The sequence below is a fragment of the Schistocerca serialis genome, chromosome 5 (assembly GCF_023864345.2).
Source record: "Schistocerca serialis cubense isolate TAMUIC-IGC-003099 chromosome 5, iqSchSeri2.2, whole genome shotgun sequence".
Taxonomy (NCBI): domain Eukaryota; kingdom Metazoa; phylum Arthropoda; class Insecta; order Orthoptera; family Acrididae; genus Schistocerca; species Schistocerca serialis.
The window spans coordinates 651,833,258-651,905,346 of record NC_064642.1 but is presented as its reverse complement, the minus strand read 5'-3'; positions in this window follow the sequence as shown (position 1 = coordinate 651,905,346).

The window sequence follows — 72,089 nt, the reverse complement described above, 5'->3', positions numbered from 1 at the left end:
TGTACGTAGTTGTTTCCTTGCTGACGTACGTTACTATTTGTCGGACCAGGGGCTATACGTCCACGCGGCGAAACATTAAAGCCTGGTTGACCTTGTAGACTGCATTGTTGGTTAGGTATGCTAAGCGGTTGACTTTCATGCTATTGTGGTGGAAAAACATCTATTGTTACCAAAAAAATGCGTTTGCTGTTAATTTTACACATACTGATGATTACGATTTTATCCGTTATTTTACGCTGGTTCTGGAGTGCCTACTGAAAATTGTCACATTCGGTAAAATATTTCTCATATCCGGTTTTCATTACATATTCTTAATCCTACAAAGAGCAATAGTTAAAGAGCAGTTTTGATAGATATAAAGGATAGTAGAAGAAAAGGCAGCAGTGCAGAAAACTAAAGATGAAATAGCACTACTACAGCTCGGGGCCCTATGCTCGCTACGGCACATATTCATTAAAGCGTAATGAATCCCCTGAGGTCAATTACGCACTGCAAATAAATTTTAGCTTTAGCGTTGCAGGCAATGGCGGTAAAATTCCAAAACCAAATTGTTGTAACCATGTTAATTCAAATTTCTGCCTAATCGATAATGCTGATGAAAATACAATACCAAATTGTCGCCTCAGATTCAAAGCTAGTTTCTCCATTACAGATAATAGCGGTGAAAGTACAAAAACAAATTGTCGTATATAGCTCAAAGCGTGTACCTGTGTTCTGTCATTATTAAATTCTTTACATTTTCTTACAAATACAAATTGCTTATTATCAACGCTCTCGTCACTGAATTTGAGAACACGTTCAGGTTTGTGTGTGAATCTGTTCGTCTGTGTCGTTTCGTACTTCAAGTTGCGTAGCTTTTCATATTTTAAGTCGCGTGGCTTTTCGGATTTTACGTCTCGCAGTCTCTGTAAATTGCTCACATTATACGCGCTGCGTAAGTCTGACAAATGTTCGCTAAGTGGCGTCTGTTGTGGCATGTTATTAACTGAAATGTTTTTCATCTCTGTTACTTCTTGTTGTAAATTTGATAACTTCCTACGTAACGTGTTGTTAGATGAATCGATCTCATTAATTGTCTGCTGTAAATTTTGAAATTCAGGTGTTTGGATAAAAGAAACCGGTGCAGTATCGTCTGATTTATTGTCATTAGTATTTTCGATAACATCAATACGACTGGCCAATTCATCACATTTTTCAGTCAGTATTTTAACCTGATCATCGGTTTTAGAATCAGACGCATTAATCTGTTTTTGCAACTTGCGCGTAGTTTCGCTCAGTTTTTTAACATCAGCTTTGATGACATCGCAATCCTGTGTTAGATCTAGTTGTTCGAATCTATCTGTCACTGTTTGAATATTTACTGTGTGTGTATCTGTTTTTGCTTTAAGATCAGAAATTTCATCCTGTAATTCCGCGTTCAATTGTTCTATGGTATTAATTTTGTCGGACACTGTAGTAATATTATTGTCTACATACGTCTTCGCTTTCGCGAATATTTTACGTTTGTCCTCTTGTCTCTGTGCAGTGATTGTTTCCATGACTTGTCGTTTTACTTTGTTTTGATCTTGAATAAATCTGCGGAAACGCGTATTACTGTTCTGTATGTGCTGACTAAAGCGCTCGTTAATCTGAGTGTACTGCTGTTCGAATTTCGCGTCTATCTTTGCGTCCATAGTGCGCGAAAGTTCTACCGTCATTGCTTTAAACTCGTCCCGTAATTGTGCAGCTTTTTCAGAGCATTGTTTAGCGACTCCGCTAATTTCGTCTCTGAGTGTTTCTGTTGCGACTGTTTGCATTTCTCTTAATTCTTGCGCAACAGATTTAATTTCTTCGCTATTTTTTTGTGAACACGCCTCAATTTCCGCGCGCAACTGTTCCTTAGTGTCATGACACTGCGCGGCAACAGCTTTAATTTGTTCACTAAGCTGCCTCGAATTGTCGTCAAATTTTTCATTTTGTTGTCTGACCTGTTCACTAAGTTGCTTGAGGTTTTCATTTTGTTGTTTGTTATCTTCCCTAAGTTGTTTGAGATTTTCGTCATTATTGTCAAGTTTCTCATTTAAGTGTTGTTTGAGTTTTTCATTATCTTGTTTGATATCTACACCAAGATCGTTCTTAAACTGTAGCATTATTGTCATAAATTGATCCAAACTTAAAGTAGCTGTTGCATTCTCAGTACTGTTTAATGGTGTACCTGCAGTTGTCGCGCTTTGTGTGACCATTTGGTCATTTTGCAACTTACAAAAAGGATTATCAGTCGGATGTACACTGTCAGACATTATTTCGGAATTAAATGGATCCGTCATACTCTCACTACACTGATCATTTTCATTCGAAAAATTCGTCTGTACATTACTTGGATTTTCTAAATCGGGTGTGTTAAACTCGGCAGCGCTCATTACCATAGAGCATTCTGCGTCATCAATTGTCGTCAAGTTAACAGACGAGACAATTGAGTTCGTTTGTTCATCATTAAGGTGAAAGTCATCTTTAGTGGTTGGAATGCACTGATTGTTAGTGAACGCAGGATTGTCATCATTACGTTGCGTATCACAATTACTATCGGTCACGTTGTTTAAGTCGGTAATTTCATTCACAATACTTCGCGATACACTATTCAGTCTTTCGCGGCATTTTTACAATAGTCAAAATTTTTCACAAAACAAATGAGCACAATGCAAAAGCAACACACAAATACAACAAAGCAACAAATTGCCGTTGACCTGTAGAGAGAAAGTCACAAGATTAATAAAAGCGTAGCGCCAAATCCTAATTATACTTAAGCAAATAAGAGCAGATATCTGACTGTTGCTCAAAAGACTCTCAACGAAATACGATCCTGGACTGGGTGTCGCCAAGTGTAACCTCCCTACAAAAATTTTAAAAGAAAAGGACGATACTAATTAGAAATTCTGATGGACATGGCTCTATGCGTAACCTGCCCACAATGAAATGTACTGACAATGGCAACAAAAAATGTGAAATTCGCAATCTGACTCAAATATAAATCCTTCAAAAAATTAAAGTCCATTCAGTGACAAGAAAATTCAATTAAACCGAAATATCGGTCTTTGGCCCTGTGTAAAACAATCAGAATTAAAGTCTTACCTCAGAATAAATGGATGTCACATATCTGCTCTTGTTGTTGCGCACCGCTTGGAGGAACTGCATTGCAAATAATAATATTCTCTTTTTTTGTGATTTTAGTGGAGTTTTTCTTCAAAAGAAGTGGAATGAAATGGGAAGTGCAACGAAATCTTGAGTTCGATAAAAAATTAAATTTTTGAGAAAATGCTTTTGAAATAAAAAAAATTATTATTGGGAGACTTGTTGGAGAATAATTACAATAAATAAAATTTTTCATTATCTAATGATTATATTAATTAACAGTATACCTTATTCCTCATCTTGACCAGTGTTGCCGACCGCCTACATCACACAACCGCACTGGGCTGCTACTACTGACCGACCGCTCTGCATGATGACTACAGACTGAGTACTGCTCTCAACTAGACAGAGCTACAGACTCGCAACGACTGAACTGACAGACTCGCAACGACAGAACTACTGACCGAGAACCGCTCGCAACACTCGCGCGGTCAAGCGCATACTCTCTGGTCACAGATGCTACAATGCCTCGCCATCGCTGCTATGTTACATACGTGTTTCACATTGTAGCAACAGTAACCGTTGTAACATCTGCGCCTGAGACTTTTTGTCTTATGTAGGCGATGCCGACCGCAGCGCCGAATCCTGCCTGTTTATATATCTCAGTATTTGAATACGCATACCTATAACAGTTCCTTCGGTACTTATTTATAACTCGACTGATACAAGCTTCACGAAACAGAAGTTTTTGTGTATAGCATGAACTTTAATAACACTATTAAAATTTAAATATCATGCATGTTGATATGTACTTGCCTTGGCTTGTCTTCAGCAGCTAAGGCGCGCTCAATTTCCTTCCCCATCCTTCCCCAATGCTTGCGCCCCGTCTCTAAATACCTCGTTGTAGACGGGACCTCAAACACTAATCTCCTCATCCACACCAGTTTACCGATTTGCAGCAATAAGGTAGGACGGATTGCTGACTTTTTTTCAATAATTTGATACCATTTCCGTCACCATAAACATCAGTTACTCCTAGGAAAATAAGTCGTGTGCTTCATTTTTCTGAGAGTCATGTAAACTTTGTGTGATAGGTGCAGGAAAATTCGGACAAGAGTACGATTCACCTAAGAGCACTCATCTAATTTGTGTTGAATGCAAAACTGACATTGGCTAGCCGTTGTACTACTGTGCAGTGACGTAAATACCACACGTCTGACGCTGCTAATCCGTCTTGTCATTTAGGCATGGGAGGATTATTCCCAGGACCGAATTTACTACACACGCCCCGTAATTTAAGCTGTTTTAACCAGTCAGTCAATGCAATATAATTTATTGCCTTAGCTCTCGCAGCTGTTGGGCCTACATGGTATTGTTCCATTGTCTATTCAGTAGCACCTGTCTGTTGCCTGGTGGGATTGTTGAAGTTTCGGGCAGAGGGGGGTGGCACAGTGGACAGTGGACTCGCTTTCGGGAAGGCGACGAATCAAATCCCCCTTCCGCCACCCAGATATCGCTTTTCCGTGATTTCCCTAAATCACTTAAGTGCACGGCAGAATTTTCCCTCGTCCCCACTTCCGTATTCTGAAATTGTGATCCGGCTCTGATGACATAACTGTCGATAGGACTTGAAACTCAAATCTTCTTCCTTTTTTTTCTTGAAGAGTCGGGCAAGAGCACGCACTACTGTAGCGGTTTATTCAGAAGTTTCAGCTAATGGCCAGCAACACTAGGGAACGGAATATTTGGAGTAAGAGGAATATCACCATGAAAAACTAAGGTATATTCATCGACGGATTATCAAACAGCATTTTCCACCACCGACTTTAATTAGGCGACAGGAGAAAGTGGTCCAGTTAAGGATACTCGGCCAGGAATTTCTACGAGAGAGCCAGAATTCAGTGCCCCAATTATGCAAGCACATGCGCCTTGTGCCTAAATTGTCGTCAGTTGACAGGAGAAAGAGGAAGGCTCAAAATTTGTAGCCCCACTGTTACACATCAGTACGAGTAAACGTGCGCATGTAATGGTTTTGTATTCTCGCACTTATTACGTGCCTTCATATTAAACATGCATTTATTTTCAGAATGATTAATGATTGGGAGCTTAATGACAGATCGGTGTATAAATAATTGGATTACAATAGAAGATTGAATAACCCGAAATTCCTTTAATTCTTGGTACGTAGGACTCCTGTGGTTTAAGTGGGGAATCATTGGAACATTTATAAATATGAACGCTGGAACGCCATATTGAGGCTTCCCAACAATCAATAACCCGACTCAGCTCTGATCTAGTAAATAAGGAGATGAGCTTAGCCGTACTACCGGGTCAGCATACCATGTTATCGACATATAATTTGTTAACTCAGAACAACGACGTGGTATCACCCTCGAATTGGATATGTTTAATGCTATCGGAAAAAAGATGGTAGAATAATGCGCAGAAATCTTTCAGTGGATTTGAACGTTTAAACTCATGAACGACCACAAAATGCATCACTAGGACGCAGCTTTTCCCTGTAGAAATGGTCAGTGGAACATAATTGCAACTTCCAGCTGATTAACAACGATGACACTCACCAAAAGGCGAGGTAAGTGCGTTTTCATTGCACAAAAGCTTGCAGAAAGTAATTTGAGGAGTAATTTAGGGATAGTCGCTGCTGACGCTGGCGCCCAAACAACTCCGACCGCGTTTGCGAGTAGCTTCTTCTGGCCTTGAGCCTTCATGAAGTCATTGACTCGGAGAGCTCTCGTTCCGTAAATTTCCCTAACATCCCTAGCTTGCCTGCCCTCGTCTACGTTCGACGTATTCGCTCAGTGGAGTAGACCAGGTCCCTTTTAAAGGATTGCATCCCTCAGCGAAATACATAATACATGGAGCAATTCCCTTCCACCACGGGGGTGGGTTGGGGGGTAAAGGGCTGCACTGTTTATTGTTACACCCCGCTGTTGAATTTCTGGCTGGCTGTGGTGGAAGCTTATTTCCGCCGCCTGCTTTAACGGCCCGCCATATTGAATTTGAATGCATAAGGCCACATTAACGTTGATGTCACCCATTTGTATTTCATAACGGCTGCGTACAGCGTATCAGCTGGAACATTGACCACGAAAGGTATGTAATACGCAGGTTTAACAGTTTGAATCTTTAACCAAAAATAATTTATTGATGTTTAAAATCATTTGCCTGCTTATTTCTGTTATATACTGGTATATGAAGTAAAGAAGTCAGAGGGTTTCAGTGAGCTGAGGTCGTAATGACGAAAACTACGTTCTTGACTAGACATAGTAGTTGATAACAAGATAGATGCGAGTCTGCAGCTTATAACCGTAATACATATGTAATTTACTGTTCCTTAAAATCGAACCTAAGTACAGAGGTAACGGTGGTGCTGCTATGGAGTGGGGCGTTAACCTCAACTGCTCTGATATTTTCCATGAAGTATTCCTTTCATCACTATATGTTTTTCGCTACATATTCTTTAATAGCCGTTATTGCCTTTTCTTGTTTTAAGGGGCTCAACTTCAAATTCACATCAAACTGTGAGTGGGCACCTTCGTGTTGAAATACAGGGTGTTTAGCAAATACTATATAATTTAGTATTATATAATAATAGACGCCTGTATCACGAACTGTGAAACGATCTATATAGGAGAAAAGGTCAATATTCAAGGATATGACAGCAAATCATTCGAAGCAAAAACGTGTAGTAAACATGGTTGTAAAATGCATGCCTTAAGAGCTAAGAGCACTTCTTCATCTTCAATACCGCAAAAACAATCTCTTATACTGCCGTCCCTTTTTTCCTTGTTTCCGTAGTATGGATAAAAAATAAAACCGCTAAACATGAGCTCTAAAGTGCAGACCTTATGAGCTATTAGCACTTGTTTATCTTCGCTACTGTCAAACATATCTCCTCTACCGCAAAAAATGTTCAAATGTGTGTGAAATCTTATGAGACGTAACTGCTAATGTCATCAGTCCCTAAGCTTACACACTACTTAACCTAAATTATCCTAAGGACAAACACGCACACGCATGCCCGAGGAGGACTCGAACCTCCGCCGGGACCAGACGCACAGTCCTCTACCGCACAAGCGCTCTTAGATCGTAAGGTATGCATTTTAGAGCCCATGTTTACCAGACAATTTTTCCTTGTTCTGCTCCATACTACCTTCTCCCAAAATATGGAAAGCAAACAGCTTGCAATAAAAGAGATTTGTTTCCCAATATCGAAGATAAGGCTCAGAGCTCATGAGGAATGCTCTTAAGGTTGGTTCAAATGGCTCTGAGCACTATGAGACTTAACATCTGTGGTCATCAGTCCCCTAGAACTTAGAACTACTTAAACCTAACTAACCTAAGGACATCACACACATCCATGCCCGAAGCAGGATTCGAACCTGCGACCGCTAGACCACCGCGGCCGGCTGCACTTAGGGACCCATGACTTTTTTCCTTCGTATGATCATTCCTGTCGTATCCCTGAGTATTAAGCTGGCCGCGGGCGAGCGCTTCTAGGCGCTTCAGTCTGGAACCACGCGACTGCTACGGTCGCAGATTCGAATCGTACCTCGGGCATGGATGTGTGTGATGTCCTTTAGTTAGTTAGATTTAAGTAGTTCTAAGTTATATGGTACTGATGACCTCAGATGCTAAGTCCTATAGTGCTCAGAGCCATTTGAACCTGAATATTAACTATTCCTTCCGGGACACTATATGCAGATGCACAAATGCCCTGAAGTAAGACGCAACCTATAAATATGACTGATGATCACGATGCTATGGGTTGCGGGAAACAGAAGCAGTATTAGTGTGTGTGTGTGTGTGTGTGTGTGTGTGTGTGTGTGTGTGTGTGTGTAAGTGTGGGGGGGGGGGAGGAGTAGTACTATGAAAGCCACTATCAAGCAAGGCAGCATTCTGTAAGGGAAATTCCATTTAGGGGATGCTCGAAATTTTTTCCGCACTGTGTTTCTCCTGGCGAATGTTGGAGAAGAAAAGCCCCTACTGCTCTAGCCTTATTGTTACGTCAGCTCACTCGTGATTTATCCCACGCCGAAAAACAGTGGACCAGAATGGGAAATATCTTAGTTGGAAGTATCGCAATGATACCTCTAAAATAGAAGTTTAATATACTTGATTATTCTTTTCTAAAGTAACAGCGTTAGCTTAACGTCGCTGCAGTCTTTTTCTGAAATTACAAAAATTACTTTGGGAAAGTAAGTTTTTCCAAATGTTAAAAGCTCTTCCAAGATACTTATCAACATATCATTTAATAGTCTTTGTGTTACATCTACTAAACAACAATAACCAGTAAGTGAAATCAAATTAAGATAGAGTTATCAATAGCCTATTAAAAGCTGAAATCATTCTGAAATAGAAGCAACTGGCAACTAACACAAATTTTTATTTTCAGACAGGGAAACTTGTTTAGACATTAAAGTAACTCAGTTCATTTGCAACTACCACGGGTTTCATAGTGGAAGGCCGTAGGCTTCAAGGTATAACATGGTGCACGACCAAAGGTGTATGGTCAACTGACCACACGTTATTATCTAGTTTTATAAACATACCGTTCCGGTCGCAGGTTCGAATCCTGCCTCGGGCATGGATGTGTGTGATGTCCTTCGGTTAGTTAGGTTTAATTAGTTCTCAGTTCTAGGCGACTGATGACCTCAGAAGTTGTCTCATAGTACTCAGAGCCATATGAAATAAATTTAAAGGATTTTACTCACCACGCGAGGAGGTGCAGTGGTTAGCACACTGGATCCGCATTCGGGAGGACGACGGTTCAATCCCGCGTCCGGCCATCAAGATTTAGGTTTTCCGTGATTTCCCTAAATCGTTCCAGGTAAATGCCGGAATGGTTCCTTCGAAAGGGCACGTCCGACTTCCTCCCCCGTCCTTCCCTGATCCGATGACACTGATGACCTCGCTGTTTGTTCTCTTTCCCCAAAAATAACAACCATAAAACTCCCAAACAATTTTCTCCAAATTAACTTCATGTATTCTACAGGACTTAAGCTTGCAGAACTCGTAATATTTACGAACGCTGCACAAAAGACAACCTGATGTCGTTCAACAAAAAGAGCAGAAAATGGTCATTGATTATCTGATTCTAAAATAGGTCACTAGATTGTAACACCGACCAAGAAACATCCAGTGTTCCTAGATACATTATCTCAAGTACAGCACTCTCCCCTACCTAAATCATTATTTCTTCGGGGTATAAGAGGCTAAATTCTTAGGCCGTAATCTATTTATCACGTTGCATCCTCTTTTTACTAGTTGTGTACGCTTATCCATCTCTCTATGATGTTTATTAGCAGTACAAAGTACTTTCTCCATCTTAATTGAATTATGGAAAACATACTCACACAATGACGAGGGATAGTCACACACGATAGAGGTAAGAGACAAAGAAGCTATAATCGTCCACAGATCTCAACTGCTCTCAGACTCTTACATCCCGTGAAGTTCTCAACATTTTCTGAAGGGAATTCTGGACGGAGAGTAGTTAGATGATCAGAGGCATGCGAAATCTTATGTGCTGAAGCATGTCATTTATAGTGGAGTAGACCACCTGTGAGCTCTAAAGTGGTGACAGAAAGTGGATCAGACTAATAAAGCCTTTGTGATGATTGAGTAAAAAAGAGCAGCGCATTGATTCCGATGGTGGTTGGCAATGGTCTCATTTGTGAGCAAGGAAGGAAGTATTTCTTCTGTATAACAGAATTATCGTAAAAGAGAGCTTCCCTATTTGAAAATCGAATAAAACAAGGCTCATATAATGCAACAGAACTAAATTAAACGATTATGAATTAATTCGATTGGGAAATGAAACACTGTAAGTAATAGATAGGTGCTGTTGATTGGGTAGCGCATTAAGTTGGCCGAAATAGAGAGTATGTACTTAAAGTGCAAACTTGCAGTAGCAAGAGAAGAGCTTCCGAATAAGAGGAATTTGTTGAGCTCGAACGTAATTTTAAGTAATACTTTGAGGAGGTGGACACTGACAGTTTAATCTATTTGAGAAATATCAACGTGGGTACAACAGCTGCACTTTTTTATGTATTATATTTTTCAGAAACCGATTTCGGCTGCATTGGGCCATCTTTAGTCTATGTAAAACATGATCGGCCTTTGTACATACAATGAAAGTTTTGAAATGAATTTAAGTGGAATTCTTTCCTGAGGATAGTTCCACAGACTGTAGCCTTGCATGAATGTGAAACGTGGACGAAAATCAGTAGTACAAGAAGGGAATAAAAGTTTGTTATACATGGAGCTACAGAAGAACGCTGAAGATTAGGTCATATATTTACTGAAGTACTAGAAAAAATAGAAATTTATAATTTGACTAAATGAGGATATCGTTTGATGGGCATCCGTAGGCAAGAAGGAATCGTCAGTTAATGGCGAGTGTGACCCCTAGAATTTGTGGCTGTAAATCGCGTGTGCCATCACGCCCGACGTGAGTTCAGTACTACAAACTGCGCATCATTACAAGAAAATGTGGGTGCACAGTTCTCACATACGTACTTTGCCATGAGGGTCACTGACAAATATTCCAATTTGGGTTAAATATTAAACAGATATTGGTAATTTTAATGTAGGATCTCCACTTCTGCGTAACGATGGCATTCCGCAAGCATTGAAGTCAACAGTTCAAACAAACTGATCTAGGTGGTTTTTGATGTTAAAGACCAAAATTACTATTTAAGGCTGCGTTTATTTCCGAATATGACTTTCCAAGGTAAAACTATTGTTTTAGTGTTGTAAAACGCTAAACGTGCATTAGTATCGGTACATGTGCGAAGACCTCCAGAATTTCGATTTGAGAGGCAGTTTATTGAAATTAATACTTAGATTTTATCCAGGCTCATTAGTTTTGACATAAACTAAAACGTATTGTTTACTCGTTTCTAAAATCTGTTCACTGAGTGATAGTTAATCGAGGGTTCTGATAATCTCAACACTGAGCGCCACTAAGCTCCAAACATACACCCGATAGGTAATCTAAAGTTGATAGTTTTTAAAACTTCCGTAAATTTTGACGCCAAGTGTGTCATTAAATTATGTTTTAATATGTAATTCTTAATAGCGTGTTTATTTTCACACAAGACGGGGTTATTTTGCGAACTAAATAAAGTATTGTCCACAGTTAAATTACGCATCCAGCTTTTATCGTTCTATATGTAGTTCGTTTGCAAACATGGCTGTAATTACTGAACTTGGAAATTTTTCTTTCCTTTATCAATCCACGAAAATATAAATTGAACATATATGATTCAATAAGAATGATTATCAAAGGGAGTATTATGCCAAGAGTTTCCTCATCTACGGATTTTATTTGTCGACATTTGAGGATGCAAAAAAGTATTGCAGTAACCGATATAAGGCAAAACAGAATAACAGATTCTTCAGAGAAATAAAACTTCTTAGCCAAGATCACAATAAAACACTGTATTGTGGCTGACCGATTTCGGTAAAAGTGTTGCCATCATCAGATCTGTAATAATATTACAAAAGGTGTTGCAACCTGTTATACAAATAATGTCAATTGACGCATAGAAGAATCAATGGCAACATACTTTCGTATGGGTTATTATAAACATCTTGTGGCAGATGCACAGAGAATCTCCAGATGTACAACATACGAAATGAATGATGTGTTTGCACCTCATCAAAAGTAAAAGTTAAAATAACTATGTGCACAAATCTACACAACACTGCATCCATATGATCACACGTCACTCCCACTAAGGCCCCACAAGCCTGACTGCCAACGGCCAATGCATGAGATCAACTGACAACATGTGCGACAGGGGTAGTTTCTACTATAAAAAGTCAAATACGTAATTTGAAACCAACTATGATTCTACATATAAAAAGATCTGAAACGCTAAAAAACTTCTTGATTTATTCCTGACAAAACGTAGTTAAGGCATCCTATACATAATTTTTACAGTAAATGCGTTATATAATCGCAAAACTGCAAGTACTTTTATGACAGCATAGCTACATAAGCGCCAGCATCGATAGTGAAAAATTAAAAATTTTATTGAAAATTATGAAAAGGAGTTAGACTGAATGCCAAAAGACTTTTAGGAAATTGGTAAAATACAGCGGTTTACAACCCGAAGTCTGGAGCTAGCACAACTAATCTTAAAGTTATACTATTCTACTGCAATACACCTTGCACGGAAAATTAGGGGATGTAACTGCCTATATCACGGCCATAATTACTACGTGGCATGCCAACAGAAAGCGGTCGAAAGCAGTTACAGCCTGCTTCATAGACCAAGCACATGGACGTCTGTAGCCAAATAATACTAAACAAAAAACAAAACGTGATCCTGAATCACAACCCTACGAAAGCTCATTCATTTCATTATATGAATGTAAATTACGAACTAATATATGTAATGATGCCTAGAAGTAACGTCATGTGGCAACCTGTTTGTCTTCATCCATCATACCAACCAAAGGCAGTCCTGTATGGATGGAACTCTGAATAACTCACAGGAGACGCCAGAGACCAAGCATGGGCCAAAATAATTAATAATAAAATACTTGGAGGCTACCCTTAATAAATCGCTCCATTACACCATTGTAGGTCGAAGCAGACGTACAGCAGCATATAGTCGCAGGTACTACAGACCTAACCATTCCATATACTCGGCGCCGGCTTGCAGCAAAGCAGCACTGCCTTCTGCCCAAACAGTAGAGGCTATGAATTTCCTAGAGACCTAGCTACGGAATATACGCCGGCCTGTATGGCCGAGCGGTTCTAGGAGCTACAGTCTGGAACTGCGCGACCGCTGCGGTCGCAGGATCGAATCCTGCCTCGGGCATGGATGTGTGTGGTGTCCTTAGGTTAATTAGGTTTAAGTAGTTCTAAGGTCTAGGGGACTGATGACCTCAGCAGTTAAGGCCCATAGTGCTCAGAGCCATTTGAACCATTTGAACGAAATATACCATCACTCATGGGATTTATACACCACTACGTAGCTGGAGTTCTGTGTTCAAATCATAGTACGAGATACTGAAGAGTAATAGTAAAATACGACACACCCAGCGGCCTAAACAGCTGCGTCTGTTGCCTTCTATCTACACCAAAATTTACATGGGGTATGAGGAGATATTCAAGCTGTGCAGCTTAATGCTTACATTCAGCAACGTGAAGTGCAGCTAATTCCAGGAAAAACAACATGAATCTGTAGCACAATGACGACTATCTTCTGTATTCAATAGAGCCTTACTGTCATCTAACAGGTATAACGTAAATACACACGATCGTGGCTCGAAATTCACAATACAGTGTTTTTTGAGATCTTGGCTAAGAAGTTTTTCTTCTCCTAAGAACGTAAACACAGACCGCCCCTTAATACTCAGTATGTATAAACTAACAGAATAGTAGTTTGGTTAAATGGTCTAATTAAGTGTGTTAGTAACCATTACACAGCCAAACGCGTTGCCGGAGAAAAGCAAATGGTTCAAATGGCTCTGAGCACTATGGGACTTAACATCTGTGGCCATCAGTCCCCTAGAACTTAGAACTACTTAAACCTAACTAACCTAAGGACATCACACACAACCATGCCCGAGGCAGGATTCGCACCTGCGACCGTAGCGGTCTTGCGGCTCCAGACTGAAGCGCCTAGAACCGCACGGCCACAGCGGCCGGCGCCAGAGAAAAGGGAAGGGCTAGGAGTGATTAACAATTATGTTGTTGAATACAGTAAGAAGGCTCAGTTGAGGTCAGTAGAAACAGTTATGCGAAAATGAAGAACCCTGCGCGGGATAGACTAGCGTACGAGCTGCATCAAGCAGTACGCGAAACACGTGCTACCTTGATGATCGGGTTGGAAGTTGGAACACCAGAAAACTCGAAAGAATGACCGATTCTTTGGCGGTTTATGGCGACCACTCGGCAGAGAGAAGCGCCGGGCACCCACGTGCCGCTCCCCCGGGGCGTCCACGTTAGCGCCTCGGCGCCGCCAGCGCCGCCACGGGCCATTAAACACGCCGGCACTCGCCGGCCGCCAGCCACAGCTTTTCTACGCCATTTGTCGGCTATTGCCAGCCCTCTGGCGGACGAGGAAGAGAGAGGAAGGCGCGAAACAAATATTTACGAGAGTCGTCTACGAAGGATGCTCCTACTCCGGCTCATAATGGAGATTTGTCCCACTAGCGGCGCCGTGAAATGTTGTTGGTCTCCGGAGAAGTGCTACAACTTACATTCCGTGTGATAAAACATGTCGGTTAGACAGCTGGATTTAATTCCACGCTCCTCGAAATGTACACGATTAAGTTAACCAACGGCGTTCCACCGTCTTGTGTTAACTTCCCAGCAATCGCATGTTATATTACTGCTTGCTTAGCCACCCTACATTTAATTTTATATTATAGTGTGTGCGGCAGAATGAATAGTAGGTTCAAATGGCTCTGAGCATTATGGGACTTAGGTCATCCGTCCCCTAGGACTTAGCACTGCTTAAACCTAACTAACCTAAGGACATCACACACATCCATGCCAGAGGCAGGATTCGAACCTGCGACCGTAGCGGTCGCGCGGTTCCAGACTGTTGAAAATCAAGTTATCATTGGCGACACAGTGAATTAGAGGAACAACTGCTCAAATCATTTGCACCACATTTCTGAAGTGAGAATAAACAAAACAGCTTGGCAATACTAATCGCTGGGTCTACTAAAATAGGAATGTCTGCAGTTATTTTGTGTCCTGGTTTTTAATTTTATTAGCAGAAAAGCTGTTGCAGAAATACATTACTTGCAGATAATATGAATATTTAGAATCTCGTTCTTCTTTTTAAAAGTTTGTGACAGTTTTAAGAAAAAATGTAAATAATAAAATGATTATAGGCTTCTTGGGCCGCGTAGTCTTCAATACAACTTTTTGTTGTTCTTTTTTTCAGTCGTCAGTCTTCTAACTGGTTTCATGCTGCCCGCCATGAATTCGTATCCTGCGCTAACCTCTTCATCTGAGAATAGCACTAGCATCCTACATCCCCGATTACTGTTGTTTGTATTCCAATTTGTGTTCCTCTACAGTTTTTACGCCGTGTAGCTGTCTCTACTGCCATCGAGGATATTCGCTTCTACTTATCAGTGTTTTCCATATGTTCTTTTCTTCGTCGATTCTTGTGGGAACCTCGTCATTCCTTACGTTATCAGTCCATCTAAGAGTAGTTTTCAATATCCCTCTGTAGCAAACTTCTCAAATGCTTCAATTCTCTTGTGCTCCCATTTTGCCACACTCCATGTTTCACCACCACACAATGCTGTGTGCTCCAAACGCACTTCTCCAGAAATTTCTCCCTCACACTGAGACCTTTGTTTGATACTGGTAGACTTCTCTTGGCTAAGAATGCCATTTTCTCAGTGCTAGTCTCCTTAAGAAGTCCGCACTTCGTCCCTCATGTGTAATTTTAATTAAAAGGTTGCGGAATTCCGTAACTTCACCTACTTCGTGATCACCTATTTTGATGTTAGATTTCTTGCTTTTGTCATTCTGCTACATCTCATTACCTTTGTCTTTCCGGTTTACTCTCAATCGATATACTGCACTCTTTAGATATTGTAATTCTTCTTCATTTTTACTCAGGATATCAATGTCATCACCGTATCTTATCACTGATATCCTATTACCTTGAATTTTAATTCCACTTTTGAATCTTTCTTTTATTTCCGACATTGCCTCTTCGATGTGTAGATTTTACAGTAAGGCCGAAAGACGGCATACCTGTCTTACATCTTTTTTAAACTGAGAATTTCGTTCTAGATCTCCTAATCCTACTGTTCCCCTTTGGTTCTTGCTCAAATTGTGTGTTATCCTCTTTTCCCAGGAGCTTACATCCATTTTCCTGCGAATTTCGAATATCTTCCACAATTTTTACATTTTCGGGTGCTTTTTATTTTACCGCTTGTACGAGCACTGCCTTATTTTTAAAGACAAAAATATTTCGATGACGTTTGCAAGATCCCTCACCATAATGGTTATTTACTATTCAATACCTTTAACTGGCAAAGGACGCTTCTAAAATTTTGTGAAATTCTCTTCGACATAACAACTTTATGGAGCGATTACAAGTCGGTTCTAGGCGCTTCAGTCCGGAACCGTGCGACTGCTACGGTCACAGGTTCGAATCGTGTCTCGGGCATAGCTGTTTGTGATGTCTTTAGGTTAGTTAGGTTTAAATATTTCTAAGGTCTTGGGGACTGACGACCTCAGACGTTAAGTCCCATCGTGCGCAAAGCCATTTGAACCATCGTTTCACATACCCATAATGAATAATAATAATATTCAGTACATTAACGTCAAAAAGTATCCAGTGAGAGAACCAACATTACTAACAGTCTGCTAACACAAAATATCCAGTGTGAAGCGAAGAGGTGGTATATAAAGTGTCTCCGTTACCGTCCGTAGTGTTCTGGAAACTCCATGTTGTAATACCGAAGCACACACAAAATGTTTGTGCACGTTAATGCGGTCTGAGGGGCAAAATTAGTTTTGCGTCATTTCAATTTCACCTAAGTAAACTATCAAAATGTTCCTCACTCATAAAATTCTTGCCATATTAGTGACTGGCCCTCCTGTGTCAGGGAAAACAAGGAAACCAGCGAAAAAATGTGAAATGCTGCTTTTTAGAAGACTCTGACTGAAAAGTGAGGTACCAGCTGCGTCATTCTACCTTCTTCAGCATATTTAAAAATTCTCCCAAAAATTTTGGAATGGGAATTTTTGTATCCCGCCTGGATAGACGGCGAGTGGATCTCCTCCTGTGAACTGCTTCTGCAAAACAGGCCGAGAGTGAAGGACGCGAATAAAGCCACAAAAAGGTGAAGTTCTTACGTACTGCTTGTAAATTTAAAGGAGGAGGAGGATATTAGTGGTTAACGTCCCGTCGACAACGAGGTCATTAGAGACGGAGCGCAAGCTCGGGTGAGGGAAGGATGCGGAAGGAAATCGGCCGTGCCCTTTCAAAGGAACCATCCCGGTATTTGCCTGAAGCGATTTAGGGAAATCACGGAAAACCTAAATCAGGATGGCCGGAGACGGGATTGAACCGTCGTCCTCCCGAATGCGAGTCCAGTGTCCTAACCACTGCGCCACCTCGCTCGGTAGGATGAATAGGAATTCATAAATTGTTACTTTAATTTAGCTGAGATGAGCACGTAGGTGGGAAGCTGTACATCAAACAAAGCTAATATCGACTAGAAGTTACAAAGGCAAAATCTATGCAATAGAAACAACCTGAAGCGGCGCTCGTCGAGCTGCACAGCGCCGGCGAGAGGGCGCTGTCGTCGGCGAAGATCTTCCGCTCTCGTAGTGCCAACCTAAGAACGGGTGCATACGCTGTGGCATCGTAGCTGTCGATATCACAGGAATATATTCGCCCTTTTTTATGCTGCGAGAGAAGGCATAGTGGTAGTCGGAAAGGAGACGCTCGTAGTGAGAGAAAGATGGGGGACACATTGGTAGTGGAACGCAGTTGACAGTGACAGAGTAGTGCTAGGAAAAGAATGGAGGCGGTGCCCGTGCAGTCCTGCACACCGACCAGCGCAGGACGCGAGACGGCATCAAGAAGGCGCCGACTCGCACGCCAATGGAAAGAGCAGGCAGTGCCACACCTCCCAGAACACACAGTTAATTGCCCCCTGTCAACCGTGATTTAACCAGCCGCTTATTGCTGGTCGGCCGCAGTTCGCTTGCAGTTTTCGAGAACGTCGGGACTGAGTTGTAGGAAGACGTTACCTACCCTGCGTTCTGAGAGTAGTATTACTGGCCGAAGTTCTTGCAAATAAGAGGCACAGGCACGAACTTCATAAAGATAAGTAATGTTTATTTTGTATTTAGAAGTAAAGTGTCCTAATTAGAAAGTGTTTTGTGCAGATGATTTTGGGTTCCTACCAGCGGCCACCACAACTTCTCTCCCTCCTTGTCTGTGGGTGCCGACTCCCATAACAGACGACATTACGGTGCCTGTGGGAGAGAAGAAAATAGAAAGAGAAAGTAAAGTGGAAGTGGGTCAGAGCCAGTGATAATCAGAGACGATGATAATGACAACGAAGATGAGAGAGATAGTGACAGCGAGAAGAGACAGCAGCAATGGGAAGGAATGAAACAGATAGCAGCAACAAGAGAGAGAAAGAGGGAGTCAGTGACAGTGACAGGAGGCAGTAGTAACAGGACAGAACGAAGGAGACTGTGGCTCTTAGACAGGGGACAATGACAGAGAAATATAAAGAGATGATCACAGTGGGCAAGCGAGAATTATGGGTGTGGATAGATACGAGTGAACTAGTGTGAATGAGTTACAGTTAAAGGAGCTTGTGGAAGTGAGAGACGAGTTGCGTGTTAAAAACATTGCGAATACGATCGCATGAGAAAACTTCCGGGAAAGCTTTTAAAAGGGCTGAGGAAGGTATTCCAGCTGGTACCTCAGTTTTCTGTCAGATTCTTTTAAAAGAGGAGCGTATTGGTATTTTTTTGCTCTCCGCTGGTGCAGTGTCTTATAATTCTCCCAAAAGGTTAAGTAGAGTGCTCTTTTCAACTTAACGCAACACGTCCAGGCCTTATCTTGAAAACTGCAAGTTTCGCAGTTGACAAATGTGTACCAAATACAGTTTTGTTATATGAATATTTTTGTATTTCAGCCGCGAAACAGTGACCGTTGGCACAAAATATTACTATACAAGCCTGCGGTTGCTCGGTTACAATTCCGGGGATCTAAACCCGGGAGGAGGGATCGGAATTCGGCGTGCGAGTCGATCTACGGGGGAGCAGAGAGTCGGACCGCCACGTAGAGGAGAATACGGCGCAAACACAACGCAACTAGTGTGAGTGTCTGTACAAGCTAAGCACAGGGAAAATAGAGCACGGTATGAGGTGAAGGCCAAGTTTGATGTAGTTGATTCTACGTAAGAACAGCCCAGCAGGCCATTTGCTGCCGGCAAGTAAACACCTGGGTCAGTGGCTTTGCCCGTTACGCTGCTCGAGAGTGCCCTTCGTGACAGCGCTCTGCACTATTACACAGCGGTAACCACGCCATCTCACCGGCATCTAGCACTCCATCTTGTGGTGGGGGTGCTAAAAGTATGTATGTTTCTTAAATCAGAATGCAAAACTTCAAAAATGTTCAAATGAGTATGAAATCCTACGGGACTAGCTGCTAAGGTCATCAGTCCCTAAGCTTACACACTACTTAACCTAAATTATCCTAAGGACAAACACACACACCCATCCCCGAGGCAGGACTCGAACCTCCGCCGAGATCAGCCGCACAGTCCATGACTGCAGCGCCTAAGACCGCTAGGCTAATCCCGCGCGGCTATGCAAAACTTCTTCCAGTTTGTCTGTGAAGTACAGGCGGTAAAAGAGCCAGGATGGGGAAGGTGTAGGCACGTTTATTTGGTCCAAGCCTTGTTGATACAAATTCATTATTTCACAATAATTGGTTGTACATCCAATTTAATACAATTAACAGTTTAAAAGGAAATTTTAGCAATAAAAAAAATTTTTTTTAATCATTCTTTAAAAGAACATGCAGCCCCACTCTGAAACACTACAGAAAGGTACTGTTAGAATAAGGTATATTATATCGTACAATAGTGCAACATGTACAAATATTAACAATTACACCAGAAAAATATTGAACTTGTGATTTGTACTGCATGTAAATCGAACCTTAAAAAATCCAAATTGGCAAGAGTGCAACAAATTCCTTACTGCCTGTAAGAAAATAAATAAATAAAAAAAATATGGCAATGATAATCTGATTTCACTTAAGCTTACGTAAACCCTACACAAATGTCAATTTCATGTGACATCAGTTCACCTTTCGTGACAAATACACAAAATTTCTAAATTATTTTATATCAGTTAAGTAAGCTACAAGACACAAATAACATTAATGACTGGTGACAGAAGTAAACACTGTCAAGTTTTCAATTTCATATATATATGGTTCATATGGTTCTGAGCACTATGGGACTTAACATCTGTGGTCATCTGTCCCCTAGAACTTAGAACTACTTAAACCTAACTAACCTAAGGACATCACATACATCCATACCCGAGGCAGGATTCGAACCTGCTACCGTAGCGGTCACGCGGTTCCGTTATTTCAATTTCACGATGGTTGTGTTATCTAGCAAATTTTCATTTAAATACCCCCCCCCCCCCCACGTGTTCCAAAATCAATTCAGTCAGTCTAGAGAAGAAACACAACTTAATACACAAATATGGCAATATCAAGAAATAGATGGGTTTATCCCAAGCAATATTAGTAGAATTAGGAAATTTGCAATTTAAACGCACCAATTTTAACAAAGTCTAATGTAATAATAATTTGGACAGAAATTTCATAAAATGATCGACGATAGTGAATACCGTGCCATACAATATAAAACAAATAAAGAGTAATTCACAGTAGACACTTGGCACATGATGATATTCTCTGAAGCATTTCAAATCACAAAATGTTGCTACAAGTACCAACCCCATAATAAGGTAATGATCATGAAATATAATAAAAGTAAATGAAAGTTTCGGCCTTAGCCAGGTGACACGAACCACACTAATGCAGTTTCCTGTTACACTCTAGTGATAGGCCCAACAATCAACAGCTGGTCATGGAGAACCACGCTAAGCAAGCTAGCATTCCGTCCTCCCCACATGCTCGCAAACAGCCACACTCCCCGCCGCTTCCGTCCTGTCACCTTACACCGACCGAGCCGTCCTCCAGAACTGTTGCTTCGCGCACCAGCGCCTACAGCGCTCAGAGATCACGCCCCCTATCGGTGCGGCGAAAACAAGTGAAATAATCTCGCGGGTAAATCAAAACTGCTGAGCCGTGACACGGCTCAATGTCCAACATATTTCATTTTGCAATTTTGACATTGTATTTTATATATTCCCGAACAGAGCAATTAACTTTCACTCTTACTAATTTTATGTCCTAGTTTAAATTTGATTTTGTTTTTTGAGGGAAAATCAATGCTCATGTTACGAGGGTTGCCCAGAAAGTATTGAACCACATTGTTTTCTTCAACAGTTCTTTATTGAACATAATGAGCGTTACACACATGAAAGAATGCTGTTGAATCTACACACCCTACTTTTTCACGTAATTTCCCTGCCTTTGGCCTTATTGCAGCGTGAAACAAGGGCGTGTATGGCCTGTCGGTACCAATACTTGTTCTGGTGGCGGAGCCAGTGCTTCACTGTGTGGATCACCTCATCGTCCACAAAATGTATTCCACGAATGGCATCCTTTAATGGCCCAAACATGTAGAAGTCCGAGGGGCAGCAACATGCCAGGTGTGACAGCCGCGGATGGTATCCCCGACAGCTGCAAATCGTGCAGCTCCACTGTACTCCCTTCTGATGACCTCACCCTCCGTGTCCAGCGGCTAACTGTACTTCTGTCGACACCAGATGCTCCATAGATTTTGCACAAACGTTTGTGAATATTCTCCACAGTTTCGTTCTCTGCAGTGAGAAATTAAATGACGGAACATTATAACGCGCCGGCCGATATGGGAGAGCGGTTCTAGGCGCTACAGTCTGGAACCGCGCGACCGCTACGTCGCAGTTTCGAATTCTACCTCGGGCATGGATGTGTGTGCTGTCCTTAAGTTACGTTTAAGTAGTTCTAAGTTCTAGGGGACTGATGACGTCAGAAGTTACACCCCATAATGCTCAGAGCCATTTGAGCCATTATCTCGCCCGGGGCCGTCGACATCGACATTGATGAACGGAAACATTTTGCCTGGTCAGACGAGTCTCATTTCAAATTGTATCGAGAGGATGGACGTGAACGAGTATGGAGACAAGCTCATGAATTCATGGATCCTGCGCGTCAGCAGTTGACTGTTCAAGCTGGTGGAGGCTCTGTAATGGTGTGGGGTGTTTGCAGTTGCAATCATATGGGACCCCTGTTATGTCTAGGTACGACTGTGACAGTTGATACGAACGCAAGCATCCTGTCTGATCACCTGCATCCATTCTTCTCCATTGTGCATTCCGACGGACTTGGACAATTCCAGCAGGACAATGCGACACCGCACACTTCCAGGATGGCTACAGAGTGGCTCCAGGAACATTCTGCTGAGATTAAGCACTTCCGCTGGCCACCAAACTCCCCAGACGTGGACATTATTGATTATCTCTCAATATTAGTAAGTGTCACCTACTGCGTATAACAAGGCGAAAATCCCCCTTAATGTAAGAGTACAAAATAAATGACCAGGCTTTGGAAGAGGTAACGTCCGTCAAGTATCTGGGTGAGACTATACGAAATGATCTCAAATGGAACGATCAGATAACACAAGTAACGGGTAAGGCGACCTCTAGATTATTGGTAGAATCCTGAAGCGATGCAGTCGTTCAACAAAGGAAATTGCTTACAATACGTTAGTTCGTCCAGTCTTAGAGTATTTTTCGTCTGTATGGGACCCTTACCAGTGGGTCTGATTTAAGAGATTGAGAGGGTCCAAAGAAGAGCGGCAAGATTCGTGACTGGGTCATTTAGCCATCGCGAGAGAGTTACAAATCTCGTAGAAAGTTTGAAGTGGGACACACGTGCAAACAGACGGCGCGCTAAACAGAAGGCGCTGCTCACTAAATTCCGAAATCCGATGTCCACCGAGGATGTAGAGCATATATTATTACCACCAACTTTCAAATCGCGCAATGATGACCATTCAAAGATAAGGGAAATAAGAGGTCATACTGAGGCGTTCACAGAGTCGTTATTCCCTCGCGCGATCCACGAGTGGAACAGAGGGGGTGAAATATGATTTTGGCGCGAATTGTGCCCTCCACCACACACCGTTTGGTGGCTAGCGGAGTATATATGTAGATGTAGATGTAGAGGTAGATTACTGGGATGTCTTGCAACGTGCTGTACGGAAGAGATCTCCACCCCCTCGTACTCTTACGGATTTATGGCTAGCCCTGCAGGATCCATGGTGTGTTCACGGTCTAAGGCGCTGCAGTCATGGACTGTGCAGCTGGTCCCGGCGGAGGTTCGGGTCCTCCCTCGGGCATGGGTGTGTGTGTTTGTCCCTAGGTTAATTTAGGTTAAGTAGTGTGTAACCTTAGGGACTGATGACCTTAGCAGTTAAGTCCCATAAGATTTCTCACACATTCTGAACATGGTGTGTTGATGGTGTCAGTTCCCTCCAGCACTACTTCAGACATTATTCGAGTCCATGCTATTTTGTGTTGCGATACTTCTGTGTGCTCGCTGTGGCCCTACACGATATTAAGCAGATGTACCATTTCTTTGGCTCTTCAGTGTATATGAGAAATTTACTTTCGAACTTAAGTATTGCACGCCAGTGTAATTAGGGTAGATCAGATTGATTTCATGAAGACAAACGCGGTGACGCGTTTACTGAATGGTTCTTGTTGGCTCTGCGTGGGGTGAGCGCCTGGCAGGAGGTTGCAGGTAGTTTCCAGAGCCAGCGAGGCGGCCCCGTCCGGCGGTTACTGCAGGGTGCGCCCGTGAGCCCGGCGCTGATGAGCCGCTCGAAATACGGCCGGTAGAGCCCGAGGCGAGGCGAGGCGACACGCTGTAAAAACGCCTCTCGTCTCCTCTCTTATTGATGGCCAATAAATAAACCGGCCGGGCCCGCAGAAGCCTTTTACGAGGCGAGCCGCAGATCATTAATTGACGCGCGGCGAAGCACCACGCCCCGGCTGCTCGACCGTGACGTAATCTTCGAGAGCGTCCGGTACATGCTTCTTGCGGCCCTTTAAGTGTGTCGGAACTAAGCTCTAAAAGTGGAAAAATACATGGTGTAACGGGTGTAAGTGCAGTTACTTCTATTACAGAGTGAGGACGGTGCACTGAACAACATTACGAATTATAGCTATTAGGAATAGTATTTTTTAGCTTGGTTACGGCCTCCCAGAATACGTGGCAAGGGGAAGCCATTAACACTCACTTTCCGCTGGGAAGCAGGTCAGATGTTGAAGCGTGGGCACGTGGGCGCAGAATGGTTACTTTCTACTTTTTAGTCGTAGTTCAGTGGAACACTTAACGGCCATGCAGTAAACTTCAGATCGTAAAGAGTGTGGGAGGACTGATCTACACAAAAAAAAAACCACCAACACTCTGATGTATGTGCATACTGAGGTACCACACATACAAATATGAGCTCTTATACCCGTCACATCCTTTACAGCTTACTAGAACCCGCCAATTGAGGATCTGTTACATGATGATCAGTTTGGCTTTAGGAAAGGTAAAGGCATCAGATAGGCAGTTCTGACGTTCCAGTTTATAATGAAAGCAGGACTAAACAAAATCAAGACACGTTCATAGCCTTCGGCAATGTCAAATGGTGCAAGATTTTCGAATTCCGGAGAAAAAATACAGATAAGGTATGGGCGAACATATGTACAAGAACTGGGAGGAAACAATAACAGTGTTATGCCAAGATCGCAGTGCACAGATTAAAGAGGGGTAAGACAGAGATGTACTCTTTCGCCCCTATAGTACGTCGAAAAAGCAGTCACGGAATTAAAAGAAAGGTTCCAGACACGAATTAAAAACAAAGGTGAAACGACATCAACTATATTATTCGTTCATGCTATTCCCAGAGAAAGTGGTGTAGAATTACTGGATCCCTTGAATGGAAAGAACATCTAATGAGAACAGAATATCTAGTGAGAGTAAATCGAAGAAAGACGAAAGCAGAGAGAAACAACATCATGACCGATGGTCACAAAGTTGTTGAGGTTAAGGAGTTCTGCTACCTAGGCTACAAAATAACTCATGACAGTCGGAACTAGGAGGAGATAGAAAGCTATCCAGCTCAGGCGAAAGCGGCATTCTCGGCCAAGAGGTCTATTAGTATCAAACAAAGATCTGAATTTGAGGAAGAAATTTCTGAGAATATGCGTCTGGAGCATAGCATTGTCTGGTATGGTAAAACCGAAACAGGGGAGAATAGAAGCGTTTGAGATGTCGTGTTACAGAAGAACGTTAATATTAGGACGAATGATAAGATAGGAATGAGAAGTTTCTCCGAAGAATCGGCGAGGAAAAGAACTAAGAAAAACACTGACAAGAAGAATGGAAAGTATAATGGGACATCTGTTAAGCTTCCATCGTTTTAGAGGGAGCTGTATAGAGTGAAAACTGTAAAGAAAGAGAGAGTGGGTTACGTCCAGGAAATAATTGAGGAATAAGATTGCAATGCTACTCTGAGATGAAGAGGTTGACGCAAGAGAGGAATTCGTGGCGGGTTCAAAATGGCTCTGAGCACTATGGCACTTAACATCTGAGGTCGTCAGTCCCCTAGAACTTAGAACTGCTTAAACCTAACTAACCTAATGACATCACACACATCCATGCCCGAGGCAGAATTCGAACAAGCGACCGTAGCAGTCGCGCGGTTTCAGACTGAAGCGCCTAGAACCGCTCTGCCACAGCGGCCGGCATTCGTGGAGGGCTGCATCACATCAGTCGGAGGACTGATAACTTATACAGGGTGTTACAAAAAGGTACGGCCAAACCTCCAGGAAACATTCCTCACACACAAATAAAAAAAAGATATTATGTGACATGTGTCCGGAAACGCTCAATTTCCATGTTAGAGCTCATTTTAGTTTCGTCAGTATGTACTGTACTTCCTCGATTCACCGCCAGTTAGCCCAATTGAAGGAAGGTAATGTTGCCTTCGGTGCTTGTGTTGACATGCGACTCATTGCTCTACAGTACTAGCATCAAGCACATCAGTACGTAGCATCAACAGGTTAGTGTTCATCACGAATGTGGTTTTGCAGTCAGTGCAATGTTGACAATTGCGGAGTTGGCAGATGCCCACTTGATGTATGGATTAGCAAGGGGCAATAGCCGTGGCGCGGTACCTTTGTATCGAGACAGATTTCCAGAACGAAGGTGTCCCGACAGGAAGACGTTCGAAACAATTGATCGGCGTCTTAGGGAGCACGGAACATTCCAGCCTATGACTCGCGACTGGGGAAGGCCTAGAACGACGAGGACACCTGCAATGGACAAGGCAATTCTTCGTGCAGTTGACGATAACCCTAATGTCAGCGTCAGAGAAGTTGCTGCTGTACAAGGTAACGTTGACCACGTCACTGTATCGAGTTCACAATCAACATGTATGGGCTGACGAGAATCCGCACGCAATTGTGCAATCACGTCATCAACAGACTTTCTGTGAACGTTTGGGCAGACATTGTTGGTGATGTCTTGATTGGGCCCAATGTTCTTCAACTTACGCTCAATGGAGCACGTTATCATGATTTCATATGGGATACTCTACCTGTGCTGCTAGAACATGTGCCTTTACAAGTACAACACAACATGTGGTTCATGCACAATGGAGCTCCTGCACATTTCAGTCGATGTGTTCGTACACTTCTCAACAACAGATTCGGTGACCAATGGATTGGTAGAGGCGGACAAACTCCATGGCCTCCACGCTCTCCTGACCTCAACCATCTTAACTTTCATTTATGGGGGCATTTGAAAGCTCTTGTCTACGCAACCCCGGTACCAAATGTAGAGATTCTTCGTGCTCGTATTGTAGACGGCTGTGATACAATACGCCATTCTCCAAGGCTGCATCAGCGCATCAGGGATTCCATGCGACGGAGGGTGGATGCATGTATCCTCGCTAACGGAAGACATTTGGACATTTCCTGTAACAAAGTGTTTGAAGTCACGCTGGTACGTTCTGTTGCAGTGTGTTTCCATTCCATGATACATGTGATTTGAAGAGAAGTAATAAAATGAGCTCTAACATGGAAAGTAAGCGTTTCCGGACACATGCCCACATAACATATTTCCATCTTTTTTTGTGTCTGAGGAATGTTTCCTGAAAGTATGGCGGTACCTTTTTGTAACACCCTGTATATACTTATAGAGCCCATCGCTCCGTGTGGTAAAACGATAATAAATTATCCAAACAGTTTTTTCTGGCGAATCAATCTGTGTATAAGTGAACAAAAAGTTTCAAAATTCCTACAGTAGTTGCTAAGATTAGTCTTCAGATACAGTCTGAAAGCAGCCGTGGATGAAAATGCTTTGTACGAAATATTCACACATCATTTAAACAAATTTCTCTCTCGTGGATTGGTCAATCTGTTAGTTAAAACCCTTTCAAAATTCCTACTGCAGTTCCTGAGATTAGACTTCAGGTTCAAACTGAAAAGCCGGTCGAAGTGGCCGAGCGGTTCTAGGCGCTACAGTCTGGAACCGCGCGACCGCTATGGTCGCAGGTTCGAATCCTGCCACGGGCATGGATGTGTGTGATGTCCTTAGGTTAGTTGGGTTTAAGTAGTTCTAAGTTCTAGGGGACTGATGACCTCAGAAGTTAAGTCCCATAGTGCTCAGAGCCATTTGAACCATTTGAACCATCAAACTGAAAAACTGGTCGGGAATTTTAATTTGTGATAGTTATGGGTATAGGTTTTAGGAAACTATGCTTCATGATAGATGGAGTTTTGCTTTCATAGCAGATAATAGAAAAACGCAGAGAATCTACTAATGCTTTTCTTGATTTTAGAAAAGCTTTCGATTTTGTCAGTGTGCATAATCTTCGGAAGATAATGACATATCCGAAATATTTAATGAATACAATAAAAAGTTGGCATCAGAGCCCAGCTATCGCTTTAGATCTCAACGGAAAAGTGACTAGTGAGATAACAGCGTACAAAGAAGTGTTACATAGCTGCTGTGTCTCTCCAACTTCGTGCAAAATTTAATTACATGAAATAATGCGTATATGAAAACCAGAATTTCAAAAATTCCGACATGTCAGCTCTTTACTATAATTTACCACATGTTCACAATGTAGCGATCCTACAACATACAGATGAGGAGCCTCAGAGGAATTCACTTACTTGAACAAATAAGTCTAAATTTCAGATGGAGCTCTCAACAGAAAAAAAAAAAAAAAAAACATGGGGAAAGAACACACAGCAACAACAACAGGTCAGAAGATTTTATAACAAGTAAACAACTTCAGTTACCCAGGACGTGAGGTTATATACAGCTACAGCAAAGATAACAGAATTAAGCTTACAAGAGGGCCGTGCCTACCCGTCTTCACTGATTCCGTCCAAATTTATGATCTTTGCACGACTGACCAGAAATGAAAGTGACAGAAATGGAATCGCTACGTGTCTACATTTTCGGCGCAGGTCGTGCGAGACAAGTGTCATTTATGTTAGTGTGGATTCCAGGGAGCTCAAAGAGCAGTGGAAGTAGTATAGAAATGAAATCAAAGGATCGTGGAATCACTTATCCAAGCAGAAGCTTTTTTATTTTCTTTATTTTAAATTTTTACGTTACACTCAATGCAGATAAAGTGAAACGTGCTGGGGTGTTATTCGTCGTAAAATCAGGGGAAGCAATAATTTTCTCGGCTTCTTGCACTTTTTAAACGCCGCATTTTTGCAATTACGTGGTTGGTTTAAAGTTTCTATAGCAAAACAAATGTGGTTTACATTCATAAAAGTTCGTTGGCGACAGACAGTTTGGCAGCAAACCACGAGTACCGGAGGTCTGTATCCGTGAATAACAATCCATTATTGGAAAGTTATGTGAATGTCTTCTTGGACGCTATAAGTATTTCTGGAAATTTATTTGCAGTTTCGAATTTTCCTTTTCCTTTCCTTTTCATGCCTTTTATGAAAATATTAAGAAATACATTACGCTGATCATTATTTCGTTTTATTTTCAGTGTATTTAAAGTAGAAACTGAAAACAAAAACTATATTTCCGCAGAGGGATTCGACCTCACAATCTTCGAATTACCAGTCTGTACTCTTTCCACTTCGCCACCCGCTGCCGAGACACCACCATAATATAAATGGTTCATACCTAATTCGGCCCGCACCAAAAGTGAACTTTTTATCTAAATGCTCAGATATCTAGCGGTCCCACATCTGTTGCTTTCATTTCTGATCTTTCAAAGCATACACCACATATCTGCATGTAATCTGCTATGGCGACTGGGGGTGGTCCTCCTGTCTGTTGTTAAATTCACTCAGGTATGTGGAACAATAAGCAGAAACCCTTGTTGACCAGTCTGGCGTGGAAGCTGAAGATAGCAAAACTATAGCCGAGGTTTTAAATTTCACGTTCAAGAAATCGTTCACACAGGAGAAACGTGGAAACATACCGTCCTTTGACCTTCGGACAGACTCCTATATGGACAAGATAGCAATAAGCACCTCTGGCGTAGAGGAATAAGGGAAAGATCTGAAAGTAAATAAATTACCAGATCCGGATGGAACCCCAGTTCGATTTTACAAAGAGTGCTTTACGGCACTGGCCCCGTAACTAGTGACTGGAAAAAGGTGCAAGTGACTCCAGTATATAAAAAGGGTAAAAAATGGACCAGCAAAATTACAGACCAATTTTCCTAACTTCTGTTTACTGCTGATTCATTGATTATATTATCACTTCGAATATAACAAATTTTCTTGAGACTGAAAAGCTTATGTCCACGAATCAGCATAGTTTTAGAAAGCATCGCTTGTGCGAAACTCAGCTTGCCTTTTCTCACATGATATACTGCGAACTATGAATGAAGGGCAACAAGCAGAGTCCGTATTGCTAGATTTACGGAAAGCATTTGACACGGAGCTTCATTGCAGACTGTTAACGAAGGTACGAGCATCTGGAATAAGTTCACAGGTATGTGAGTGGCTTAAAGATTTCTTGAACAATAGAACCCATTATGTTGCCCTCGACGGCGAGTGTTCATCAGCGGCAAAGGTATCGTCAGGAGTGCGCAAGGGAAGTGTGACAGGACCGCTGTTCTCTGTATACATAAACGATTTGGCGGACAGTGTGGGCAGCAATATGCGGTTGTTCGCTGATGATGCCATGGTGTATGGTAAGGTATAGAAGTTGAGTGTAGTAAGATACAAGACGACTTATAAAAAATTTCCTGTTGGTGTTACAGATGGCAGCTAACCCTAAATGTGGAAGGAGAGATAGAGGAGGACCTCGGCAAACACGGCTGGCAGTTACAGCGGGACATAAGCGGAATGAGTGGCGACGAGCCAAAATGTGTACTTGACCGGGATTTGAACCCTAGATCTCGTGCTCACTCGTCAGGTGCATTAACCACTTCGCGATCTGCGGCAGAACGTTATCGCAACTGCCCGGACTATCTCGGTTCGCCTCACTGCCTATCCACAATCCCACAGAGCGCCACCTATCCCCAGTCCCTTTTCCCTTAATTCACTGTTCGCTACTCTGAGAGTCCTGCAGGAGGTCGGACTTACTTGTGCATCGGCACAGAAGAAGATGGATTCCATTTCCCGGTTAGGCGTATCTACAATATGGAAGCGTAGAGTGTGTTCCGTCGGAAATGTTCGAAAGAACGGACACCGCGCATTCATATAAAAAAAATGGTACAGTAACGCCATTTTACCCAGTGCCTGAAGAGAAGAAGATTATCTACAGGTAGATATTTATCTGTTCTGGTAAAGCTTTAGTGCTCTTTCGAATTACGACAGCTCTTTACTTTAATTGTTTTTCAGCTAGATACCATCTTTGCTGTAGATGCACATCTCAAAGAACCATTGTTGCAACGAGATGTTGCTGCAAAGGCCAGTTACAAGTGTAACATATAACAATAAATGTATTAAACGCTTGTCACACAGCTCATAATGTCAGAGGATGCAGTACGCAAAACTGTAACCGGCCACTCTTTGGGATAAACCCTGCCGGCGCACTTATACTCCTTTATGACGTGTCAATAGAAGCCGCTACATTCGCTCACCGTGCTAACATCCTTCGTGCTCTAGACGTCAGTGTAAATACTTGCCTTTGCTGCAAACGTCGCCGTTCGATGTCGTACAGCCTAGGGGGCGATGTGTGTGTTCTCTCGGGTGCTAGTCGGTGGCGCCATTACGAACCGAGCGAGGTGGCGCACTGGTTAGACACTGTACTCGCATTCGGGAGGACGACGGTTCAATCCCGCGTCCGGCCATCCTCATTTAGGTTTTCCGTGATTTCCCTAAATCACTCCAGGCAAATGCCGGGATGGTTCCTCTGAAAGGGCACGGCCGACTTCCTTCCCCATCCTTCCCTAATCCGATGAGACCGATGACCACGCTGTCTGGTCTCCTTCCCCAAACAACCAACCAACCAACCATTGCAAACCTACAAGTCACTGATTATGGCTGTCCTCAGTCCATCCACTTTCTATTCGCGCGACAGTTGTGGTATGCTGATTAACGTGAACAGTAATATCACAGAACAATAAGCCACAGTGTCGAAAGTCCTCCATCCTGTCATGCTAACAGTTTCTGCTGCTTCCGACAGGAGTCGTGGTGCTACCCTCTCATAACCAACAGACATTCAACTGCGATTTCTGAAGGGAGAAACCCTGAGTGTGACCCATCATCCAGTATAAAAACAGCGAACCCGGTAATGTTTCACAATTGCTATATGTGTATTGGTACTGGATGTAATCCTAAATTCCTTTTCCACCCCTCTCTCCACCCACCTCATCCTTCTCAGTCTATTTGTGCGTCTCCTCCTCCTCCTCCAATCCCTCTCTCCGTACATCATCCTCCCCCACCCCTTTCTCTACAAATCTCCTCCTCCCCCGCTCTCTCTGTCCTCTTACCCCTCTTTCTGACCTTGAACCTTGTTCACTGTTATTGCAAACGAAATCTTGACTGGTACTTACAGTCGCTTATAACGAGTGAGTAAATCGATGGGCATCATTGGTATACGGGCTATGAGAGGAACAGCTTCAATATTTCGCGTTGTTTTAATCTGAGAATGAATGGGATTACGAATCTCGCAGATTTCGTAGTAGTGTTTTAATCATAAGCTAATAAACCATTAATTCTCATTTCCTATACTCTGTTAAGTGGGTACGGTGATGGGATTAGTTTCCAGAATTGTAGTTGCCTGTGATGTTATTCGAAACACGCGAGAGATATTTTTCAGGGTGTGTCATACTTACAATGAGGTTTCTAGCCGTCAGTTTCATCACATTTAGTAAGATATAGTACAATTGATGGTATTTGCAATTAACTGTAACTAATGTAAATAAAAAAGTACACAGTACTGTGTTTGTACTCCTGTTATGTCTTTTAAGCTGGCTTCTTCGTCCCCAGGTTCCCTGCCTCAAATTGTTCAGCGGAGCATTTTCTGTGTCATTTTACATTTTTGCACGCTCTTACGGCAACACCATGTGTATGAGGAGAAAGAATACATTTGTGAGAAACAATTTCTTTATTGGTTTACATGCCTTGTTATTGTATTTGAAACTACGTGCAAAGAAACAACAAAAAACAAAAATACGAATCGGCGCATTTCCATAGCGCAGCCCAGCATTCTCCTTCTCACAGTCGGTTCAACTATAAATCTACACATTCTCATTTTAAAAAAGTATGTACTCGTCTCAATGTTTATTAGTGTACGCTGTAATAAACTAAAGTAAGTCAATCAAAAACTTTTCGAGATTTTAGGGTAACAACCTTTCTCGTTTATACATTACATGTATATAAAAACGCTTTATATTTATTTAAAATTATGTAGCCTATGTTCGTATGGATAGTCATTAAAGAATCGTGTAAAAACGTGATGTAGATCAGTCAAGTATTTTCCGAGGTTACTGGTAACAATGTTAAACAACGAATTGTCTTTATATACACTCATTCCGTCTTCAGGCCACGAGTGGCCTACCGGAACCATCCGACCGCCGTGTCATCCTCAGGGGAGGATGCGGATAGGAGGGGCGTGGGGCCAGCACACTTCGCTCCCAGTCGTTATGATGGCATTCTTGACCGAAGCCGCTACTATTCGGTCGAGTAGCTCTTCAATTGGCATCACGAGGCTGAGTGCACCCGGAAAAATGGCAACAGCGCATGGCGGCTGGATGGTAACCCATCCAAGTGCCGGCCACGCCCAACAGCGCTTAATTTCGGTGATCTCACGGGAACCGGTGTATCCACTGCGGCAAGGCCGTTGCCGGTAGTCTTTATATATACACATCAAAAAAAGTTTTGCAACACCACGGTTCGAAAAGTTCCGAAACCAGTACAGAAGATTGGAATAGCGATCAACATAAACATCATTTCCGCCCTTTTTATTGCTCATGAAAACCACTCACTGCATTTTGTACCACCATACAGCGAAACCTTCAGAGGTGGTGGTCCAGATTGCTGTAAACACCGGCATCTCTAACACACAGTAGCACGATTCCTTGCACTGATGCATGCCTGTATTCGTCGTGGCATACTATCCACAAGTGCATCAAGGCACTGTTGGTTGAGATTGTCCCACTCCTCAACGGCGATTCGGCGTAGATCCCTTACAGTGGTTGGTTGGTGGGTCACGTCGTCCATGAACAGCCCTTTTCACTCTATCGCAGGCATTGTCGATAGGGTTCATGTCTAGAGAACATGCTGACCACTCGAGCAACGTTGTTATCCTGAAGGAAGTCATTCGCAAGATGTGCAAGGTAGGGGCGCAAATTGTCGTCCGTGATGACGAATGCCTCGTCAGTATGCTGCCGATATGGTCGCTCTATCGGTCTGAGGATGGCATTCACATGCCGTGCAGCCGTTACGGTGCCTTCCATGACCACCAGCGGCGTACGTCGGTCCTACATAATGCCACCCAAAAACAGCAAGGAGCCTCCAGTTTGCTGCACTCGATGGACATTTTGTCCAAGGCGTTGAGCTGACCGGGTTGCGTCCAAACACGTCTCTCTGGTTGAAGCCACATGCGACACTCATCGGTGAACAGAAGAGATGCCAGGCCTGAGCGGTCAATTCGGCATGTTGTTGGGCCCATCTGTACCGAGCTGCATGGTGTCGTGGTTGCGAAGATGGACCTCGCCATGGACGTCGGGAGTGAAGTTGCGCATCATGCAACCTATTGCGCACAATTTGAGTCGTAACTCGACGTCCTGTGGCTGCACTAAAAGCATTATTCAACATGTTGGCGTTGCTGTCAGGGTTCCTCGGAGCCATAATCCAAAGGTAGCGGTCATCCACTGCAGTAATAGCCCTTGGGCGGCCTGAGTGAAGCACGTCATCAACAGTTACTGTCTCTCTGTATCTCCTCCATGTCCGAACAATATCGTTTTGGTTCACTCCGAGACGCCTGGACACTTCCTTTGTTGAGAGCCCTTCGTGTCACAAAGTAACAATGCGGACGCTACCGAACCGCTCTATTGACCGTTTAGGCATGGTTGAACTACAGACAACACGAGCCGTGTACCTCCTTGCTGGTGGAATAACTGGAATAACTGGTCGGACCCCCTCCGCCTAATGAGCGCTGCTCATGCTTGGTTGTTTGCATCTTTGGGCGGGTTTAGTGACAGCCCTGAACAGTCAAAGGGACTGTGTCTGTAATACAATATCCACACACAACGTCTATCTTCCAGAGTTCCGGCAACCGGAGCGATGCAAAACTTTTTGTGATGTGTGTAGTAGTATAGAGGAAAATTGAGTTACTCTTATTTTCTCTTGTTGATCTGAAATGTTACTCATTTGCGTATCAAAGCATGAGCTGCTCTACACGCCAGTCAACGTCTGTTGCATGATGCTTTCGCGGTGTTGCAATGTCAGTGAACACCAGTGTGAAATCATCTTCAGTCACCTGTAAGAATATCCGTAGGGGGTATAGTTTTGGTGAGATTCGTAAGTTAGCTGTATGCTTTGCTCTCTTCATCAGCTCATGCCACACAGCCAGGTAGTCGTTCGTTGCGGGCTGGTGAATCGAGTCCTTTCAGCCGTGTTGGCGTGCCACGCGGGGCGAACCAGCCCGGCCGCGCATTCTGCACGAGCAGCCTACCATTGCGGATTAAATTCAATCCGACATGGAATCCCTTGTTTCCGAGTTCGTATTATATATCCGCTGGGTCCCGCTCAGATGTGTTTACGCGCCAGCGGGGACCCGCGTGTTCAGACACCTCGGTTATAGGCGACCAAAATTTATTGCGTTTAGCGAATGCTTTAGAGCTCCCTCTTTTCACGGACGACTGCGCGTCAAAGCCGTAGCCACTCGCGGATTTTTCCTTTTGCCCGGTTTCCGTGCCTGTCCCGTGCCCGCTAGTTGCACTTCTCCGCCGGATTCGAATGGAATGACATTTCATCTGACGGCCCTTTTCATATCGACAACCTTTTCTCCTCCGAATTTAGATTGGTCTTGCAAATACTACAGAAAAGGTCAAAATCTATCGTACATAAGTTTCAAGAAATCTGAATTATTATGGGACCCTCTACCCATTCCCTGCCAGCTATTCGGTACAGCCCGCATCTCGTGGTCGTGCGGTAGCGTTCTCGCTTCCCACGCCCGGGTTCCCGGGTTCGATTCCCGGCGGGGTCAGGGATTTTCTCTGCCTCGTGATGGCTGGGTGTTGTGTGCTGTCCTTAGGTTAGTTAGGTTTAACTAGTTCTCAGTTCTAGGGGGTTAATGACCGCAGCAGTTGAGTCCCATAGTGCTCAGAGCCATTTTTTTTATTTGGTACAAACTCAACCTTCTGTAGCCCCTCGCCCCGGTTACTATAACCCCACTTAATACAGTGTTAATATCCTTATAGAATACGTACCATCACACCACACTCGACTCTATATTAAAGAAAGCACCACACATACACACACACACACACACACACACACACACACACATATATATATATATATATATATATATATATATATATATATATATATATATATATAGTGTTACAAAAAGGTACGGCCAAACTTTCAGGAAAGATTCCTCACACACAAAGAAAGAAAATATGTTACGTGGACATGTGTCCGGAAACGCTTACTATCCATGTTAGAGCTCATTTTATTACTTCTCTTCAAATCACATTAATCATGGAATGGAAACACACAGCAACAGAACGTACCAGGAAACTTTGTTACAGGAAATGTTCAAAATTTCTTCCGTTAGGGGGGATACATGCATCCACCCTCCGTCACATGGAACCCCTGATGCGCTGATGCAGCCCTGGAGAATGGCGTATTGTATCACAGCCGTCCACAATACGAGCACGAAGAGTCTCTACATTTGGTACCGGGGTTGCGTAGACAAGAGCTTTCAAATGCCCACATAAATTAAAGTCGAGAGGGTTGAGGTCAGGAGAGCGTGGAGGCCATGGAATCGGTCCGCCTCTACCAATCCATCGGTCACCGAATCTGTTGCTGAGAGGCGTACGAACACTTCGACTGAAATGTGCAGGAGCTCCATCGTGCATGAACCACATGCTGTGTCGTACTTGTAAAGGCACATGTTCTAGCAGCACAGGTAGAAGACGAAACTAAAATGAGCTCTAACATGGAAATTAAGCGGTCCCGGACACATGTCCACATAACATTTTTTCTATATATATATATATATATATATATATATATATATATATATATATATATATATGTGTGTGTGTGTGTGTGTGGTGCTTTCTTTAATATAGAGTCGAGTGTGGTGTGATGGTACGTATTCTATAAGGATATTAACATTGTATTAAATGGGGTTGTAGTAACCTGGGCGAGGGGCTACAGAAGGTTGAGTTTGTACCGAATAGCTGGCAGGGAATGGGTAGACGGTCCCATAATAATTCAGATTTCTTGAAACCTATTGTAAGTAGGCTGTTTAGGTTTTCTTATTGGTAACGCCACCTCTATATGAAAATCACTGGCTGTGCTGTGTGCAGTCTGTGGCTGCTTTGCATTGTTGTAATACTCGCCATTGTAGTGTTAGGCAGCTGGCTGTGAACAGCGCGTAGCGTTGCGCAGTTGGAGGTGAGCCGCCAGCAGTGGTGGATGTGGGGGGAGAGATGGCGGAGTTTTGTAATTTGTCATGAACTGCTATATATATTATGACTATTAAGGTAAATACATTGTTTGTTCTCTATTAATATCTTTCATTTGCTAACTATCCCTATCAGTAGTTAGTGCCTTCCATAGTTTGAATCTTTTATTTAGCTGGCAGTAGTGGCGCTCGCTGTATTGCAGTAGTTCGAGTAATGAAGATTTTTGTGAGGTAAGTGATTTCTGAAAGGTATAGTTTAATGTTACTCAGGGCCATTCTTTTGCAGAGATCTTTGATAGTCAAATTGCGTTGCGCTAAAAATATTGTGTCAGTTTAAGCACAGTCATGTACAATTTTTCAAAGGGGACGTTTCACTATGTACGATAGATTTTGACCTTTTTTGGCAACCAAACGACTATCCAAGTTGTGTTGAATGTTCCAGTAGACTTCCGGAAAAATGTCATCCACATTTACGAAGGATAACAAGGGCAGGTAAGTGCCAGAACTGTAGCGCAAGCAGCTAAACCGGTCTTGCGTCCAAGCTGCTGTCTAGGATAATGAAAAGAAGAACAGAAAAGAAATCTGAGGGTCTCTCAGACGATAATCGGTTTGGCTTTAAGAAAGGAAAGGCACCAAATAGGCAGTTCCGACACTTCGCATGATAATGGTAGCATGACAGAAGAGTATCAAGTTTCGTTCACAGAAATTAAGTACCTGGAAAAAGCGTTCCACAATCTACACCGCTCGACATCCAAAAGGCAACAACAAGAATGACCAAACATATCACAGCCAAATTGATTTGTGAGATAACGCGTTGCACAGAGATCACATGACTGAAAATAGTCCAACGTGAAGTGAGGATGATTACGAAATCAGTACTGGGCGTTGCCGCCACTGCTGGCTATAACCGCTGGTACATGCCTCAGCATTGAATCAAAGAGGCTCTGTGTGTGTTGTTGGGATATAGCAGTCCATGCTTCTTCAACACATATGTACTGCCAAAGAGACGGCCGCGGTGGGCAAGCGGTTCTAGGCGCTTTAGTCCGGAACCGCGCGACTGATACGGTCGCAGGTTCGAATCCTTACTTGGGCATCGATGTGTGCGATGTCCTTACGTTAGTTACGTTTGAGTAGTTCTAGATTCTAGGGGACTGATGACCTCAGATGTTAAATCCCATAGTGCTCAGAGCCATTTGAACCATTTTCATTGCAAAAGCTGATCTACCGTAGCAGCGGGTTCTGTATCCCTGGCCAGTCGTTCCGCAATCATCGATCAGACGTTTCAGATAGCCGCGAAATCGAGAGATCGAGAGACCAGGGAGAGCGAGGTAACACTGCAATCCGATGGGCGACGAAGAAGTCTCGAACACTGCTTTCCATATTGATCGTGCATAATTCTGTTGCAACGAGGCCGTCGGCACGCTCCAAAGGTATGCGAGGACAACAGACTTCAACACTTCCGAGATGTAACGCTGGCTTGTTACTATACTGGTCGTGCGTACTAGGGGACGGAAGCCGAACCCAGTACCACTCCAAACCATAACACCGAGTGCAGGACCAGTATGGTAATACGCAACGCAATGGCAATGCGTTGAACTATGTCTCACCTTGGAATCTCCAACCTGTAATCCGACCGTCTTGGTGGTGCATGCAGAATAGAGATTCGTCGGTAAAAACAGTTTCATTTCTTTCGCTTGCCCACGTCCGTCGTTCATTGCAGGTGCAAGCGCCTATAACGTTGACTCAAAGGTAAACGCACCAATGGACCCCTTGCGGACAGTCATAGAGTAAATATCTCTGGAGCTAGCATTGCGTTCTGCGCATGTTGTCAACATTAAACCAGGATTGTCACATGTTTTAGGGACTTCGCTGTGCGTGTGTGCTTCCCGCAGAGTTTGAAATTTGTTGTGTTTTGGCCGCTTGTTGATAGTGTAATAGTGGTAAAAATTTCGAGACGCATTATAATTAATGCTTGATTCTGTAGACCTATTTTTCTACAATTTTATGACTGTATAATAGATATTACGGCTCGTACAAAAGCTTACATAAGGTCGCATCCTCTCGTAAATTGGCTAGTGGAACAGGAAAGGGAATGGTTAGTTGTTTCAGCAAATACTATCCTCCATGCATTTATCAATGTCTTGTCGATTATGTATATAGATGTGAAAGACGGGAGACAGATAAATTCAATAGAGTGGGAATCTGTAATTGTCTTCGTATAACATGTGTGTCCAAACCTTTTTGTTTCCTATAAAGTTACAGTATGAGACCATCTTAAGTGTGTCTAGGACATGAAGAATGATTGTGTGTGATTTATATTTTAGTTTCCCGAAGGATGAACAACGAGTAAAGATGTGGCTACAGAAAATAAGGAGCAGTAATTTTGTCCCCGCAAAATATTCCAAAGTATGTTCAAAACACTTTGAAGAGGAATGATAGACAGAGAAAAATTTGGACGTGTGTGGCTGAAGGTAGATGCTATTCCAACTATTTTTAATTTTCCACAGCACCTACTGCCAAAAGTACCCACACGAAAACCACCTGAAAAACGAAATTTGTCAGGTTCGTATATATAACTTGTGGTTATCATATTTGCTACTTTCTTTCACTGAGAAATATTTATTTAATAAACTGGGGGCAAGTATGTAAAATGCGTGAAATAAATACTTCAAAGTGTCACCAGTAAGAAAAATTGTGCTTTAGGTCGCAAAAACGAGAAAATAAATACGCAGAAATAGCAGAAAAAAAGGACGAATTAGCAGGGATATAATCGCTAATGTGTGGCAAATTCGGTGTTTTTCGGACACTTGCAAAAGTACTAGCGTACTGTCACGTCGTTTTGCAAGACTATCACTGCAAAACCATACGCCAGGCTCTGTAATACTATAAAGTGGCGCATCATACCGAAAACTACCAAAAATCGAGGGCATCTGAATTGTGGCACATATCGCAAAGATGCAGAATGCAATATCACTTGCCCTTAAAAGTTACGTAGCTGGTTTATTCCCGGTATCAAATGGATACTGTTAAAATCTCTGCGCAATATATATAAATAATCCACAACACGTACGAAAAGAATCCGTCTGTACTAGGGATGTAGTGACATTCTAAATATACAGGGAGCTATACGGACAAGACTGATGACTATAGATGTTAAGTCCCATAGTGCTCAGAGCCATATACGGACAAACACACGACGCCCCGAGGACACGTGACCAGGCCGCCAATGTATGGTGACAACAAAAAATCCATTCTGCTCATGTGAATGCTCACTCCAGGGATATTTACTCTATGCGGACAGTCCACGGTGCTGTAAACGGCGTAAAATGGTATGTGCGCACACGGCTTATTGCTCAACGGACCGAATCTTTGTTGTGGTATGGTTCGCGGTGTGGCAGAGCGGTCCTTCAATGCGATGCGCACAGTATGCCTGTCATCACCTGTAGTGGTGTAACGAGATGGTTACAATCGCTCCCGTCTGCCCGTTGTTTCCTCCTGTATCCAGAGATTACAGATCGCGATCACAGTGGCTTGATTCCGTTCGACACGATCACCGATTTCTTTGAAGGATAATCGGCAATCCATATAAGCAGCTATTTTTCCTCCGTCCAGTTACGAAACATACTCTAAAGACTCTCACTGTCTTCTACGAGGCATACTGAAGCTATTTATGCCAAACAGTACGAAAGAAAAATTCCATTACTTCCACACGACCGTCTGTTATTCGTTCATATAGCGCTTGCAGGTAGCACTGCTGGCGCCCGTGATGTGAGCCTGAGCTGTAATACTTCTGACGCGCATCCCACGCCGCCACAAAATGTGCTGCAAATTTTACCTGGTTTCGATGCTTCCATCAGGGTGTTACATTTGGGGTGGCCAGTGGAGTGAAATGATGTAAAAGGTTCGAAATTATCATAACAATGGGAGTAAGCTACACGAAAAGACGCGTAATATACAATATTTATAAGAGCAAAGAGGTGAAGAATAAGACAGGAAGACCAAGAACGATATGCTCGGATTAAAAAGAGTGTAAGACAGGGATGCAGTCTTTCACCTCTGCTGTTCAATCTGTACATCGAAGACGCAATGGTGGAATCAAAAGAAAGGTTCATGAGCGGGATTAGTATTCATGGTGAAAGGATATCAATGAAAGATTCGCTAATGGCACACGATCTGAGTGAAAGTGAAGAAGAATTATAGGATATTTTGAATGGAACGAACAGTCAAATGAGCACAGAATTCGTACTGAGAACATAACGGAAGAAGACAAACGTAAGGAAAAGTAGCAGAGAATGGCAAGAAACTCAACAGCAACATCGGTGATTACGAAGCAGACAAAGCTAAGGATTCGGATACCTTGGAAACATAATTAAGCATAACAGACGAAGTAATGAGGACATAAAAATAGAGTAGTACACGCAAAGAGGTAATTTCCATCCAAGAGAAGTCGACTGGTGTCAAACATAGGTCTTAATTTGAGGAACAAATTTCTGAAAATGTATGTTTGGAGCGCAGCACTGTATTGTGAATCATGGAGTGAGGGAAGAACCGGACCAGAGGAGAAAAGAATCGTTTGCGATGCGGTGCTAAAAAAGAATACTGAAAATTAGATGTAGTGATAAAATATGGAATGAAGAGATTCGAATCGGTGAAGAAAAGAACGTATGGGAAACACTGACAGGAAGAAAGGATAAGATGATAGGATATGTGTCTAGATGTCTGGGAATGACCTTCACGGCACTAGAGGGAGCTGCAGAAGGTAGAGACACAGTGGAATGCATCCAACAAATAAGTGAGGACGTGGGGTTCAAATGGTACTCTGAGATGTAGATGTAAGCGCAGCAGAGTAATTCGTGGCGAGCCGTATCAAACCAGTCAGAAGACCGACGGCTCAAGTAAATAAATAAAAAAGGGTATGAGGACGGGCCAGTAGCCATACAAGGAGTCATGCGTCACTTTTCAACAGGACAATGTTCGTCTACACATGGTACGTATCACTGCGAAGTGTCTGCGTGACGCCGGCCGGAGTGGCCGTGCGGTTCTGGGCGCTACAGTCTGGAGCCGAGCGACCGCTATGGTCGCAGGTTCGAGTCCTGCCTCGGGCATGGATGTGTGTGATGTCCTTAGGTTAGTTAGGTTTAATTAGTTCTAAGTTTTGGGGGACTGATGACCTCAGAAGTTAAGTCGCATAGTGCTCAGAGCCATTTGAACCATTTTGCCTGCGTGACGTTGACTTACTTCCGTAGTCAGCAAGAAACGACTGAGCATGTGTGTGAAGCATTCAGATAGTGAGGGGAAAACGAAATAAATACGTGTTCAGAGAGTGTCTGATGTCATTTCAGTCAATAAAACACCGAGTAATGTATACAAAGAAATTGGCTGTATCAGTCCACTTATCAGTATAACTTTTACCAACTATGGTCTTGATAACTGCATTGATTTGGTTGGGATTGGCTTCACAGAGCCATTATATAGACTCCTGAGTCAAGCTGACACAAATGTGTTGTAATTGGTCTTTGATATTCTGGATACCTGCACTGTGACGCAGTTGACATCCGAGTTGGTCAGACAAATTCTCTACCGTTTCTTTCTGACTAAGGAGAGAGTCAAAGTTGATGATGATGGCGTGCGGCCGTTGAATGTTAACTTGCCCTGTCACAAATCTGAATGAAGCAACGACTCTAAATCAAGTGTTGAAGATATTCTCAAAAATATTTTGCAGAACATAAAAGTGTGTGCAAAATTTATCGCGCATACTTTGCTCCAAAATAAGTAAATAAATAAATAAAAAAACGACACGTGTACGCCTGCTGCTGCTTGCTTGAAATGCAAAACGAGGACCTTTTCCGGAAACAGTTATCGCAGGCAACGAGACTTCGTGTTACCAATTCGAACCTACCGTAAGACGAAGGGTTAACGTTGTGGTGCCGTGAGTCACATTCAAGGCAGTGTGATGCGCGAGTTGAACGGCTTCCTAAAGAATGACTTCTATGACAGTTTAACATATCTTTACGAACGTCCGGTGCGTTTTACTCAAGGGGCAGGAATATGTACAGAGGGGCCAGAAAAATAGATACTCTTTTATAGTTAACATATTTGGAACAAAATGGCGTATCGTTGCAGTTTTGGGTGATGGCTTAGCCCATTGTTTTCTCAACTGATCTTGGCGCGTGTTTTCCAGCAGATCACACTACAGCAATGAGTGAACTAAGATTGTCGTTTGAGCAACGCAAGGCCGCATTGGAGTGGTACTGGAAGTACGAAAACATGGTGGAGGTAAAACGGCAATGGCGTAATGTGTACAGAACTCAGCTACCAACACGTACGACAATGCATTTTATTCAGGATAAATTTGAAGATGACAGTACTGTTCAAGATGTGCATAAGGAAAGGTGTGGGCCACCAAAAACGTCATAAAGTTCAGCTTCCAATGCCTGTGTTGCAACATTTTCCTTTGTCACCTCACAAATTTGTAAGGCAGGCAGAACGTGAAAGCGGAGTAAGCCGATCAAGCATTCGACGAATTCTGACGCTGCAAAGTGGGAAGTGTACTTTCCATGATCGTTACACGCTATGTACCAGGACGACACGGATCGAAGGAGCTTCGAGCAGTTTGAAGGCATGCTTAGCGAGGATGAACGGTTTGTAGGAATGGTGATCTGGTTTGACGAAGCGAAATTCAGACTGAACGGTACTGTAAACCGTAACAGCTGCGAGAAGTGGGCTCCGGAGAATCCTCACATTCACGTGGAGAAACATGCTAGTCTAACGGGTGTTAATGTGTGGTGCGGTCTGTAATTCCTTGGTTTGATTGGGCCATTCTTCCTGGAAACTACCGTAACTGGTGAGGTGTGTGTTCATATGCTGCAAACATCTGTTTTACTTTCCATATTAGAGGTGTTTGGAAATGATAGATTTCACCTACAACAAGATGGCGCTCCGTCTCACTACCACAGAGATGTCAGAGCCCACTTAGATGAAAATCTACGTGGAGACTGGATAGGTGGAAAAGGAACCGTTGAAAACCCACCACGCCGCGCAGGATTAGCCGAGCGGTCTAAGGCGCTGCAGTCATGGACTGTGCGGCTGGTCCCGGCGGAGGTTCGAGTTCTCCCTCGGGCATGGGTGTGTGTGTTTGTCCTTAGGATAATTTAAGTTAAGTAGGGTGTAAGCTTAGGGACTGATGACCTTAGCCGTTAAGTCCGATAAGATTAAAAAAAAAAAAATGTACCCACCACGGTCTCCAGACCCAACACCTCTTGACTTGTACCTGCGTGAGCCCTCGAAAAATGAAGTTTATCAACCAAAGCCAGCTACACTGAACGAGCTACGAGGAACCATCGAAGCGTCTTGTTCGACTGTCACACCGGTAACACTGACGGCCGTAGTTACAGTACGACAGTACGAAGTTGTTTGGCTGCCAATGGGGGTCACTTTGAACACACAAAATAACCTAGCCCCCGTACAAGAATTGTAACGGTATATCATTTTGTTCCATTAATACTGATCAGACAATGTCTACATTTTCCGGGCCCCTCTGTATAACACCTGCAGATGGACACCACCTTCTTAACGTTCCTATCCATTTTGGAAGCTTTTTGAACTGACGTATGTGTTAGACATAAAACGAATTTGCATAAATTGACTCTTATCTGCTGTCCTTTTCTTATCCTTCACACACAACGTTCGCTGACTTAGGGAGTTCTTCCTCGTGCCTTCTTTCCGTCTCGTATTTCAAGATGACGCATTTCTTGATAGCGTTCTCTCTTTGCAGCCCAGTGGAACGGACTCGTATCCGGAAGGATGTGGCTTCAAATCTCTTGGCTGCCCTGCTTCAGCTTTTCCGTGATTTCCCGCTAACCCAGAAGCGGTGTGCTTCTTTTGAGCTGTTGCGGTCGAATTCCTTCCCTGTTTCTCCAGTCTGAGCTTACGCGCAACGTCTAATAACCTCGACGTCATCACGATGATGAGCTGCAGTCATTAGTCATCCTCCTTCCTTCCTTCCTTCCCTCTTTCTGTTCGACACAGGTACCTTTACACATACTTCTCTAATCTGCTTTCCTTGTTTCTTCTGATTTATTAGAAGGTAATTTCTTGTAGACTGCCAACTTCTCATGTACCTTAGCCTTATATTTTTAGACCACAGAAATACTTTCTTGTCATACATAGACCTCCAGTTTATATAGCGTCAAGCAATTCTGTGCATGTGGAGGTAACAGAACGCATGTGTGGTCACCAGACAGAATTTATGACATTGCATTGACAGAAATTACTGGAATTTAAGTATTCGGTCATATTTTCTGATGTACTTTTTCTATCATATAGATATCTAGACACTCGTGAAGTTACTGTATAGTTAATCTATGTCACGTACGACGTGTGAAAAAAATATTTTGTGTCGAAATCCATACGATGTATTGTTATGACAAGAGCAGTGGTATATCTGGATGACATGAATGTCAGACTAAAAATCTATTAACATTCTTTCAGATAGGATCATCCTCTAGTAAATTTTCGTTTCAGAAATACTTCATCTTAACTAAAGCTAGAATTTCTGATATTCAGCATGATCTTGACCCAAGTATTATAATTATGAATAAATAGCCTCTAAAGAGCAGTTCTTCTTTATGTTTCAACATCACAACATATAATAAAGGTCATGTTGAAGAAAAATTTCATAGATGCATTCACACTCCAGTGCAATAGAACATCGTCTGCCTCGTAGCACTAAACCTCCTCTTTCCCTCCGTCTCTCGCACCCCCTATCTCGCACCCCCCCCCCTCTCTCTCTCTCTCTCTACCCTATCTCTCCTCCATGCCCCCTCTCCCCTCGTAAGACTGAAAACTTCCAAGTTTTTAAAAATAGCGAAAACAGACGAAAACAAAGATGTAAAGAAAGAAAAGAAGTGATGCAAAGAAGATCAAATACATTCCAGCAGCACAAAGCCTTAGAGCAAGTGTTGATATGCACTGAGGAGCCTAAGAAACAGAAACTGGTAAACCTGCCTTATATCGTGTAGGGCCTCTGCGAGCACATAGAAGTGCCGCAACACCACGTGGCATGGAGTCGACTAACGTCTGAAGTAGTGCTGAAGGGAAATGGCACCATGAGTCCTGTATGGCTGTCCATAAGTCTGTAAGAGTACGAGGGGTAGGGATCTCTTCTCAACAGCATGTTGCAAGGTATCCCAGATATGATATATAATGTTCCTATCTGGTGAAGTAGGTGGCCAGCGGAAGAAGAGACTTTCTGTACTTTGTACCAATTCTGGACGTGTGGGGTGTCACATTGTCCTGCCTGAATGCACAATGGTCATGAATGGTTGCGGGAGACCAGACTACACGCTTACATACTTGACACATGTCGAAGTAGTGTCTAGACGTATCAGGTGACCCGTATCACTGCAACTCCACACGCGCAACACCATTACAGACCCTTTACCAGCTTGAACAGGCCCCTGCTGACATGCAGGGTCCATGGATTCATGAGGTTGTTTCCATACCCGTACACGCCCATCCGCTCGATGTAATTAGAAATGAGACTCGTCCGACCAGGTAACATGTTTCTAGTCAGCAACAGCCAATGTCGGTATTGACGGGTTCAGACGAGGCGCAAAGCTTCATGTCGTGCAGTCATCAAGGGCACGCGAGTGGGCCTTCGGCTCTGGAAACTACACTCCTGGAAATTGAAATAAGAACACCGTGAATTCATTGTCCCAGGAAGGGGAAACTTTATTGACACATTCCTGGGGTCAGATACATCACATGATCACACTGACAGAACCACAGGCACCTAGACACAGGCAACAGAGCATGCACAATGTCGGCACTAGTACAGTGTATATCCACCTTTCGCAGCAATGCAGGCTGCTATTCTCCCATGGAGACGATCGTAGAGATGCTGGATGTAGTCCTGTGGAACGGCTTGCCATGCCATTTCCACCTGGCGCCTCAGTTGGACCAGCGTTCGTGCTGGACGTGCAGACCGCGTGAGACGACGCTTCATCCAGTCCCAAACATGCTCAATGGGGGACAGATCCGGAGATCTTGCTGGCCAGGGTAGTTGACTTACTTCTTCTAGAGCACATTGGGTGGCACGGGATACATGCGGACGTGCATTGTCCTGTTGGAACAGCAAGTTCCCTTGCCGGTCTAGGAATGGTAGAACGATGGGTTCGATGACGGTTTGGATGTACCGTGCACTATTCAGTGTCCCCTCGACGATCACCAGTGGTGTACGGCCAGTGTAGGAGATCGCTCCCCACACCATGATGCCGGGTGTTGGCCCTGTGTGCCTCGGTCGTATGCAGTCCTGATTGTGGCGCTCACCTGCACGGCGCCAAACACGCATACGACCATCATTGGCACCAAGGCAGAAGCGACTCTCATCGCTGAAGACGACACGTCTCCATTCGTCCCTCCATTCACGCCTGTCGCGACACCACTGGAGGCGGGCTGCACGATGTTGGGGCGTGAGCGGAAGACGGCCTAACGGTGTGCGGGACTGTAGCCCAGCTTCATGGAGACGGTTGCGAATGGTCCTCGCCGATACCCCAGGAGCAACAGTGTCCCTAATTTGCTGGGAAGTGGCGGTGCGGTCCCCTACGGCACTGCGTAGGATCCTACGGTCTTGGCGTGCATCCGTGCTTCGCTGCGGTCCGGTCCCAGGTCGACGGGCACGTGCACCTTCCGCCGACCACTGGCGACAACATCGATGTACTGTGGAGACCTCACGCCCCACGTGTTGAGCAATTCGGCGGTACGTCCACCCTGCCTCCCGCATGCCCACTATACGCCCTCGCTCAGAGTCTGTCAACTGCACATACGGTTCACGTCCACGCTGTCGCGGCATGCTACCAGTGTTAAAGACTGCGATGGAGCTCCGTATGCCACGGCAAACTGGCTGACACTGACGGCGGCGGTGCACAAATGCTGCGCAGCTAGCGCCATTCGACGGCCAACACCGCGGTTCCTGGTGTGTCCGCTGTGCCGTGCGTGTGATCATTGCTTGTACAGCCCTCTCGCAGTGTCCGGAGCAAGTATGGTGGGTCTGACACACCGGTGTCAATGTGTTCTTTTTTCCATTTCCAGGAGTGTATATCGACGATGTTTCGTTGACTGGTTTGCACGTTGACACTTGTTGATGGCCCAGCAGTTTACAGATGGATTGCTCTTCTGTCAAGCTGAATTATTCTCTTAAGTCGTCGATTACACGTTCTTGCAGGATCTTTTTTCGGCTGCAGCGATGTCGGAGATTTGATGTTTTATCGGATTCCTGATATTCACGGTATTCTCGTGAAATGATCGTACGGGAAAATCCCCACTTCATCGCTGCCTCGGAGATGCTGTGTCCCATCGCACCTGCGCCGACTATAACACCAAATTCAAACTCACTTAAATCTTCGTAATCTGCCATTTTAGCAGCAGTAACCGATCTAACAACAGCGCCAGACACTTGTCTTACATAGACGTTGCCTACCGCAGCGCCGTATTCAGCCTGTTTGCATATTTCTGTATTTGAATACGCATCCGTATACCAGTTTCTTTGGCGCTTCTGTGTAGCATTTTAATAGGTCTCAATATATGACACACTAACAATAGTGAGTGAAACATTGGAAATCTTACAAGCTACCGCACTCATATAAGCCTTTTATTCAAGCTGGCAATGGATGTATGATCCTTCGCAGACGTACCACATTTTGTGTGTGCCTGTGTGTGTGTGTGTGTGTGCCTGTGTGTGTGTGTGTGTGTGTGTGTGTGTGTGTGTGTGTGTGTGTTAATTATTCCGGAATATCATAATATTTTAAAATAGATGCGGAAGTCCTAATTTTTTGATTTATTGATGTTTATTTTCATTACATTACCCGTCAGTCCACATTAATATTCATTTAACTTTCATCAATTCTGATTTTGCGTGCACCGCATTAACGTCAAAATTTAATGATTCACATCCTGAATTGAATTGTACAGGTATTTCACGATTTACAGACTCTCATAGCGCTAGATGCACTTATTGTTCATTTAGCTACCTAATTATGTGATGCTACTTTTTACGCTAACAACTCTTCTCGAGGATTAACGTCGACCTGAAGCAAATTTTTGCGTAGTATTTCAGTTAATATCTTTCAAGAATGAAGTCAAATGGTAACTTCTGTCGCTACAGCTGATAAAATCTGCTGTTTATAAAAGAATGAAAAGAAAGTCGTTCTTAACTTTCGCTCGCTTACATTATTAATAGATGATTTCAGGCATAGAGGACGGATTTCGTTACAGTTTCAATGTTATATTTGGATAATTACTTTATGTTAGCTGCAAGCATTGTTATTCTTTTGCTAATCTATTTAACCTGCAATTCTGATTCACATACTGAGTCATTCAGCTATTTAGGTTGTTATAAAATTGAAAAGCGCCGATTCTAGTATGAACTGCCACTGTTGAACCCTTCCTATTACTTTTTATTCTTATGACATAGGAGAATGCAGTATCTGAAATGTGAACGCTTGGTAACCATAAAGATGAACAAATTCTGGGGATTATAGTTTCACTGTTTGAAGGCGCTAACTTCATAATTTGCGTCACAAACGATATCCTTCCAACCATATATCAGTAGACACATATCATCAGAACGGACTTAGTTTCAAATTTCAGCGTTGTATAGCATCCAAACAGTACATTCACAAACAAATATTTCGCCCGTAAAATGATCAGCTTTGCACGCACTACATACCGTTGTAAGGTCTGTCAGTGTTGTTGTAGAACATTCTGTATATCTAATATAACACTATCGGTTACTAATTTGTAATAACAAGAAAAGCTTAACACGACCTGAGTAAATTGCATCTTCTGCAATTTGTTTTGTCTGTCTTGCATTCTGAGGTAATATGAATAGTACAAAATAATTTGGTTGCTCAAATGACCACATCCCGTGAAATAGTGTTGGAGTGGTCGTGTCTTTATTCAGAATACAAAGGTATTAATAACGAATATCAGACTCTGAATGCTACCAAAGTGTAGCATGAACCTAGCTTCATTTATGCAATGTAGTTTTTTTCATATAACACAAGGGGCAGGTAGAAACGAGCCAACTGTGGGCTACTAAACTCACAAAAATAGATATAGTGTACAACTTTTAAAGGTGGTGTACAACTATAACAACTATTATAAGTTTTTCCCCTGGATGCTAAGCGTAGAAATGAACGGTTATTATTTTTGGCCGTGTTACACGTACTGCGTTGGCGGTTTCAGGAAACTACAGGGCTCTTCTGCCCTTTAAAAAGCGGTAGCAATCACCAGATCGTTCATTTGGGGTATGCAGCATATATCGGTTCACGCCCCACAGCACACGAGGGAAATAGCCCTCAAATACATGGAAGCTTCCGATCTGACCTCCTACATTTCTCGTTACCTTTGAGCCATTCGCCAAGTTAATATCGAGGGTGAAACGCGTATGTATTTCAGTGGACGTATTGGGGGAAATTTTTTCGTTCATTGTTAATATACGAGAGAGACATAGGTCACTCATTGCAGCCATACAATTCTTTCTGCAGAGAGATAATACACAAACATAGACAAAGTGAACGAAATTACATATTATAATGATGGCATAGAGCAAAATTAGCCTTGCAGAACGTTTTAGCTATTGTAGTTACCCGTATATTGTGTTGGGCTGGAGAGTTCATATTAACCAAAGAAATAGAACTCCCATCTCAAATAACGAAATAGGAAAGCAGACATTCTTCTAACGAATAAGTATGCTAAATATTTTTCCATATAAAGGCCAGCTGAAAAATATTTATCATTAATTTGTGTTAGTTAATGGCTTAGTCAGTTCAATAGTAAAGGCACAACTGTTTACGACGCCATGTTAAGAAGTGAGGGATGTGATCTTTTACATTTTGCATGAAACAAAGAAGGATACGCTAAAACGCAATTAGAAGAAGTCTTAACTGCATTTAAAATAACATTTTGCTATGTTTAAGCTCCAGTTCTATTTTTAAATTGAAATATGCTACATCGGGTTACGTTGCTTAAATTACTTACGTAATTTATCTTTCTTTACGTTGTGTGTGTCCTATGCCTGACAGCTAAAATTAGCCATAGATCTGGATAATACAACGTATCATCTACAAAAATAAGGATGTTATGGAATCGTTTGAATTAAATTTTCTTTTGGAATACAACGTTTAAAAAAGGTGTATTCCGTAAAAATCATAATATATTGCCCTTTTTTTTAGGCTTACCGTTGCTGTATTTGACTTACCCTGAACTGTTGCTGGCTTTTGTATGCCTGCCAAAACGTGGTTTTGTTGTTTATGTGTGTCAGCGACCTGTGGATATCGATAAAGATCTTGTCAGTCTTTGATATGGAAAACAATTGGATCCGCCTTTTTTTTGTAAATACACTATTATGACTTTTCTTTAATGTCCAAGAAAGTTTCATCACAGTTACCTAATAAAATGTATAACATTTTGGCTCAAAAGAAGAAATTAGTATTTTTAAGCTCGTAGTATTAAACTCCTTGTTATTGAACTAGTATATGCAGTGTCTCTGTATGTCTGTGAAGGACAATATCAATTTCCAGAGCGGCATCGACTACTCCTACAGCGTACGTAATTTCGTACACGTAGACAAGTTACTGTCGTGGTGTAGAAGCAGCTGCCGCCTCCGAAATTATTGAAATGTAAGAGAAAGAAAACTTCTATAGGATCTTCTCGAATTGGGATACTGCCATTCGCTACAATCTCGCACTGCCTTCGTGGAACGACGGCACCCAGTCCACCAACAAAGAGGCGGGAGACTGCAGAAAGTTCTAGAGCTTGCCATCGATTCTGCATACGGTGCCCTTACATTCCCACTCCTAATTCTTTCTCAGAGTACAAACTTTGGCATAATAACAGCCCTACAACTCATGACAATTACAAACGCGAAAAGTTGTCGAATATAGGAATAATTCGTGTAGTCCCACGTATTTCCACAAACGCAAGAGGGAGTGACATGGAGAACATACTAGAAATCCTAGCTAGTGTGGGTTCTTTGTGGCGTTAGGAATGCGTTTGGAGGACACTTAAGTGTATTTTCGTTGAACAACTCGCTCCAGGCAAATGCCGGGATGGTTCCTTTCAAAGGCACGGCCGACTTCCTTCCCCGTCCTTCCCCAATCCAATGAGACCGATGACCTCGCTGTCTGGTCTCCTTCCCCAAACAACCCAAACCATGAACAACTCGAAAACCATGGCCTCTAAAACATCCCACCGCTAAATTAAAATATAAAGGTTGTTCATAAAGAAAAGCGACCGATCAAAACTGTGGGTGTTATTGAAGTTTTTACTCAAAAGTTATTACCTGAGACCTAAGCACAGCTGTGCACTGTTTCACCAGCCGAAGGATTCCCTGTTCCCAGAATCCCTGCGTCTGTGACAGGTGCCAGTCGTCCATTATCTCCAGTGCGTCGTCTTAGCAGATGCGCATCCCTCTGAGATGCTTTTTAACGGACTGAACACATGGAAGTCGCAAGCCGACATATTCGGACTGTAGGGCGGATGCTGAAGCTGCTCCCAGTCGAACTCGGACGTCACACTTTTTGTGACCTTGTAGATGTGTGGTTGCGCGTTCTCGTAGAGCAGAACCATGCGCTACCGTGTAACTGAATCACTTCCTGCGTGAGCCCAGGCCATTTTCTCTTGATGGACTTGCATAGGCTACGGTGTGTCTCACAGTACACGTCTTAATGGTTTTCTCATTCTATGAGCATCGGACATGGACTGTCAGAACAGACAGTGAACATCAACTTTTCTGCCGGGGGCACAGCTTTGAAATTTTTAAGGGTAGATGTCGGGGTGTGCTTCATGTCCCCAAATGTCTTACTACGTTAACCCACAGTGGCATAGGCAGATTTCAATGGGTTTGTTTCTCACAGGGGTTCATGCCTTGTCTTTTAAACGCTCCTTGTAAGGTTCATATAAAAAGGTGGTATTCCATTTTTTCCTCTAGGTTTAATAATCAGTGCGAAGTTATCGAGATAATACTGAAAATCTTGCACGACGATCAAGCGCTATACTTTAGGCAGTTTTTGTAGTTCGAATTAAGAAAATTTCACGACTTGATGGACAAGTGTATTGTATCAAATTCTTTGTCTCGACTTCCTCTACACCACTATGGTTTGTTGTAAACAGATACCACTTACAAGCTGTATAAAGCATTAATGCAGAATTGATCTTTCATTTTCTATTCATTTCATAACATATTAGATACACAAATATGTACATACACACGGTCGGTCTGAAGCGCATTTATGTGCAACTTGGGAGTCGTGTCCCTCAGTATGTGACGTGGAGTGCTACTGCACAGTCGTCGTTTCGCTCCCAAACTTCCCAGTGAGACATTCGGGTCAGGTGAGCAACCGTTCCTTTCTTCTCCAGTGACCGATCGCTCACTCCTTAAAAGGATCTGCTAGCTCTTTGAATCAGTTAAGGAGTGAATCGCCCATCTTTGTCAGAAAGCATGGAGCCTGTAACCTGAGAAGTATGAGTCAGCTGCTTCTGGTGCCAATCATTTCTACTCACAGGGTAAGTTTTCCTACTGTGTGTGTCCTGCTTGGATGAAAAATTACGTACTGGGCTCATTGTGTGTCGCTGAGTGCAGTGGCTGTAATCTTTTGTTGACGAAATTCCCAGTTTTCGAAGAAAAAAATATTTGATTTATGAACTATGTGTCCCTGTTGGGAGGAACTACTGTAGTCGAAATTATTATGAAGGCAGGTTTCCCCTGAAAGTAATATACAATTTCTGAAGCATGTATGTGTCCAAACTATTACGAAGACAGTAGATACATACAAGACACAAACAACCATTACGGAATTACATAGTTCGTTGCATAGCACGAGTAAGAAAATGTGTTTGCATTTCCTGTGAGCCGTGCCGGCTCGCACAGATTAGTCGGACGCTAAATCGCAATATTGGGGCACGATCTTTCTCCACGCAAGAAGCTTCGACCGGTACGAAAGTTGACTGTTAGAATTTGAAGGCCGAGTTGGAAGGAGTACTAGCGGGGAGCGAGGCCGGCTTACCTCCGCTGTCTGGAGGCGATAGGAAACGGCCTTTGCAGAGCACAGACCCCATCCAGCGAAGACGGTGTTTTGGGTGGCTGTGGTGGCAATAGGACTCTGAGAATTTGTATGTGCTAATATTTTGGAGATATTGGCTGCCACTTCGCTATGGATTCATGAAATTTTTTGTGACTTTTTTTCTGTGGCCTATGCACCTTGTTTGTTAAAGTCGTAGTGCTGCGACTAGTTCCTCCTTCACAGGAGGTCTGCTGTGTTTGCTGTTTATGGGGGTCCGCTTCGCAAGAACTGAAGTTTCGTTAATGGAAGCAACTGCTTCACTATAGACTTTAGTCACAACTGTTCATCAAATGTGTGGAAGTTGCGTGGTCTGTGTTACGGAGCTAGTGGAGTTAAGTTAACCAGAACGGCGTGTTTAAATAGAACATCTTCCGAGTGGCTCGTCGTGGACAATGTTGAGGGTTGAACTGTGTGTTGTTCTTCCTTTTAAGTATACTGAAGCGTAATTTAATCAGTGTAATTTAATCAGACTGTAATCGTTATAATTAAGGATTTGCAAAAAATTTAGTGGGGTTAGTCTAATTTAATCAGAGTGCCTTTTCATTGTAATTATTTCACTTAATCATTTGTAAAACATTTTAGAGGCCTGAGTCTAATTTAATCGGGTGCCTTTTCACTGTAATCATTTTACTGAAGTATTTGTATAGCATTTTGGTGGAGTTTTTAGTTGACCCACCCTGAGATTATCTATAAAATACCTGATAGTATTGAAATACGCCGTGCACAACTATTCCAACCGACAATGTTAATTTTCTTACAAATATCCGTGTCTTTATAATGATTTCCACTGCCGTATACCACTGTGCTGCAAGCAGTATGGTATTGTGTGACGGGGCCTTTACAGTACGTTCATTCAGGAAGTTTCCACTGCTGATGTGCATAAGGAACTAACCATTGTGCACCAGTGAGTAGTTACACACCCTAGATCATTCTAGATTCATACTTTTAAATATTCAAGTATGATTAAAGTGTAATAGCAATGTATTTACGATTGTACTGTTAGTACCTTCACTCTCCTACTAAAAGGTTTCACGTTTACAATATAAACTTTTGTTCTTCAGCCAGCATACATCAATCATTCCAGATCATGGTGTGGCACAATAAAAAGCGAATCGTAATAAGAGAGACGATGAACTGAAGACATTCCTTTGTGTATACGCTATTCGCAGTCACTAACAATAACTTGTTTGGAGAAATATTTCTGAATGTAAATGATACATTAAATGATGACGACGACGTTCTTTGAGGATAAATGTGCTAAAGGGGCTGCAGCAAACGAAACTGAAAATGAAGAAGGTGAAGCAAACTGACGGAACCACTGTAGACAAGTATAACAAAATGTATAAATGTGCAGAAAAGTTGAAAAGAAAGCGTAATAGGAAATATGTATCGACGACCGGAAAGAAGTTTAAAAATGAAACTTCATTTAGTTGTCTATCACCAGGTGTCTTTGCCAGTGCTCAAGGAGACCTGTCGAGATACAATTGACGAAACAGTAAAGAAATTCAATAGCGTACTAGAATCAATGTTATGAGTGTTGTAGTATCAAAAATTTTGAAGGCGGTGCTGTTATTAAGCGTTTGTGCTGTTCTTAAAATTTCTGCACGGAACGTTTTGCAACAAGATGCCACTATCATATACGAGCAGTATCGTACGAAGCAGCGAAATACGCCAGTATAGAAATAATTGACAATAGAAAATCATAAGCCCTTATTCGTAGTAACGCTACACATTGAGATGACAAAAGTGTTGGGGTAGCGATATGAACATATAAGGATGGTGGTAGTATCGCGTACATAAGTGGTAAAATGGGAGTACTCACGTGAATCATATGAAAAAATGCCCGACGGCGATTAACAGATTTTGAATTCAAAATGGTACTTAGACCTAGACGCATGGGACATTCCATTTCGGAACTCGTTACGGAATTCAATATTCCAAGATTCAAAATGTCAAGAGTGTGCTGAGAATACCAAATTTAAGGCATTATTTCTCATCACGGGAACGCAGTGGCCGACGGCCTCCACTTAACGACCGGGAGCAACGGCGCTTGCGTAAGTTGTCAGTGCTAACAGACAAGCAATCCTGCTTGAAATAACTACAGTAATGTGTGACGTAGGAATAACGTGTCCTTTAGGACAGTGCGGCGAAATTCGGCATTAGTGGACTATGGCAGCAGACAACCAACGTGAGAGCCTTTTCTGACAGCACGACATTGGATTTAGCGCCCCCCGCCCCTGGGCTTGCGACCATATCGGTTGGGCTCTAAACCACTGGAAAACGGTGGCCCTGTTCGGATAAGTACCGATTTCAGTTGGTAAAAGCTGATGGTAGAGTTCGAATGTGGGGCAGACCCTACCATGCCATAGACTCAAGTTTTCAACAAGCACTGTACAACATGGTGGTGGCTCCGTAATGATGTGAGCTGTTTGTATATGGAATGGACTCGACCCTCTGGTCGAGCTTTTATTAACTGGAAATAGTTATGTCTGGCTACATGAAGACCATTTGCCGCCATTCATGGACTTCATGTTCCCACGAAAATGCTCCCTGTCGCAAGGCCTCAGTTGTTCGCAATTGGTTTGAAGAGCATTCTGGACAGTTCGAGCGGACGATTTGACCACCTACATCGCCCTACATGAATCGCATCGAACATTAATGGGACGTAATCGAGGGGTCAGTTCGTGCAAAAAATCCTGCACAGGCCACATTTTCGCAATTATGGACGGCTAAAGAGGCGGAATGGCTCAACATTACTGCAGGAGACAGTCCAACGACTTGTTGAGTCCATGCCACACACAGTTGCTGCACTACGCCGGAGTAAAGGAGGTCCGACACGATATTAGGAGGTACGCCATGACTTGTCATCTCAGTGTGCCTTATACTGAAAAGATATAATCCTTTACATGTAATTATGCATGCATTTATGAATTTACAGTATAGTCTTTTCCATCACATACTGTAGAGTACATTACCGACTTCATTTTCCGTCACATACTGAAGAGTATATTACTGACTTTGTTTTTGTTAGGGAATAACACCGTCATTCGTCAGCTAAACGACATGTGACTCACGCACGCATGGCCTTACTTCTCCAGAACTAGGCTTTTCCGTAACAGGAGGTTTTCACCACTGCATTCACCCAAATACGATCCATAGAGTTGAAACACCACCTACTCAATATAACGGCCTCGCGGACCTGTAGCGAATACTGTGGACGGATATTACGAAGAGACATTGTTTTATACGACCTGCGCGTCGTGGCTGACAGCGGCCTGCGTCGTCGCCGACGTGGCGATGCGAGCGCCGGGTCAGCGTGGGCGGTGCGGGCGGCGGCAGTGACGGAGTGCCGGCCGCCGGCGGCCACCTGCTGACAAACGAGCATCGCCGATTCACCTGTGGCGGGCGACCCGGCGTCCGCGCTGATAAAATATGGACGTAACGGGAGGCGCGCCGGCAGCGGCGCCAGATTTAGAAGCGGACCTTTCGCGACCAGGAGGCTCCACCACACCCTCTCTCCAACATTCATCTCGTGAATGTGGCGTCTGATGGAAGCATCTCTGCAACATAGGCTTGCAATAATATCAAAGCAAGATTAGTGTTTAACGAGGTCATTAGAGACAGAAGAATATCAGTAGTAGAGATTTATTCATAAGTCATGAAATGGGTTCACATATTGTGAATATGTATTAGCATCAGCTGCTTGTGAGATCCTGTGGTGTAACGGATACCTCACTTGCTTGCGAAGAAGAAGGTTGGTTGGTTGGTTTGGGGTCGAGAGGACCAAACAGCGAGGTCAGAGCTCCCATCGGATTAGAAGAGCATTGGGAAGAAAATCGCCCGTGCCCTTTCAAAGCAACCATGCCGGAATTTGCCTAAAGATATTTACGTAAATCATGGAAAATCTAAATCAGGATGGCCGGACGCATATTTGAACCGTCGTCATTATGAATGCAACTGCAGTGTGTTAACCATTGGGCCACCTACCTGTGTAATGGGGAAGGAAGATAGAGGACGTAGAGTTATAATAACCTCCCTCTTCCCAGCAGGAAGTCAACTCACTTATTTTAGTTGAGTCTAGAAGAACAGCGCTGTCCCCCACTCCTGTCAATTGTTCCCTTATGCTCTCTTGGCGAGAGTGTCTATGTTTATGCAATAATTGCAATTTTCACCACCGGTTTGCGCGCCTGAAGGACTAACGTGAAGATACAAATCACTTGTCTCCCTGAGCTTCGTTCATGAATGTGCAAGCCTTGTTTGGGTTGTGATTGCGTGACATGCAGAGCTTTTCTTTTTTTTTTTCGTAATTCCCTATGCCGCCCCCCCCCCCCCCCCTCATGAACCATGGTCCTTGCCGTTGGTGGGGAGGCTTGCGTGCCTCAGCGATACAGATAGTCGTACCGTAGGTGTAACCACAACGGAGGGGTATCTGTTGAGAGGCCAAATCAACGTGTGGTTCCTGAAGAGGGGCAGCAGCCTTTTCAGTAGTTGCTGGGGCAACAGTCTGGATGATTGACGGATCTGGCCTTGTAACACTAACCAAAACGGCCTTGCTGTGCTGGTACTGCGAATGGCTGAAAGCAAGGGGAAACTACGGCCGTAATTTTTCCCGAGGGCATGCAGCTTTACTGTATGGTTAAATGATGATGGCGTCCTCTTGGGTAAAACATTCCGGAGGTAAAGCAGTCCCCCATTCGGATCTCCGGGCGGGGACTACTCGAGAGGATGTCGTTATGAGGAGAAAGAAAACTGGCGTTCTACGGATCGGAGATTGGAATGTCAGATCCCTTAATCGGGCAGGTAGGTTAGAAAATTTAAAAAGGGAAATGGATAGGTTAAAGTTAGATATAGTGGGAATTAGTGAAGTTCGGTGGCAGGAGGAACAAGACTTCTGGTCAGGTGACTACAGGGTTATAAACGCAAAATCAAATAGGGGTAATGCAGGAGTAGGTTTAATAATGAATAGGAAAATAGGAATGCGGGTAAGCTACTACAAACAGCATAGTGAACGCGTTATTGTGGCCAAGATCGATACGAAGTCCCCGGCTACCACAGTACTACAAGTTTATATGCCAACTAGCTCTGCAGATGACGAAGAAATTGAACAAATGTATAATGAAATAATAGAAATTATTCACATAGTGAAGGGAGATGAAAATTTAATAGTCATGGGTGAATGGAATTCGTCAGTAGGAAAAGGGAGAGAAGGAAGCGTAGTAGGTGAATATGGATTGGGGGTAAGAAACGAAAGAGGAAGCCGCCTGGTAGAATTTTGCACAGAGCACAACCTAATCATAGGTAACACTTGGTTCAAGAATCATAAAAGAAGGCTGTATACATGGAAGAAGCCTGGAGATACTAACAGGTTTCAGATAGATTATACGGGGTGATTCAAAAAGAATACCACAACTTTAAAAATGTGTATTTAATGAAAGAAACATAATATAACCTTCTGTTATACATCATTACAAAGAGTACTTAAAAAGGTTTTTTTCACTCAAAAACAAGTTCAGAGATGTTCAATATGGCCCCCTCCAGACACTCGAGCAATATCAACCCGATACTCCAACTCGTTCCACACTCTCTGTAGCATATCAGGCGTAACAGTTCGGATAGCTGCTGTTATTTCTCGTTTCAAATCATCAATGGTGGCTGGGAGAGGTGGACGAAACACCATATCCTTAACATACCCCCATAAGAAAAAATCGCAGGGGGTAAGATCAGGGCTTCTTGGAGGCCAGTGATGAAGTGCTCTGTCACGGGCTGCCTGGCGGCCGATCCATCGCCTCGGGCAGTTGACGTTTCATAACTAACCTTTTTCGTAGGACTCTCCATACAGTTGATTGTGGAATTTGCAGCTCTCTGCTGGCTCTGCGAGTCGATTTTCCTGGGCTGCGAACAAATGCTTGCTGGATGCATGCTACATTTTCATCACTCGTTCTCGGCCGTCCAGAACTTTTCCCTTTGCACAGACACCCATTCTCTGTAAACTGTTTATACCAACGTTTAATACACCACCTATCAGGAGGTTTAACATCATACTTCGTTCGAAATGCACGCTGAACAACTGTCGTCGATTCACTTCTGCCGTACTCAATAACACAAAAAGCTTTCTGTTGAGCGGTCGCCATCTTAGCATCAACTGGCGCTGACGCCTAGTCAACAGCGCCTCAAGCGAACAAATGTACAACTAAATGAAACTTTATAGCTCCCTTAATTCGCCGACAGATAGTGCTTAGCTCTGCCTTTTGTCGTTGCAGAGTTTTAAATTCCTAAAGTTGTGGTATTCTTTTTGAATCACCCTGCATAATGGTAAGACAGAGATTTAGGAACCAGGTTTTAAATTGTAAGACATTTCCAGGGGCAGATGTGGACTCTGACCACAATCTATTGGTTATGAACTATAGATTAAAACTGAAGAAACTGCAAATGGTGGGAATTTAAGGAGATGGGACCTTGATAAACTGACTAAAGCAGAGGTTGTGGAGGGTTTCAGGGAGAGCATAAGGGAACAATTGACAAGAATGCGGGAAAGAAATACAGTAGAAGAAGAATGGGTAGCTTTGAGGGATGAAATAGTGAAGGCAGCAGAGGATCAAGTAGGTAAAAAGACGAGGGCTAGTAGAAATCCTTGGGTAACAGAAGAAATATTGAATTTAATTGATGAAAGGAGTAAACATAAAAATGCAGTAAAAGAAGCAGGCAAAAAGGAATACAAATTTCTCAAAAATGAGATCGACAGGCAGTGCAAAATGGATAAGCAGGGATGGCTAGAGAACAAATGTAAGGATGTAGAGGCTTATCTCACTAGGGGTAAGATAGATACTGCCTACAGGAAAATGAAAGAGACCTTTGGAGAGAAGAGAACCACTTTTATGAATTTCAAGAGCTCAGATGGAAACCCAGTTCTAAGCAAAGAAGGGAAAGCAGAAAGGTGGAAGGAGTATATAGAGGGTCTATACATGGGCGATGGAAATGGAAGAGGATGTAGATGAAGATGAAATGGGAGATATGAAACTGCGTGAAGAGTTTGACAGAGCACTGAAAGACCTGAGTCTCAACAAAGCTCCGGGAGTAGACAATATTCCATTAGAACTACTGACAGCCTTGGGAGAGCCAGTCCTCACCAAACTCTACCATCTGGTGAGCAAGATGTATGAGACAGGCGAAATACCCTCAGACTTCAAGAAGAATATAATAATGCCAGTCCCAAAGAAAGCAGGTGTTGACAGATGTGAAAATTACCGAACTATCAGTTTAATAAGTCACAGTTGCAAAATACTAACATGAATTCTTTACAGACGAATGAAAAAACTAGTAGAAGCCGACCTCGGGGAAGATCAGTCTGGATTCCGTAGAAATATTGGAACACGTGAGGCAATACTGACCCTAGGACTTATTTTAGAAGCTAGATTAAGGAAAGGCAAACCTACATTCCTAGCATTTGTAGACTTAGAGAAAGCTTTTGACAATGTTGACTGGAATACTCTCTTTCAAATTCTGAAGGTGGCAGGGGTAAAATACAGAGAGCGAAAAGCTATTTACAATTTGTACAGAAACCAGATGGCAGTTATAATAGTCGAGGGACATCAAAGGGAAGCAGTGGTTGGGAAGGGAGTGAGAAAGGGTTTGGAGCCTCTCCGCGATGTTGTTCAATCTGTGTATAGAGCAAGCAATAAAGGAAACAAGAAAAGTTCGGAGTAGGTATTTAATTCCATGGAGAAGAAATAAAAACTTTAAGGTTCGCCGATGACATTGTAATTCTGTCAGAGACAGCAAAGGACTTGGAAGAGCAGTTGAACGGAATGGATAGTGTCTTGAAAGGAGGATATAAGATGAAAATCAACAAAAACAAAACAAGGATAATGGAATGTAGTCGAATGAAGTCGGGTTATATTGAGGGAATTAGATTAGGAAATGAGACACTTAAAGTAGTAAAGGAATTCTGCTATTTGGGGAGCAAAATAACTGATGATGGGCGAAGTAGAGAGGATATAAAATGTAGACTGGCAATGGTAAGGAAAGCATTTCTGAAGAAGAGAAATTTGTTAGCATCTAGTATAGGTTTAAGTGTCAGGAAGTCGTTTCTGAAAGTGTTTGTATGGAGCGTAGCCATGTATGGAAGTGAAACGTGGATGATAAATAGTTTGGACACGAAGAGAATAGAAGCTTTCGAAATGTGGTGCTACAGAAGCTAAAGATTAGATGGGTAGATCACATAACTGATGAGGAAGTACTGAATAGGATTGGGGAGAAGAGAAGTTTGTGGCACAGCATGACTAGAAGAAGGGATCGTACGGTAGGACATGTTCTGAGTCATCAAGGGATCACCAGTTTAGTATTGGAGGGCAGCGTGGAGGGTAAAAATCGTAGAGGGAGACCAAAAGATGAATACACTAAGCAGATTCAGAAGGATGTAGGTTGCAGTAGGTACTGGGAGATGAAGAAGCTTGCACAGGATAGAGTAGCATGGAGAGCTGCATGAAACCAGTCTCAGGACTGAAGACCACAACAACAACTGAGGTCACTGATATGGAGTACCTGGCAGTAGGTGGCAGTACAATGCATCTAATATGAATAAAGTTGTTTTTGTGGGTGTCCGGATACTTTTGATCGCATAGTGTATGTGTAATATTTAAGTTTCAGTGTCTCTGTTCGTAAAAACAGAACGCTTATAGGATTGTAGAATCGCAGGATCGCTTTGCTGTCCTGTTTGTCTGTCCAACTGTTAAAAACTTATATAACCCAGGATCGAGTAGACTTATCAACTTAAAATTTATGTCACGTATGAAGGTATGTGGTCGCTTGATGGTGTAAACATTTTAAGCTTCCAAGTCCATTCAATAAAAATTTACTGCTATTTACATCCCATATTTTTATACCCGATAATTCACTCATCAATACCTGTAGGTTGTTCCCTAGTGACCTAGAATCATGAAATTTGGCAAGAAGCAATGTTTCACAGTACAAGTAAAGGGAAAATCTGAATTTGTTAACTTTTTTGTAATTTCATTTGTCATTTGGTGTCCGACTTAAACTTGAAATTGAAACATTCAAGTAAATCTTCGAATTTCTGGGACCGATTTCTTGCCACTATCAATGGCGGTAACAGACAAAAATTGTCAATATCTTCGATTCCCGAAATGGACGGACTATCTATACACACCATGAAGTTTGTACAGAACCACCAGAGCGCGTGTCGTACTCGCACCTGTTTTCTGTATGTCTTGTAATTCTCGCACAGCCGTTACCTGAAACCGAAGAGCTACTTAACAGTTGCTCTGTCAGGTATGAAAGATAGCAAGTAGCCACGACCAGTAATTGCTTGTCGTAAATTTATCCATTTTTGTAGTAATTTGTTAATTCAGGAATTATTTTCCATTACACGTGCTGACCTAAACTCCACCGCCAAAATTTCGGAAGCTGGTCGGGGGATGAGTGAAGAATGGGTGGTGGAGGTTGTTCTGTGATAATTTGGGCGGTCATACCGTGATAATCTATAGGCTCCATGATTGCAAGATCACGTTACTGTCAAGTACTGTGTGACTATCTTGGCTGTTCCACAATGGTGATGTGTTTCAAGACGGCAGGACACCTGTTCATGCAGCTGCCATCATCCATAGGTGATTTTGTGAGCACGAGAATAATTTATCGCATCTCCCCTGTCTACCACAGTCATCAAATGTAAATGCTATTGAGCCTTTGTCTACTCTGGACAGAAGCTCCAGAGTAGCTTAACTTGCCACTATTTTGCAGGAAGAATGTTACAAGATTCTTCTGAAATCTATACCAGATCTTTCTTCACCCATTCCGAGGCGACTGGAACCTGATTTGAATGCCAACAGTCCTGCTACATTAGGCATGGTAATGTGTAGTGTTTTTGGTGTTTCCGTACCTACTTCCCATTAGTGTACATGCCTTTTTTTAACCCCCCCCCCAACAAAATATTAGTTTTTAAATATAAGACTAGCAAAATTAATATTAAAATCTTTCTTACTGATGGTAGGTGGGCGAACAAGAGATAAAATAATTATTTATTAATAATTTCGAGAAGATTTATTCCATATAATCAGCAATGAACGTCCGAGCTAACACCCGGAGAATGAGGTGCTCGGAAGCCCGATGTCAATGCGGTGGAAACGTTAAACAGTGAGCTACAAGACGCGACAGCCACAACGCGTCTCTTCTCGCTACAAACAAGAAAATCGTGACGTTATATTAGATTTATTGTATTGTATTCGTTCTGATCTCACCGATATAGAATTGCGCCAGCCAGAGGTATTTCAGTGACCATTAGAAACGTTTCAAAGTAAGCAAGCTGTTTCTGTGAGGCGCAATGCCTCTGACATTACTCGTAGAATATACACTCCTGGAAATTGAAATAAGAACACCGTGAATTCATTGTCCCAGGAAGGGGAAACTTTATTGACACATTCCTGGGGTCAGATACATCACATGATCACACTGACAGAACCACAGGCACATAGACACAGGCAACAGAGCATGCACAATGTCGGCACTAGTACAGTGTATATCCACCTTTCGCAGCAATGCAGGCTGCTATTCTCCCATGGAGACGATCGTAGAGATGCTGGATGTAGTCCTGTGGAACGGCTTGCCATGCCATTTCCACCTGGCGCCTCAGTTGGACCAGCGTTCGTGCTGGACGTGCAGACCGCGTGAGACGACGCTTCATCCAGTCCCAAACATGCTCAATGGGGGACAGATCCGGAGATCTTGCTGGCCAGGGTAGTTGACTTACACCTTCTAGAGCACGTTGGGTGGCACGGGATACATGCGGACGTGCATTGTCCTGTTGGAACAGCAAGTTCCCTTGCCGGTCTAGGAATGGTAGAACGATGGGTTCGATGACGGTTTGGATGTACCGTGCACTATTCAGTGTCCCCTCGACGATCACCAGTGGTGTACGGCCAGTGTAGGAGATCGCTCCCCACACCATGATGCCGGGTGTTGGCCCTGTGTGCCTCGGTCGTATGCAGTCCTGATTGTGGCGCTCACCTGCACGGCGCCAAACACGCATACGACCATCATTGGCACCAAGGCAGAAGCGACTCTCATCGCTGAAGACGACACGTCTCCATTCGTCTCTCCATTCACGCCTGTCGCGACACCACTGGAGGCGGGCTGCACGATGTTGGGGCGTGAGCGGAAGACGGCCTAACGGTGTGCGGGACCGTAGCCCAGCTTCATGGAGACGGTTGCGAATGGTCCTCGCCGATACCCCAGGAGCAACAGTGTCCCTAATTTGCTGGGAAGTGGCGGTGCGGTCCCCTACGGCACTGCGTAGGATCCTACGGTCTTGGCGTGCATCCGTGCGTCGCTGCGGTCCGGTCCCAGGTCGACGGGCACGTGCACCTTCCGCCGACCACTGGCGACAACATCGATGTACTGTGGAGACCTCACGCCCCACGTGTTGAGCAATTCGGCGGTACGTCCACCCGGCCTCCCGCATGCCCACTATACGCCCTCGCTCAAAGTCCGTCAACTGCACATACGGTTCACGTCCACGCTGTCGCGGCATGCTACCAGTGTTAAAGACTGCGATGGAGCTCCGTATGCCACGGCAAACTGGCAGACACTGATGGCGGCGGTGCACAAATGCTGCGCAGCTAGCGCCATTCGACGGCCAACACCGCGGTTCCTGGTGTGTCCGCTGTGCCGTGCGTGTGATCATTGCTTGTACAGCCCTCTCGCAGTGTCCGGAGAAAGTATGGTGGGTCTGACACACCGGTGTCAATGTGTTCTTTTTTCCATTTCCAGGAGTGTATATTCTGTGTCACAGAACTCGGTTTAGACTTCTGAATTTTAGTAACTGAGAAGAAATTATTGATAACCTTATCTCTTGTGATTGTATGGCGCTCTCATAACTAGCGTCTGTAGCCAGTCATTTGATTTTCTTTGTTTTTTTCTCTGTTTCCAGTAATACGCATAATAACAATATGCGTGCAAACTTGTTCTTCGAGCATAGAAAGTGGATCTTAGAGTTTGTGGAAACGTGAATACATGACAGAAATGCAGATCCGATGGTGGGCAGAGACTGGTTGATACTGCGCCACCATCTCGCGTAACAATAACGACATTTCTTGACAAATTTGAGAGCGGAGGAATTGTACGTGATGTGAAGGGAAGGTGTGGCAGGAAGAAATCAGTAGCGGTGAAAAGAGGTGTGCACACAGTGGTGGAAGCTTTCATGGCGCTCTCATAACTAGCGTCTGTAGCCAGTCATTTGATTTTCTTTGTTTTTTTCTCTGTTTCCAGTAATACGCATAATAACAATATGCGTGCAAACTTGTTCTTCGAGCATAGAAAGTGGATCTTAGAGTTTGTGGAAACGTGAATACATGACAGAAATGCAGATCCGATGGTGGGCAGAGACTGGTTGATACTGCGCCACCATCTCGCGTAACAATAACGACATTTCTTGACAAATTTGAGAGCGGAGGAATTGTACGTGATGTGAAGGGAAGGTGTGGCAGGAAGAAATCAGTAGCGGTGAAAAGAGGTGTGCACACAGTGGTGGAAGCTTTCACAAGATCCTCAATGAAGGCCATAAGCCAAGCTGCGCATGAATCAGGTGTCAGCATATCGAGTATACACAGCAAGCAAAGCGAAAAGCCAACATTTCCGGCTGCTTTTTGCGATGAATGACGATTCACAAACGCATCTCGAATTTTGAGAATAAATTTGCGATAAAGAGCAGCCCACTCATTCACTTTTAGGACTTATGAGGCGACGTTTAAAATGAATGGAAGCATCAATCGCCATTACTGTGTGCACTGGGCAAGAGAAAACCCCATGTTTACGAAAGAACGACCTGTTAATCTTCCTGGGTTATCAGTGTGGTGTTCTACGTCTGTTAAAGGACTTGTAGGAGCGTTTTTTTTTTTTTTTTTTTTTTTTTTTTTGAAGGAACAGTTACAAATGTAATGTACCTTATAATGCTGGAGGAGCGAATTGTACTAATTGTTTATCATCTCTACCGAGACAGCGCATCGGCACATTACCACCGTCAGCTGCGGGAACGGTGGTGGAAACATTTGTGGGAGGTAGATAGGCCGACGAGGGAGTGCAGAGTTTCAACCCATATCTCCTAACGTAACGTCGTTAGATTTCTTTCTGTTGGGAACTCCGAAGGAACCGTTTACGTTAGAAAGCCAAGTAAGATGGATGAGATGAGAGAGTCCATTGTGACTGCCTATGAATCCATTAGAAACATGAGTGTGTCGCTCTGTTCAGCAGCGTTGCAGATGGTGTATTGCTGCCAGTGGAGGACGTTTTGAACTTCTTCAACATTAAAACATTGTCATTAAAGTTGTGACCATCTATGAGACTTAATATTTCATAGATTATTATATTTTTGTTGGAGTTACTGACGTTCACACTGTAAACCCCCTTGTGAAACACCCTGTAGAGAGATTCTACTTCAGGGAATAGACGTTTATATCTATATAATGAGCTGAAGTGAAAGTATTTCTTGTTCAGTTTTGTTAATTTGGTGCGGTGTGCAGTTCTTTTAAACTGCTCCGTAAAACTGAGACAAATATTTACTCTCTGTTCTAATGTACGGTTTTATTTGTTTTTGTTAGCGTGGTCTCTAACAGCAGAACGTTACTGAATGCAATCAGATGCGAATTCTAGCGTTCAGGTTATGATTTCTATAGTGGTACATTTATTTTCCCAGGGGGTTAATTATTTAGGCAAGTTCTAGCGGTGGTTCGCCAGAGTCAGATTATAAGAAATTCAGAGATTGAGATCGGAAGACATAGAAAAAGATTTAATTAAATTCAAGCCTCATTTTTTAAAGAAGGGGAGCCGCTTCGACTTGTGCCATTGTACGAATAGAGTAATATGATCTTACGGCGAATCCCAGCGAAACGCCAGCCAGTTCTTTGTTACGGTAATGTAAGTACATTTCTGGCAATGAAATTAAAATTTTAACATTTGATACAGAAGTATATGCTTTCTTCATGAGCTGATATGTTACTCTTTTTGTGTGCTCATTGCGCATGTATCACGATATATGCATAACGTTTGACACAGAACCCGTGTTTGTGCGTGTGAGTCTGTCTGTGTGTGTGTGTGTGTGTGTGGTGTGTCCGTGTGTGTGTGTGTGTGTGGATGTGAGTCCGTGTGTGTGTGTGTGTGTGTGTGTGTGTGTGTGTGTGTGTGTGTGAGTCCGTGTGTGTGTGTGTGTGTGTGTGTGTGTGTGTGTGTGTGTGTGTGTGTGTGTGTGTGAGAGAGAGAGAGAGAGAGAGAGAGAGAGGGAGCGAGAGACTGTTCTCGGATGTATCCTTGAAATTACTGCGGGCACTATGCGGTACGACACAGCAATACATTCTTGGTACCACTCAGTAAATATTACTTGCAGGTGGAGCCAATGTACACATGTCGTTACTATAGAAGAGTTGGTTTTGAAATATTTATTTTAACTGTCTATTATATTTTATAAGTACATACTATTGATAAAAGATAAAATGGTATGAATCACTACCAGCAGATAAATCTAGTTATAGATAGTTAAGAAATCTGGACAACCGGCAGTAGACAAAAGAAGTTGAGAGAGCCATTTTTCATCACTATTGATTATCCAGACTCCAACCAGTTAATTACTACGGATGTTGCGTCTCCAACGTCTTTCCAGGCAAGTGTGCAAAATGTGCTCTATGTTTTGTTCCGGGTTTCCATACTAGCATTGGTCAGCCTTGCGTTGGTCGCGGACTAGCCGGTTTTGATACGCTTGAGGGAGCTAATGGAGGTAACCATTTTTCGTAATGGTTCGCACCCGAGATGTCTACGGTCCAGAGCTATGTTATCTAACTTCTTATGACCACAGAAGGAAGTCCACCGATTTCTCCATACGCTCCTTGACGCATCTTGATTACAGCTTTCTGCGGCGACTTGGCCAGTGTTTAGCCACGTAAAAAACCAACGAACGACTGATTTGTTCTTAGGATGTACTGTAACAACAAAGCACTGCAGTGGTAGGAAGGATTTCGTGGATGGAAGTCGGTCAGATTTTCATGGGAAGCCAGTTTACTTAAGGTTGGTCGGGTGTTGAAATGCGGCAATCATGACTTGAGACCTCAGCAGAAACGATGAGTTGAATGAAACTTCCTGGCACTTTAAAACTGGGTGCCAGACCGAGACTCGAACTCGGGACCTTTGTCAAAGAGTGAAAATATCATTCTGATGCGTTGAATGGTACCATATTTATGTAACAGGATTTTTTACTTGACACAGCTGAGAAACCAAGCAAATCTGTTAAGCGGCTACGAATAGCTGAATGGGTATGGTTTGAATCCACGTTTCGCCCTCCAGACTGTGTTTTCCCCAAACCGAGCTTCTACTTCGTCTTCGTCGTGGATGGGATGTTACACTCCTATTCGAGAGATTATGGTGTACTAGGGTTCTGAAATATTTGCATCATTTATGAAGTCATGGAGACCAAACGACATTATAGGGTAAGAGGATGGATCGATTTCAGACGCCAAAAAAGTAACTACTATTAGTAGTCTTAATAGTATTATTAGTTTGTTGCAGACTTTCTCTAAGAGAGTGGGTCGAGGTTCTACGTTAGTCAGTAGTTTGTACAAAGTATTTTCTCACGTTGTAAGATGTTACTGCTTTGAATTCCAGTTCATTACTGTTCATTTCATTCCTTAAATATCTCATTTGTCTAGACAAGGGCTTCGAGTTGGATCTGTGGTTTCTTATATTATAACAGTAAAAATTATTGTCAGCCTTAAAAGGATGCATGCAGAAATGTGGGAGCAACGTTAAATAAATAATGTAACACATTTTTTTTCTCGTCCAATTTCTGCTGAAAAATGCGGACTTTGTTGTGGGACATAGTGAAAAATTTTCACTTCAGCCCCTAGAGCATCATGAAGTTCCAATACGTTCCAGTAGGTTGCCTTCAAAATGACGTCTGTTACGGAGTTGCTTTCCAAGCACAGCTGTCATTGAATTTCATCCAGAGAAAAATCAGGGCATCGCAGATAATCACAAGCTCTTGTAGAATGTCTACAAAGACCTACAAGTGAACAGAGGAACGGCGAGTGACAGGGCGAGACAAAAGGCCGCTCAAACCTGTCCAACCTCCAGGATGCCAGCCGGCCTCATACAGCTTTTACCGGTTGTGATGTTGGAACGTGCGGACTCTCTCATTCGAGGTGATCGACAGATCAGAATCAAACACATCACGGCAGAACATGAAGTCTCTGTTGGCAGTGCTGACACTCTCGTCCATCAGTTGGGTTGCTTTAAAGTGTGTGCCCTCTGCGTTCCTCGCGACCCGACGGAAGACCATAAAGGGGAACGAGGGACCATCTGTGCGGGATTGATTGTGCGTTAGGAGGCAGGTCGACTGCCTTCTTGGACTCTGAAGGGGTTATTCTGTTTGATGACTACCCTCATGTGAAACGATCAACACTGAAGTGTCTTGTGCGACCCTCAGGAAACTGAAGAAACGACTTCAGCTTGTTCTTCACCACAAAAATGCATGACAGGGCAAGGCCTCACCTAAGTTTGTGCATCCGATAGGAGCTCACAAACCTTCAATGGGCCCGGCCGGGGTGGCCGAGAGGTTCTAGGCCCTACAGTCTGGAACAGCGCGTCCGCTACGGTCTCTTCGAATCCGGCCTCGGTCATGGATGTGTGTGATGTCCTTAGGTTAGTTAGGTTTAAGTAATTCTAAGTTCTAGGGGACTGATGACCTCAGAAGTTAAGTCCCATAGTGCTCAAAGCCATTTGAACCTTCAATGGGCTGTTCTTCCTTAGCCACCCTACAGTCCGGGTCTCGCACCATCCCACTTCCATCTATTTGGTCCAATGAAGAATGCACTCCGCGTGAAGCTGTACGTGGATGATTGGGAGATTAGAGAAGCAGTAAGACGTTGGCTCCGACGTCAACCAATAAAGTGCTACCATGCGAGCGTACAGGCCTTCTCAGTAAAGTGACGTAACGCCGTCGCAATGAGCGGAGTTTACTTTAAAAATTAGAGTCTTGTAGCCAAAAGAGTGGGGAGTTACATTGTGTTTCCTAATCCTGAATAAAACCAATCTGTATTGAGAGAAAAGATGTTGCTTTTCTTACTGAACGTCCCTAGCAGAAAAACAACTCTCTCTCTCTACTTGAGCTACAGAAGGCGTCTGTGGCCGCCAGATGCTTTTTGTAACACAGAGCGTTAATTTTTTTGCTTTTACCGTGCTTTGCCTCTAGAAACTGTTGTTTACATAAAGCAATAATTCTCATTCAAAGAGTTGTGAGCTCAGAATTCGGCCCCACGGAAACAAAATCCCCTCCCTGCTCCTCCTTCCCCCCTGCCGCTGACTAGCATCAGAGACGTCGACTATCGGTCTGTGGTTTCAGGGCGACGAGATGCCGCCAGGGGACTGTGGCCCGCGGCGTTGCGACTGCTGAGTACCCACGATAGGGTAGGGTGGGGTGACGGAGGGGGTGAGGGAGGGGAGGGAGTCGGCCGCTGTGCTACTTTCCCTTCCTTCAGCAGCTCATGCATACATAAACAAGCGCGCGAATATATTACTTTTTGACTTCCTTCGGAATTAAACTCAAACAGCGAGTACGTGGCGTGCGCCTCTGCGGAATGTTTCCTCCCGTCTCGCATACTATTCTCCTGCAGCAGGCTAATAGCTCCATCCAGGGTCACCGTATAATATTGGCTCACCGCCTTGACAGCCACTTTCCGTTCATTAACCTGTATATTCCTCATGACTGTTGAGTATTTAGACTGCTGGCGAGGTAAACATGAAGCTGGTTGACAAAGATTCACATTGGTAGGATTCACCATTGGGCTGCGTTTACCTTCGACTTCTCTGACTTAATCTATTTTCTCTCCTTTTAACCCTTTCCACCCTGGCCTGCAAAATAGTGCGGATTCAGTTTCAGATTTGCTGTGGCTCAACATCACTTTCCTGTCTAACTCTGCACTGCAACGATTCTGTGGGTTCACAGCTTCTGTTCTGCAGTTGTTTTGTTGACTATTGTAGCCAGCAGAAC